The 71,241-nt window shown below is 35.2% G+C and overlaps 6 protein-coding genes and 2 long non-coding RNA genes across 9 annotated transcripts; 4 read left to right on the top strand and 4 right to left on the bottom strand.

The window, feature by feature from the left end:
• The first annotated feature begins 977 nt into the window (after window positions 1–977).
• On the top strand, window positions 978–2,838 carry LOC146949904 (uncharacterized). Its single transcript, XR_015027399.1, has 3 exons — window positions 978–1,484; window positions 1,598–1,661; window positions 2,227–2,838. It is a non-coding gene; the product is annotated as an uncharacterized LOC146949904 (long non-coding RNA).
• Window positions 2,839–4,003: 1,165 nt separating this feature from the next.
• On the top strand, window positions 4,004–6,488 carry LOC146949903 (uncharacterized). The gene is made up of 5 exons (XM_085745906.1): window positions 4,004–4,134; window positions 4,217–4,366; window positions 4,484–4,759; window positions 4,847–4,954; window positions 5,925–6,488. The coding sequence occupies exons 2-5, from the start codon at window positions 4,346–4,348 to the stop codon at window positions 6,300–6,302; spliced, it is 783 nt and encodes a 260-aa protein (XP_085602032.1). The 5' UTR covers window positions 4,004–4,134; window positions 4,217–4,345; the 3' UTR covers window positions 6,303–6,488.
• Window positions 6,489–11,009: 4,521 nt separating this feature from the next.
• Window positions 11,010–11,536, bottom strand: LOC146949902 (calcium-binding protein PBP1-like). The gene has a single exon (XM_085745910.1). The coding sequence runs from the start codon at window positions 11,462–11,464 to the stop codon at window positions 11,108–11,110; it is 357 nt and encodes a 118-aa protein (XP_085602036.1). The 5' UTR covers window positions 11,465–11,536; the 3' UTR covers window positions 11,010–11,107.
• A 6,662-nt stretch (window positions 11,537–18,198) lies between these two features.
• On the bottom strand, window positions 18,199–22,491 carry LOC146949901 (G-type lectin S-receptor-like serine/threonine-protein kinase At4g27290). 2 transcript variants are annotated; one of them, XM_085745909.1, is made up of 7 exons: window positions 21,023–22,491; window positions 20,060–20,179; window positions 19,767–19,924; window positions 19,433–19,643; window positions 19,099–19,336; window positions 18,847–18,994; window positions 18,199–18,601 (listed from the first exon to the last, which is right to left on the bottom strand). In XM_085745909.1, exons 1-7 carry the CDS (start codon window positions 22,296–22,298, stop codon window positions 18,302–18,304), a joined length of 2,451 nt encoding a protein of 816 aa, XP_085602035.1. In that variant the 5' UTR covers window positions 22,299–22,491; the 3' UTR covers window positions 18,199–18,301. The 2 variants fall into 2 exon arrangements, with proteins under 2 accessions (XP_085602035.1, XP_085602034.1); XM_085745908.1 differs by having other exon boundaries at window positions 20,060–20,191; window positions 21,023–22,449.
• Window positions 22,492–24,261: 1,770 nt separating this feature from the next.
• LOC146949900 (G-type lectin S-receptor-like serine/threonine-protein kinase At4g27290) lies at window positions 24,262–28,762 on the bottom strand. Its single transcript, XM_085745907.1, has 7 exons — window positions 27,375–28,762; window positions 26,526–26,651; window positions 26,265–26,422; window positions 25,646–25,856; window positions 25,319–25,556; window positions 25,065–25,212; window positions 24,262–24,822 (listed from the first exon to the last, which is right to left on the bottom strand). Exons 1-7 carry the CDS (start codon window positions 28,645–28,647, stop codon window positions 24,523–24,525), a joined length of 2,454 nt encoding a protein of 817 aa, XP_085602033.1. The 5' UTR covers window positions 28,648–28,762; the 3' UTR covers window positions 24,262–24,522.
• Window positions 28,763–42,899: 14,137 nt separating this feature from the next.
• Window positions 42,900–46,438, top strand: LOC146949899 (G-type lectin S-receptor-like serine/threonine-protein kinase SD1-1). Its single transcript, XM_085745905.1, has 7 exons — window positions 42,900–43,544; window positions 43,913–44,041; window positions 44,358–44,516; window positions 44,860–45,070; window positions 45,168–45,405; window positions 45,513–45,660; window positions 45,883–46,438. Exons 4-7 carry the CDS (start codon window positions 45,037–45,039, stop codon window positions 46,180–46,182), a joined length of 720 nt encoding a protein of 239 aa, XP_085602031.1. The 5' UTR covers window positions 42,900–43,544; window positions 43,913–44,041; window positions 44,358–44,516; window positions 44,860–45,036; the 3' UTR covers window positions 46,183–46,438.
• A 7,955-nt stretch (window positions 46,439–54,393) lies between these two features.
• On the top strand, window positions 54,394–54,992 carry LOC146949898 (uncharacterized). Its single transcript, XM_085741534.1, has 2 exons — window positions 54,394–54,645; window positions 54,747–54,992. Exons 1-2 carry the CDS (start codon window positions 54,394–54,396, stop codon window positions 54,990–54,992), a joined length of 498 nt encoding a protein of 165 aa, XP_085597660.1.
• Window positions 54,993–55,772: 780 nt separating this feature from the next.
• LOC146949897 (uncharacterized) lies at window positions 55,773–59,578 on the bottom strand. The gene is made up of 2 exons (XR_015025449.1): window positions 58,832–59,578; window positions 55,773–58,717 (listed from the first exon to the last, which is right to left on the bottom strand). It is a non-coding gene; the product is annotated as an uncharacterized LOC146949897 (long non-coding RNA).
• Window positions 59,579–71,241: the final 11,663 nt, after the last annotated feature.

The raw sequence follows: 71,241 nt of genomic DNA, 5'->3' as shown, positions 1-71,241 counted from the left end.
AACTGCATTGTCTTTCAAAACTCTATTCAAAATGATATTAAGAAGGCATGTTTAAACTAGCCGGTAAGGGGGATGAAGGAGATAGACATTAATACCTATCATTTCCCACCAAGTAAATGATCATGATATCATTATCTTAATCCATAAGGTTTAGCAAAGAAAATGATAAAGCAGGTTTGGAAGCCCAAATCTATATCAATAGAATCCATACAAGGAGATAGCTAGGCGAATAAAATTTCACTATTTGATATGCTAACCGCCACCAAGATCTCAATCTTCAATGTCTTTAAGGACGGTAAACCTCATAAAATAGAGTGAATCATTCAGGACATGATGCAATATTATATTACCATGAAAAATTCCGAAACGTCAAGGTTCTTATTCATTTCTCCTCTTATGACATCATCAGAAACTCTATCTATTTGCATAAGATCATAACATTCAAGAAAAAATAGATAGACGCGAGTTCAGATCATCTATTTGCAAACCGAAAAACTGACCATCATCTTGTATCATAGACAACAAATCATGGTCTATTTCCACATTATTAGCTTATACTATAGGACGCACACAAGTTGGGAGAAGCATATTATTTCAAAACATGATTTTCAACGATGTTCACAACTTTTGATTATTTTCTTCTTTGTTGATGGATAAATTCTTCTCTGTTGAACAATTTTCCCGAGACTTCGAGTTCTCACTACTAGAAAAAAGCGATTTAGAGACGGATTTTAGGGAGGGAACACAATCCCTCACTAATAGTGACGGATTTAGGGACGGATTTTTGTATTTTTCATAAAAGTTGAGTTGCCAAACATTAGTAACGGAATTGTCTAAATATCCCTCACAAAAATTCCGTCACAAAAATTCCGTCAATAAATCCCTCACTAAATTCATTAGTTGAATGTTTGTTACGAAATTTGTCATGGACTTTATCCCTCTCTAATGTATCCCTCACTAAAACCCTCACTAATATCAATTACATATCTTTATCTCAGGTATCCCTCACTAAAAGTCTCACTAAATTCATTAGCCAAAACTAAATTATTTCCCCCTCATTTCTTTTCACGTTTTGGTTTCCCTCCTCTCATACTGAAATATTCCCCCTCTTTTTTTGGCTCACAAACCCCAAAATAATTATCCCACAAATTTTATACCCACAAACTCAAGATGAACTCAATACTCACAAACCCAAACACTCATCTTCAAAACTTCTCAGTCCCAAAAACTCAAGATGAATCCAAACCCTAAAATAAAATTAACCCAAAATTTTCCCCAAACGTTCATTCACTCTTCTCTCAGATGAACAAATTTTTCCAATCTACTCTCTCAAAACTGAATCACTCTCTTAGAACAAATATCAAGCTCTTTCCAAATATCATATAACTGAATCGACTCAGAGAACAAATTTTCCCAATTGCAAGCTCTTTCCATTCTCAGTTCTGAATCGCAAGCTCTCTCCTTCTCAGTCCAAAATATCATCGGTCAGTTTCAGCGATTTCTTCTCTTTGCTAGGGTTTCAATTTGAAATTTCTCCCCATTCTCATCACTTCTAATTTTGAAGCTAATTTTTCTAATATATATGTTCGATTTGTAGATTCTTCAAAATTTGAAGCTGAATTTGTAGATCTTCACTAAATCTGACTCCCAAAATCATCACGGTAACCTCTCTCTCAATCTTAGAATTTATTTATTTATTTATTATTTTACTATTTTTTTAATATTTTTTTTTTTATAGTTTTTCTCTTCAGTGAAGTTAATGTTTGTGATAATTATTTTTCTGATGTTGTTTTAATTTATATATTCACTGTTATCTTTATCATGGCCATATTTGAAGTAAAGCTTGTTGAAATGAAGGGAAAGGGACCTTACATTTGGATTTTGGGTTCAAATTTTTCTGTTATGTGATATGTTGTTGAAAACATTTAGAGTTATAGGGTTTGTAAATTTTAGATTATGTTATATAAATTCAGAACATTTGAGGTCAATAGGATATTCTTACAACCTTTCTTGGATGATGTTGTATGATTTTTTTACTTGTGATATTTGTTTTTATTGTTTTACATGGCTAACATTTGGAGTTATGTACTTTGCTTTTACTGTCTAAGTCATATGAAGACGATGCTCTTGAAATCTATCCTCACATCACATATTAGCATGACTGTCTTTTAGGTGCTGCTAACCGTTTTGTAGTGTTGATAGAAGTCTTGTGCTTTGTTTTTGCAGGTACTGGCTTTGTGTGCTGCTACTTCGGTTGGGGATTTTGTGCTTTTGTTTCCTCACAGTTTCTGTTAGTGTTTTCTGTCAGTTGCGTGGCCTTTTTTATTCAGGTTCTGTTTTTCTGTGGGTGTTGCGGTGCCGCCTATATACGGCACCTTGTATCGCAGTTTTGGTCTCCTTCGTTTGTCTTGTGCAGGGAGCCTTAATAATATTTCTGTTTAAAAAAAAAAAAAAGATGAATGATAACAAAGTTCTTAAAAAATGGACAATAGAAAAGGAGTATGTATGACTATGTGATATTTTCTGTGATATTTTGTGCAGGGAGCCTTAAAGAGTGATTAATCTTATGTGATATTTTCTATCAATTCAACAGTAAAAATGATATCTGATCTCCTCTGCCCTCTCGTAATTAAAAACCAACGTCGATGGTTTTTCTGTTCATTTCATTTGTTATTGGTATTAATATATCTAATTGTAACATAGGGAGAGTTAGTTTTCTAGGTGTTTTTGTGGGGGTAAGGGTGGGGCTGCTGCCTTCAGCCTGTGCGCATTGGCTAGGCCTGTTTTTTTCGCCTTCTGTTATTGGTATTTTGCTTCTTCTGTTAGCAGCAGTTGACAGTAGTTGTAGGAGTTGCTGTTTGCGTTTTTTTCCCTGCAGTGTTTTCATGTTCAGGGCCTGTGTTATGGTTCAGTTTCGCATGATCTTTCTCTGCTTGAGAGGATTTTTGGCTGTTAATATGATTGCTGTTCAAAATAAAATATCTAATTGTAACATTATCTGTTTTAGAAAGCTATCAAAATGGTTAATTTTGACCCCTTTTCCGTATGTCTTCCACTTTGATGCTATGAGGTACTAGACTAATGCATTAATTTTGTGATGAAGGCTATTGGAGGTGGAGCATACAAGTATACCAACCTTTTCAAAGAAATACTTGGTGTTAGTCTTGACAACGAAGATTAAAGGAATTTTCTTGTGGCAGGAGCAAATTTCTTTCTTAAGGTAAAGAGCATTAGTCATATTATTGTGTTTTTCTCTCTGACTTTGCTTCTTTTTTAGTCATATCATATTATTTTTACTTTTTCCCTTGTTTTAAAGGTAAAGAGCATTAGTTTGGCTAAACTTGACTACCTTATGTTTACAATTTGGTTCAAGCAATATGCTTAAAATTTTAATATGTAGGATATTTTCTATAGCTATAGCTGAATATTGCTGATTACTTTATTTTCCTTCTTCACCTTTCATGTTTGGTGCTACTAGCCAAGATCTAATTGAAAACTACCTTGGTCCTTTACTATTATCATAAAACAAGCTGTCATTTCGTTTGAAAGTTGTGATCAAAGTTTGAAATTTAGATTTATTTATTATTTCTATTGTAAATGATGCATCAAGTAAATGTTGATTTCTGGATCAAAATACTCATATCGTCATGATAAGAAGCTTTTCTTACAAATAACAATTGAACTTTCTGACATCCGCGTTGTATGTTTTTTAGATGTGTCCAGATTTTGATGTGTTAATCAAATATGTTTTTTTTATATGTATATATAGATGGCAGGAAATGATACTCTGGCGAGTGGAGGAAGAGGTACTGGTAGAGGTATCAGTAGAGGTAGGGGAGTTAGGGGTACCACACTTTCATCTGGGAGAGGTATGGCTGCCACTACTCCATCACACTCTATTGTTGGGCAAGCAACAAATCCTTCCACATCTCATACAACAACAAATACACAAGTTCCCCACTCTACTCCTAGCCCTCCCATTTCTCAATCAACAAGCTTGCCACAAATCCCATCATCTAATGCATCTGCTGCTGATCCACATGTATCATCAAATGATGTGGATTTATCTCCAAACAGTGGGAGTGAGGACCCTCTTGATGATCGTATTTGGATTCGTCCAGGACCAGAGAGCACGTATGCTTTTATTACTTTTTGTCCTTTAACTTTAAATATATCATACTCGTATCTTACAATTTCTTCAATATTGTTTTAATAGGTTTGACCCTCCTATTGCGCCTACACGTGCGATAACAAAAATTATGAAGCAAAAGTTTGATGGATGTTGGACAACGTATGGAGAACTAAAGGCTGAAGAAAAAAAAACGGGAAACATAGTGTGATTGCAATGTGGTTTAGAGAGTTTAATGTATGAAAGTATTCATGAATATTTACGTATCTTACTAGTTATATTTATTTTTTTCATGTAGATTATTCTCAATATATTGCTTTATTCTATTATTAACCTATATTTTTTATATTGTAGAGGAAGTTTAAGTGGCTACCTGAACTTAATGGAGAGATTAAGAAGTCATTTGACCATAAAGCCTCTCAGTTATACTCAAGTGCAATGTATAGGGTCAGAACAGGGGAAGATGATGGTGATTGGATTCCAGTTGAAATGCGTAAGAAATTGGATGAAAAATGGAGTGAGGATGAATGGAAAAGCAAGGCACAAACTAACAGCAAAAACAGAAAATCTTCTGATGCTCCACTCCACACTGGAGGGTCGATTCCAACATTTGAGATTTCTAAGAGAATAGTAAGTAATTGAATTTGAGTTTAATTGTATTTGTTAGGTTAAGCATTTTAATTTCAATTAAAATTGATTGATCCGTTTTGTTTTTAGAAAACATCTCCAGAAGTGACTCCAACATCTTGGGAAATATTTGAATACACACACAAATTGAAAGGTGATCCAAGCAAGTGGGTTTCCTCAAAATCAAAGGATATTGCTGTAAGTTATTACTTCATGACCTTATTGAACGATGAATATTTAGTCTATTTTGTTGGGATATTGCTGAAATAATTGTTCACTGATGCTAGTTGTTGGGAACTAGTTATACACTGATGCTATTTTTATGGAGGTTCTGCACTGATGCTAATTGTTAAGCAGATATGTAGCAGTCTGTAAGTGTATGTTTTAGAAGCAGATTGAGAAAAATAATTAATTGTCTTGACAAAAAGATATATCATAATGTTAGTTTGTTTGATGCTTCTGCGAAACTGATATAGGCAAGCAGTGAACACAGTATAAGTTTTTAGGATAGCATACCGGGTAAAAATCAGTAGTTTGGGCCGCTGTTAGCTGCTGTTTTCTTGCTGGTTTAGCGGTCTGTGCTGGCTATTTGTGAGGCCTTCAGCTGAGTCCCTCCCCTTTTTTCCCTGCTGCCTTCGGTTCTGCCTCTTAGGGAGTTTTTGCTGAGCTAGTTTCTGTGCTGAACTGGCAGCTTCTGTTGTTACAGCACTTTGTTGTTTAGCTGGTGTGGTTCTTGGTGGCCGGTTCGGGTGTGAGGCAGGAGTATGCTGGCAGTTTATGGCTTGTATACGTCGGCCTCACAACATGTTTCTGTGGTTTTTCTTGGGGTTTTATTCTTTGTTTTGATGTCCCGTTTAATCGCGGCATCTTATTGTATTTTTCTCTTTTACCGCGAGTCTTTTAGTGCTTCTTGCACGGACTTGTCGAGAATAATATTTGCCATTTCAAAAAAAAGATAAGGTTTTAGGCCAACATTTCATATAGTTATCAGGTGACAAAGTTGACAAAGTACTCTGTTTAAGACCAGGGGAGAATAGTTATCAAAATATTTCATATACTTACTTGGAATTATTCATGTATTCAATATTTTTTTTAAAAAAAAGTTGATTATGTTGACTGAATGAAGTATGAAATTATTACTTGTTAGTAAAATATTATTAATTTGCAGGATGAGTTTGAAAAAAGAATTATTGAGAGGGATTCACATGAGGAGGCACTAGGGGATGATGTTTCTAGACATGAAAGTGACAACATTATCTTCTTAGATGTTGTTGGAGGAGTAAATAAGAAGGGTCGTATATATGGTTTGGGCCCGATAGCAGGGAAATATAAGCCGTCTAGATCTTCCAGATCTGACGGCATCTTACAATCTGAATTTGAACAAATGAGGGCTGAAAACGCATCACTTAAAGAGAAATTGAAGGCTCATGAGGAGTTGATTCGTGCATCGCAGGAAGATTCACGTTTTCTTAGGGAGCAAATGACTAAATTGATGGAAATGGTTTCTCAAGGTCATCCACCTCCACCTCCACCTCCATCTACTTGATATATAGATATATAATATGTATAATATATGGTTATTTTGATAGCTTGGTTGCAAAATTAGCTAATGTGCTACTTCTAGTACCATTAAAAATGTTTTAAGCATTTATTATGAACCTTATTTTGAGAGTTTCCTTATGACTCTTTATGTATTTTGAGAGTTGAACAATGGTTGTAAACTTATTGACATTTTCCTTGTAAACTTATCAAGTGTTTTTTATTGCTTATTTATAATTTCCAACATGTTCTATATGGTTTAATATAGTAAATGCAGTTAAAATATTAATATAATTAATTAATGAAATCTGGTAGGAAATTGAACATAAATTTCTGTTTCAATTAGTGAGGGAATTCAGTTTCATCACAATTAGTGATGAAATATGCCTTCACAATCTGAGAGGGAAAACCAATCCGTCATTAATTAGTGACGGAAATAATGCTAAATAATGATGGAATAGTCCCTCACTATTAGAGAGGGAACAAGAATCCCTCACTAATTACTGACGGATTTGTCCAAATTTCAATTCATTTATGGTTCATATTTAGTGACGGATTTATATAATTAGTGAGGGATTGTATCCGTATCAATTAGGGACGGAAACCAAAATCCCTCACTAATATTTAGCAAGGCCAATATTCTTAAGGGATTACCGGTCGTCACTAAATCCGTCACTAAATTAGTTTGCGAGGGAATTCTGGTAGTTTAGTGAGGGATTTCTACCCTCTCTAAAATTGATTTTTCTAGTAGTGTCTTCTCATCCAAAAGAGGAGAACAATCAAAACTGAAAATAAAAAGAAAAATTTAGTCTAGACATTTTAGAAAAATACCTCAATATTTAACAAATTCCCGACAACGGCGCCAAAAACTAGATAAACTCTCAAATACGTAATTTTATTGTGTAATAAAATGATCGATCTCATAATAACTTGTGATTATTAGAAATACCTTCTTAAGACGTTTAGCAAGAATGTATTTTTTTTTTATCAAAGCAAAGCAGTAGTTATGCAGAATATTTGAGTAAGAAACCTTCCTAATCCTCTAATATTCGAAAAGTATGATTTGATTGTTTGGAAATTATGCAATACTTCCTCCGTCCCATTTTAACTGAGTCAGTTGACCATTTCACACATTAAGAAAAATGTATAAATGAAAGAGATGGAACAATGATTTTGAGTGTCTTTGTCAAGTATTGATACATTTTCTTTGTCATAAATGTAAAATAAAATATATTGAATTGAGAGTGGTGAAAGTAGTATTATTTAGAGTTATAATTGCAAAAAAGTAATTAATGTTGTATTGAAAAGTGAAATGAGTCAATATTCTTGGGACAATATTTTTTTACAAATGACTCAGTTATTATGGAACGGAGAGAGTATTAATAAGAGAGTTGAAATTATTAGATTTCATCACAATGATGAACCAACCAAATTTTAACTCTCCCTATTTATTTAGAGTTATAATTGGAGGGAGTAGAAAATAAAAGTCTAAAGGTGAGATAATTGCTAAGGTAACTAATGTCTTCGTTTAAGGCTTTGTTTGCGAGTTTGGAGGGGAAGGGAGGGGAAGGCTTGGAAAAAAAGGAATGAACAAGTGGAAGAAATAGAGGAAAATGGGAGGGGAGGGCTTTGGGGGGTTAACTTTTCTTCATAATACTAAACCCTCCTCATTTGGGGGAACTAAAAAATTATATTGGAGGAGGGTTTGGGGGGGGTGTTTGGAAGGTTTATATGAAATTTTCATATTTAATCTATGTTGTTACATTATTTTTAAAATTAAAAATATAGTAATCATATATATTAATTTATCATTCTCTAAAAAAACTACTCTTTTAAAATTTTTGAAAGATTTCTCTATTTTCCCTCATATTTTCCACCCCTCAAACCCTTCCCTTCCCCTCCCCTCCCCTCCAAACTCGCAAATAAAGCCTAAGGTGCAAAAGTGTTTCTTACGTATATACTCCCTCCGGTTACTATTATATGCAAAATTCATATTTTTAGATTCATTTATTAAATGATGTATTTGGTCTATATTATTGACCAAATACATCATTTAATGAATGAACCTAAAAAGTTGATTTTTGCTTATAATAGTGACCGGAGGGAGTAGCCACAAGACTTAAGTACACCTAATTACACAAAACCATTGAAATTCACGAAGTAAAAGATTTAATTTTAATGTTGATGTTTCGCTACAGGTGGTTGTAGCCTCCACTGACTTCAATTTTTCTGAGTCAAGATCCTCTCCATTTGATATTCTCTCCATTTCATCCCTTTGGAGAGATATAGACACACAAAAAACCTCGAAAAACTAAGAAGTAATTAATGATGGTGGGACCCACTTAATAGTGGGACCCACTATCTATATATGTGTCTATCTCTCTCCAAATTGCATACTCCATTTATTATACAAAATGGAGAGGATCTTTACCCAATTTTTCTTTGATTCTTCAACTTTCATGAGTTATGGTGACGGTTTCTACACTCAGTGTAGCGAAATGGACATTGATTTTTCATTTGTAATACTTTGAAAAAGTATTCCACTAACATCGTTTGATCCCTTGGCCATCAAAACATCATCAATTGCTTGTCTCGCACTATTTCTTCATAGTCTCTTGATCTTATCTATTTCTTCGAAAATAAACTTATAATTATGAAAACATAAACTTATAATTATGAAAATAAAATAAAGTTATAAAATACATATAAAAATACGTTATCATAGAATGAAATTTACATATGATATCACTTTGAGTGCTGAAGGATTAGACAAGGTGATGATACAAAAAAGAGATGGCAAGAAGTCCATAATAACATAAGTGTTTGTATGTACCAGGTATAAAGAGTAATCCTCTAAGCCTTGATAAACTGCTTGAAAAGGGGTATAAGATGATAATGGGGATAATGTACTAAAGGTGCATAATGACAAGACGAGTTTGATTCTTAAATCCCCTATGTCATAAAAAAAACAGAACTTCCAAAATAAGTATTCAAGTGTTGGACCAATTTTGGTGGGCTATTTAGCTTCTTCAAAAAAAAAGTATTCAAGTGTTGAAGCACAAATGCCTTGCATCAGCTATAAGTAGAGCAGAATGGGCGTGGCATTAAAGATTTGGTCACTTAAATTTTAGAAATCTACATATTAGTAACAAACAAGACATAGTGAAGGGTCTTCCATGGATTCAAGTGCCAAAGGAAATCTATGAAGAGTGTCTTGTTTCAAAGCAGTCCAAAAATTCCTTTCAGCAGCAAGTTGAAGTGAGATCAAAGGGAAAACTGGAATTGGTATAACTCACATGCGTGTGGATCAATCCAAGTAGATTCACTTTGTGGTAACAAGTACTTTTTGTCCCTAGCTTCATTTATGATTTTGCTAGGAAAATGTGGGTTTAGTTGATCAATAGAAAGAATGAAGTGTTTGATTTGATGTCTTAAAAAAATTCAAGTCCATGGTTGAAAAACAAAGTACATGGGAGAAGCAATAGCCACTACAGCATTCATTCTAAACAAAAGTCCTACAAAGAGATTGAAAGGTGTGACTCCAAAAGAAGCATGGTCAAGTCAAATACTAAACCAAATGTAAGTCATTTTTGGATCCGATCCGTAGACAAGTTTGAAGGGTGTTTCATGCGTTGATGTTTAGGGCGTAGTGTGATACATTCATAAACCTCGAATAAGCTCCTCATTTCATTCTCCTTTTACCTGATCTAATCTATTTCTCAATCTTCTAAGGACGAGTGTAGGAGGCCACGTCCATAGACATGATCAACGATGATTTGAAATGGAATTAAAAATGAAAATAGAGCAACAAAAAGATTTCATCTCAAGTTTATTTTAATATTTCGCAGAACTTTAGGACATAGTTCATTGAAAAATCCACTATAGTACAAAGTTGAATTTATTTTCTCATCTCAAAAGAATAGACCACTAAAGATGATGGCGATGACTTTGAAAGAATAGACCACTATAGTACCGAAAATATACATCTGAATGGGGTGGGGGGTGTGAAAAAGTAGGTAGCTACTTTCTAACGGAACCTTCGTTGACTGTGCTATATTGAGTTTGCATCATTAATTTTAGGCTATTATTTTTCTCGTCCTATAAATTTCTCGCGCGTCCTATTCAGATTCTAAAATCTAAAATATTTCAACGTATTTTTAAAGGTTTAATGAGGTTTTTATGCAATTCGGATTCTAAAATCCGAACTACAAAGGACGTGTGAAAAATTCATAGGGTAAAAAAAAAATAGTCTTATCTGAAAATTTATATTGTTTTCAAATAATTTTATTTTCTCATCTGAAAAGACAGGCCGCATTTGGACTACAGAAAATTTATATTGTTTTCAAATGTATAAATTCAAAGTCATAACCCACCCCTATTTTAGAGGTCAAATTCCACACACGAGCTTCATAAAGTCCTCCAAATCATATTAGTATTTGCATTTTGGTCTTTTGTTTTACTTCTAATTTTTGTTTTAATTACTAGCTTTTCTATATTTTAAAGCCAATTGTTCTAAGACTATTACTAATAGCCGCTAATTTTTTGGATTAAATCACAACTTTTCACATCACATAAAGTTTGTTTAAGGCACCCAATCAACAATGTTTAGATAAGATAAACCGAAAATAAACTGAAATTAACGTTTAATGGTTAACCAACATTTGAGCATAATAATCAAATTGAAAAAAAGAATATACAAAACAAGTAAAAATCATTAGATGAATCACTTCTTCAATTTCATATATCAATAAACTTTTCTCTTTTTTTACATGAATATATGGGAAAATTGCCCAAAATAATGGAAAAAAAAAATTAGAAAGAATCTTGGACTTCTTGTTGAAGCATTTGTTCCAACCACATCTTAGACCCATCCATAAGTTCAGGACTAAGTCTAAACATCAAAACACAAAACTCCATTTGATTAAGAGCACCATCACCATCAAAATCACCTTCAACAATCATGGATTGAAGTTCCACATCGGTCAAATCTTGTAACCCAAGCAAAGCTGAATTCTTTTTAAGGCTTTCAAAGGTAATAACCCCTTTAGTAGAATCCATCAAAAGATTGAAACCATTGCATAATTCATCTATTAATCCATCCCCACCAAGCTTGTTTGCCATGAGGGGTAATGAGTCTTGAAATTGAACTTGAGTATTTTGAGAACCCATAAGGAAAGAAATATTGTAGAAGAGAAGATAAGGGAGATTAAGGGTTATGAATTATAATGAATGATGATGAATGTAATTGAAGATTTGTGTGTATATATAAATATGAAGAGGAAAGAGAGAGGAAAGAGGTGTGGTTTTTTCGAAGAAGGTGAGTGGTGTAAGTGTAACTGTGTAAGTCGACATAGATTCATGGAAGACAGCTAACTTGGTCAGAGAGAGACACGGATTACATTGGAGTTTTTGGAGTTGGAGTGAACTTGCCTAGTTTTTTCGTGGAAGGTTCTCAAAAGGGTAGAATTGTAAAGGAGGAGATATTATTTTGATGTGATTTATTTCATTAAATATTGGGAATTGATACAATTTGATAGTGATGGGTTTCTTTTTTTATTTATTAAAAGGAATGATGGTTTAGTTAAGACTAAAGTCGCGTGAATTTAGTGATAATTTAAAGGGTTATATATGTTTTTGATCTCTATAATATACCAATTTTTTGTTTTAATTTTTTTAAAATTTTCCTTTAATTTTTAATTTCTATAAAATTTTCAACCAACATTTTTTGTCCTTATTTTTAAGTAAATTTTTGCATTTTTTAATGAAATTGCAGAAATATATAAAATACTATAACAAAATATAAATTAAATATGGAATGCTAACAAAACATATTTAATTTATGTATTCGTGGAAGGTTCTCAAATTTAACAAGTATATCAAAGACGGTAATTAGCATAACCTTTTGAAATAAGGAATGCTAACAGATGTTTTTATAGCCTTTCATAAGAAATTTTATTTTAAATTTGCAAATTCAACGCATTGAAAAATAAAAAAGTAAATTTATTTACATAAAAGTTACATATAATTTTCATTTTTTTAATCCTTAATAAGTGTTACCAAAACCCTTCTTACCAAGACCTTTTGAGATAACTTTAGAATTTGACATAAATTAGATGCTTTGATCGGTGGCTTTTGGTGATGAATGTTTAAAACGTTATGAAGACTTTGAATAGAGAATTAGAGTTCTAGAATTTTAGGTAGGAGAAAAATGAGAGGCATTTAATTGTAACATCTTTTTGTCAAAATAAAATGCAACGATTTAAAAATATTGAATTTGCTCAAAAATTTAATTGATTATGCAGGGAACCTTCCTTGACCATGTTATTTTGAATTTAAGTTTGCATCATTAGTTTTATTCCATGTTTCAAAACTTCGATTGGACCGACCGATCGAACCAGTTCGATTGGGAATAGAAGATTTAGACGGTTCGGTATTTTGATATGTCAACTTTGTGTTAATGGATGTGGCAACATTGAATCGGCCAATCATTTGTTTTTGGCTTATAATGTGTCGAGTTCTCTTTGGTATCTTGTGCGCATTTGGCTTGGGTATTCTTCCGTTGATCCTCTTCGAATTTCAGATCACTTTATTCATTTTGGTCCCATAGCATGTGTCTCAAAGCACAACGAGCAGTTATGCATTTAATCTGGCTCTCTTGTTCTTGGGATATTTGGAAGGAGAGGAATACCATAATTTTTAACAATAAAATAAGCTCAACTCATCAACTTATGGAAAAATTTAAGTTGCTTTCCTTTTGGCGGCTGAAGGCAAATAACGCTCATTTGGCGTTTGCCATGTCCTTTTGGCTGCTTGGGCATTGGCTAATGCAATTTTTTGTCTGTTGGTTTTTTTGCCGGCGATCATTATTGTTGAACTTTGACATTCTTTTTTGGAACGTCTTGTGTTAGAGAAAATATTTTTTTTTTGGATATTAATATATATTCTATTTTTGTCTGTCCAAAAAAAAATACTAAATGGTTTCAAAAATTTCTTTGAAATGTGGAGGAATAATGTGAGAAGACCCCCTTTGTTTAGTGAACGGATTGTTGCATCGATATAAATGGGTACATTTTGTTTTAGATTTTTTTTTATTTTTTTTTATAGAGGTTCTGTTTTAGTCTTTTAGATTTCTTAAAAACTTATTTTTTTTAAGTTTTATTATGCTTCCTACTAAGGATAATGAAACAAATTGTCATTAGTATGAAGCATAATTTCGGAAAAAAAATGCCTGGCAAGTTGAGACATCTTTAAAAGGACCACCTTATTTCAAACCAGCTCTGAGAGAGGCAAAGAATATTCTAAAACATCCTGAGTGAGAAAATGGTAGGCATCTTTAACTTAACAAGTAGGGTTCTGCTAATCCGTGTCCAAAGGACAATGGTTAAAGAATCTATTACTAGAAATTTTGTCTTGAAAATGCAAGTTTTACTTTTGTTTTAACAATAATTAGACAACATTTTGTTGCAAAGTTACTTAATTTAATTTAGTACTTTAGCCAATGCTCTAACTCATTAACATTCTCCTAATAAGTATCATTGTTACAAAGTCTTCATGTCCACATATCTGAAGTATTTTCCTGTAATATAGCATTAGACAAAGCATAGCTACAATATACAACCAGACCCTCTCCCAAGTAAACAAAATTTGACATTTTAAGGATCAATTAGAAACTAAGTATGTCATTTTAGAAACTAACTTGATACTCCGTATGTAATTTTAAGAATCAATCCAACATGACAAACTTTATGAGATGAACTAAAGAATTAATTGAAAATTTCTGCTTAATGAAAGACTAACATGACATTTTATCAAGTTGGAAACCAAATTGATAGGACATAAAAAAAATGAGGGACTAAATTGAGCATTTTCTTTGGTAATAACCAAATTGGACATTTACCACACAAATAAATGATAAAAATATATTACTAACATTTAATTGCAAGTGTATTTATTTCCCTCAATTTTTCCAATTTAACCCGTCTGAATTTTAAAACTTGGACGCAATTTTTTCGGAGTTTGGAAACTGAATACATAATACTTTCTTATTTTTAAAATAAAAACGAAATTCACATCCAAATTTTGAACTTAAGACATAATGGGAACACTGACACATACAAAAAGTGAAGGCAAAAAACTAACATTCCTTAAATTAAATATAACAACATAATCTTGTAGGATAATATGAAATTGAAGACTTGCTTGTCAATCGATGGACGACGATACTCAACACTGACCACCTTTTTTAAATTAGTGCAGTTGAGAAAACCATTGAATTGACTTTTCAAATCACAGTGTGTAACACTATCATTGATCATAAACAAATTTGATTTTCTAACGTGTTGAATATGCCTTCAAATTTTTGTGAAGTTGGAACATTCAGGATCGTGACACGATTTCGTAAGCATGTCACGATTTTCCTATGTCGTGAGCATGTTTTTCTGGGTGTCCAATCGTGACACGATTTTGGGCAATCGTGATACGATTTTTGGCATGCTTGGCACGTTTTCATGATAAGGTTGGTCGTACTTTGGGTCGTACGTATCAACCGTGTCACGATTTGGCCAACCGTGACACGATTTTGACAGTTGTAGAGTACTATATAAGTGTATCTGCTCATTTTTTGACGGAGAGCTTGAAGAGAGAGAAACTTGGATTACAAAGGAGGTGACTTTAGAGTTGTAGTGAGGTTCTCTTGGGTTGAGAAACATCGTAAACACCTTGGGTAGTGAGATTTCACCATTGGAAGGATCAAAAAGCTTCCTTTTGTGTTTTCTCTTAGGATTCATTGTGAGTGTGGGTGACATGAAAATGGGTAGAAATTAGGTCTTGTTCTTTTGTAAGCTTATAAGCTAATTTCTTGTAACTCATTTGTATCACTTTCGTCTTAGTGGATTGGAGGGCTGCTCTCTCCTCCAGAGTAGGTCATATTGGACCGAACTGAGTTACCATCTTGGTGTGTTTTGTTTTCTTTCTTGCTTTCTTATCTTTGTTCTACACTTAGATTTAGGTCTGTTTTGTTGTTGTTATTGCTTGAGGCTACTTGTCCATTGATTACCACTACCTTTGATCCACACATCTTTGTTTTTCATTGGTGTGATTTTGTCCGAATTCACAACATAATGTTATAGTAAACAACAGCTAGGTTAGAGTTTATATTGACTTGTGGTAAGGAGGTTTGTGATTGATAATGCGCCAAACACACCAATCTATACAAGTTTAAGTGTATTGTAGACCATGCAAATTGTCGTGCATTCTAGAACACATCAATATCAATAGTTACCGTGTTTTACAAGTTTAGAGATTCTATATAACATAGAAGTGTAGATTCATGTATTTCTTATGTCTGGATTCTAAATTCTAGAAGTGTAAAAACTCAATTTTCATCATGTTTAAATCTGCTAGATTATGAAATTTTAAATTCTTTGGGATTATGAATGAATCCTGACGTGTAAAAATATGTAAAATACACGTCGAAGTTATATAATTTGAATGTGTAAAATAAACACGTTACTTGAAGCAGTGTCATGTAACAACTAACAAGCAAGTTGCTTTGTCCATAATTTGCACGCATCATTCAACTATCTATACAAGTATGCCATGATAGCAGGTCCCATGTAAAGTCATTCAACTATCTATGCAAGTATGTACATATTCCCCTCTAGTCCTTTCAACCTCCTGATTAGCTTACTTTGGATTGGATCAGATCCAAACAGTTCCACCATCATGACAGACCCCACAGGTTTGGACAATTTTGTGTGGTCCAGCAAAAGATCCTGGATGGGCAGATGTAGCAGACATCACACATCATTCAAGTTGTAAGTTGCTAGTCTTTGAGTGCCACATTTGAGAATGCCAACAACAACCCTTGATCAAGGAAGGTGTAGTCGGTATAGTGGTGAGAAAATGTGTACTAACCTCTTTCTTAAAATTTTGAAACTTCAAAATTTGATGGATTAGTGGTGGATTTGATGAAAAATGAAGGATTGCAGGTTGTATGGTGAGATCTTCAATTTTGTATTTTGAATCGTATATATGTCATTCCGATCTATAATAAAATAAAATAAAATAAAACGTGTCCAAATTTTGTTATAATAATCCTAAAATTAAAAATATATTAATTATAAACATTAATTTATATAAAATATTTTTAGATTTGTCTATATTTCCCTCTTCCAAAGCCTCCCCTCCCCTTCACTCCAAACATTATTGGACTACTACTGTTTTAGACCTTGTACCTCCTATATTACCGGGCCTTTCCCGAGTATCTTTTTTTGGGTAGTGTCCTTTACCGAGTATCTGACTACAAGCTATCTTTCCACAATAAAGGGAAAAAAAAAAAAAAAAAAAGACATCAATTGGCAAATATTTGTCTGAAAATATATTTCTGGAATCATGAGGAACCTGATAGAAAATAGCCAAGACAAAATAAACAGGTATGGAAGTCACAACAGAATCTAAACACTTCAAAATTAGGCCACATTCGGATAAATTACATTACCATTCTGAATATAGCGTATAGACATAACCTACATTATTTAATTTCAATATTTATGCTTATGTGGTGGGAAAGAACTCATGGAATCTTTCATAATCTGTGTAAATACACTAATGCTATGATAAGAGTTGAAATAGAGTATTTGTAGCTATGATGTTAACCATTTAGAAGTTTGTTTTGCTTGTATATGTACTATGTTTCACTAATATAAAATACCAAAGTATATTTGTTTAATACTGCTTAATGCCGCATCGTCCTTCTTAATTTAGTGTTGAATTGGGAGGGGGAAGCGGACACAAGATATGTTGGTTAAGTGGAGTAAGGTGTGTCAACCGCGTGCCAAAAGGGGTTTGGGAGTCAAAGATGTGAAGGTGATGAACTTAAGTTTATTGGCAAAGTAGATATGAAGGATGATTCAATCGGGCCAACCACTTTGGAAGGAGGTTCTTCATCGTAAATATGGAAACTGGATTAATTATTTGTTGAATAGTAATGACATCCATTGGCCCTCGTATGCATCGCGATGGTGGATGGATGGATGTTGTAACTTTGGAGGATTCCGTAGGCACACATTGGTTTAATAGAGAGATGGGTAGGAAGGTTAGAAATGGTTTCAAAACTAGTTTTTGGAATGACCATTGGGTTGGTAAATGGTAATGCACCTCTTTGTGAGAATTACCCTCGGCTATTTTCACTTTCAACCCTAAAAGACACTATGTGGGTGATTTATGGGAGGAGATTGATGGTTTGAACAATTGGTTATTTGCTTGGCGAAGAAACCTTTTCGAGTGGGAAAATGGTTTGTTGTTGGCTCTTGTGGGGAAATTGGATGGTTGGAGGAGATCGGGGGAGGAGGACGTGTGACGGTGGAAGCCGGAAGAGGAAGGTGTTATTAAAGGAAGAATTAAAGTCTTGTGTTGGCAATGGAGTTTATCTAGGTTGAAGATCCCTCCCATGTCTTTTCTATGAATGGAGTTAGAACCCAAAAGATTGTCTTTTGCGTTAGGGGAGTTTTGGTTTGTTTTTTGTGCTGCTGTACAGCTTCGAGTTTGGGGTCTGGCGCGGTTACTGCCTGCTGTGTTGGCTTCGGCAGCGCTGCTGTCATGACAGTAGATTTTGGTTTGGTTTTAGGGTTACCACAAATTTGGGGCCCTTGTACAGTTGTCTTTGTCCCCTATATGTATGATACTGGTGGTTTAATATATATGCTGATTCAAAAGAAATACTGCTTAATGCCATGCACCAAAATATTTTAAGTGCTTTGGTATCGTGGGGGGTGAGGCACCAACATAGCTTTTACTCACTATGATTTTGACAAACTCACCGATGCCATGATACCAAACATGCACACTAAACCTCTGATCATTCTATTAACACTCTCAATCGATCGAAGCTTAACACAGGTACAAAGACAACTATAATAAATATATACAAAGTCAGAAAGAAAATCTTTTACCAAAAGTTGTTCCTTCAGTAGTTTAGTGCTTTTATACACAATAACATATCATAGACTATCTTGCTTGTATCATTGTCATGGAAACTTCATTGTTTGAATGCAGCTTACTATTTTCTGATGAAGAGCCAAGTTGGCGTGGATAATAGGCCGGTTCCTTTGGATTAGGCAATGCTTTCTCACCATTCAGCATTAGAACTACTGCTGACATGTCTGGCCTATCATCAGCTCTCTCTTGAACACATAAAAGTCCTATTTGAATACATCTCAATATTTCAGGTTCAGCTACAACAATCGAGTCGCCTAGACATTCATCTATCAATTCCAACGACATTTTTTCGGACCACATTCTCCATGCCTAGAGGACACAAAAATTAAGATTGTGAGTTTTCAATTTACTTTTCAATCAGTATTGTCAAATAATTTGTTCTTCAATATGTGATTTAATATATAGTGTTGTAAAATAGCGGCTGTAAAATCACTATAGCACCGTAGAGTAGCGAAATTTGAACAAACAAGTAGCTTCTACGATCTACAATTGACAATTTTTTTTAATATGTCAATACATATGTTGTTCTAAGTGGGTTAAATCCTTAGACTTACATATCCAAGAAGATCAAGGCCATGATAGTCACAATATTCCCTGTTCTTGTTTCCACTAATTATCTCTAGTATAATAGCACCAAAACTGAAGACATCAGATTTCACCGAGAAAAATCCACGTGCTGCATACTCTGGAGATATGTAACCGCTGAAACAAATAATAAAGAAAGAAAAGATATGGGACTTAGGAAAAGGGTAGTGAATATTTATAATTTAAGAAGCAACAAATTAAAGTCATTGAAGTATGCTTACTAAGTTCCTACTACTCTTCTTGTTACCCCTTTTGCTTCATCTCCCCATAATGTTCTAGCAAGACCGAAGTCTGATATTTTAGGATTCATATTTTCGTCTAGAAGAATGTTGCTGGTCTTGAGATCTCTGTGGATAATCCTTAATCTAGAATCTTCATGAAGATAAAGAAGTCCTCGAGCAATTCCACAGATAATTTGGAATCGTTGAGTCCAATGCAGTAAACTTCTCCTAGTTTGATCTGATTATAAAGTTTTCGGTTTAGTTAGAAGAAAGAAACTTTTTGATCATGGTAAAGAAAATCAAAACAAATGATATAGAATATAAAATCACAAACCAAAAATGAAGTAGTCCAAGCTTCTGTTGATCATGAATTCATATATCAGGAGTCTCTCATCATCGTGAATGCAACAGCCAAGTAGTTTCACGAGATTTCTGTGCTGAAGATTTGCAATTAGCTTAACTTCATTTATGAATTCCTTTGGTCCTTGTCCTGAAGTATTGCAAAGCCTCTTCACAGCTATATCTTGTCCATTTTCCAGTTTACCCTGACAATCATTTTATGGAAGATCAGATAATCTAATGAGAACCAATTTAGATTATCCCGAAGTTTTTCGTTTTTTACAAGTACTTTGTTAGAGAAATGCATATAAACTAGCTTCATTATATACCTTGTAAACTGGTCCAAATCCTCCTTCCCCCAATTTGTTATCAATGGAGAAGTTATTGGTTGAATTAGCTATGGTTGATAAATCAAATATTGGTATGTCAATGTCTTCATTCTCTTTGTTGTCGATGTGATTCTTCAAGCTAAATTCGTAATTCTGCCCTGGAAGAATATACATAAGAATATTTAATAATGCATTGTAAAACTATAAAATTCTATCATTGTGCATAGTTACAATTGTTGAAGAATATTTGTACATAGACAAAATAAATCAGTTTCAAATAACTAAAAGGTAACCTGGCTTGTCTAGTTTCTTCCTCCGAACACGATGTATGAACATTACCAATATTATCAGTATGATCGCAATAAACACAATACAGCCCACTAGAATTCCTGCAAGCTTCTTCTTGTTCAAGCCTGTATTATGGTCTGAGAGGTTAAAAGCACTGTTAATCAACACATCAAAATTTGCAGCAGTTCAGAAATACCAAAAGTTAAGGCATCAAAAGGACTACACAATGAAAGTCAACAAACAAGGATTAATTTATCACATGCATCCCGAAAATGTCTGCAATGTAAAACTATGTGCAGCTTAGGAAGGCATATAAAGAGTGACATCTCTTACCTTACAAGCTGAATTATCAGGGTAAGTTAGACCCAATTTAAAAATTTAACATGATATTAGAGTGTATTGATCAATGTTGTCGATGGCATATGGATGAATGCCAAAACTTCGACATATAAACACACTACTGCAGCCTATGGCACTGCAATGGCGAGCATCCCTTCGTAAGTTTCATATAGTGATTATATAAATCCACCACGCCATGATCGCCATTTAACAATCCTGCCATCAATTCAAGCTATTCACTGTATCATCTACGTACCAAGTTCAATAGTGTGGGGCATTATTAGGAAACACTTGTTGGGGAGTCCGGGGGAGCGCCGGGAGCAGCCATGGGCTAAACGTCAACGACTTCTAAGAGACATTGACACCATATCTCTATACAAAACCTTAAGGAATTAGGTATATGGGTCACCTATCTTATATATCCAACATTTCCTCCATTCCTAGCCGATGTGGGATTAACCATTCACACTTGAATTCCAACAACACTAACACCCCACACAGGAAAAGATATATAGTATGGAAGAAAAAAAAACTATAAAAAGTGGTACCTTTCAACATACATACTAGTTTTGTAAGGTTGAGTTTGATCCAATATAAAAATCTAACAGATGAAAATAAAGTATTACTACCTAGTTCTGAAGCTGAAGCTGAATCTGCAACTCTTATGTAAAGATCTTGTCCTCCAGAGGGTAATTTTCTGACATCCAAAATGTTATTAAACCAAAGCAAGCAGCCACTTCCACCATCTCTGATATCTAAATATGTATATGCTGTGCAAGAACAGTTTCTAATACAGAATCTCTCACATTCTTCAAGGTTCATGCTCTTGTTAAACCAAGATTTTGATGTATCGGGCAACTTCATTCTCGTGTGCTTTAAAAAGCCATCACTGTTGTCACAATCTAACTTCACTTTCCTAACACAACCATCCGACCAATTTTGTGAACTCCAGTTTGCTTGAGATTTTGGAACGAAACCTTCAAGACATTCACATACTGGTGAGTTATCAATATCACAGTTAGAATTTGCACCACAGATAGCATAATTATCACAACTGTCTGCAGGTCCGACAAAGAAAAGTTGCCAACTATTTGTCTGATCCGACAACATGTATCGCGCTATTTGACCAGTTGAAGACACCAAGTATCTTGAAACAATTGACTTGTTCAAAAGTTCATATCCATAAGATATTTCCTTCTCAGTAATCACAAATGAAAAGTTAAAGGCTTTGTAAAGCGTCTCAGAAGGAATTCCTGATAAAATTCTTCCATTCCATGAACCTATTCTAAAGAATAATGTATCTCCTTTTGTAATCACTACTTGAGGATAACCATTAGTATCTATATGATATGAATACAAACCAGTAGCAGGATCTTGTGTATCCTTCCAAGATACCAAACCTTTATAATCACCATTTACTAAGTTGGTTCTAATTCTCATACCTGGGAGCAAAGTGTCACCAGGAAGATCAAAACTTTGCCACAAAATTTTATCCGGGTCGATTTCATCTTTTAATACAAGATTTCCACTCTCCAAGAGCTGCAAACTTGGTTTTGATGCTGTTGTTGATGTATTAGAGGACCATATCGTAACCTCTTTGGAATCGACAATAACAAGAGTTCCTTTATCTGTAAGATTCAAAACTCCTGATGAGTTTCCTAGCGGAACATCTCGGTTTGCTATCCATACAAGAGTTTTTGGTGCAATATTCTTATACCATACACCGAAATACTGATAATTTGAATTTTCAAAGTTGAAGAAACCAGCTTCAAAAGTTCCATCTTCTGAGATTAGTGTCTCATTGTCTTTGATTGATTGTCCTGGAACAATGGTTTCCAAGGCATTGAAAGTTGGTATGAAATGGAAGAGAAGAAAGCAATAAACTAGTACTTTGATACTGTCCATTTATTGTCTCTTTGTTAAGGAATTGGTCTAAAAATTCCTCAAAAAGTTGATGTTTTTTGTTTCAAATATAAAATGTAAGCCAAATTCTTCAAAAGTTTGTATTATAGTTGAACTGTGATAGTTCATAGAGTATGTGCTTTGGTTAGAGGATCAAAGCAAATTAATGTATAATATCTAAATTAGATTAGAAGTCAAATAAAGTTTCAAACTGTTAGTCAATATAATACAACATTAACTTCTAGCCACCAAGCTAATAATAGAGCAACAATTTTCAGACACATTAGGAAAAGTTGATATTGTAACTAATTTGTATTATTTATGAATAGATATGTTTAATTTAATTAAATTTTCATATCACAAGATAAATTTTCATGTATTTGACCTGCCGACTCAGTTAGGAAATACCAAGATATATTTTCTTCAACATTGGATCGACTTTGAAACATGAAAATAATCAAAACGTTGAATTTTTATTTTTTAAAAATAAAAAACGTTTAAAATATTATTAAGTTGACTTAATAAAACATTATTGCATCAAAGTTTGGCTCCCCATCCAATCCATAAGATCCCCACCGAAGTACAACTTGGCTTGATGGCGGTGGCTAGGTTGTTACTGGAAAAATATGACCTTTTTTTAAAGGTATATATATATATATATATATATATATATATATATATATATATATATATATATATATATATATATATAAGATTTTGATGCAATAAGTTTCATTCATGTATAGAGATAGAGAAACCTCCTGATGGTAATTCATCATAAGAATGGATTCAGTAGGCATATCTTTCATTGGTTTCACCAAATTCCAAGTTAAGTTCCTCGTAATGTGTTTTTTTTCCCTTGTAACGTTTTCATGTCTTCAAAGATTATGTTTATAGTACAAGGAAGGTATATTTTTTATTGCAAAAAGGAGGGTGTTTAAGAAAATTGAGGGGTAGGAAAAGAAATTCCAAACTGATATGCGTTAGTTTAAGAAATAACACAGAACTGAACATATTTGTGTTTCTTTTTTATTTTTTTTTCTCTCTCTCTGAGGGTACAATATATATTGATCCTATTCTTACAATTAGTTTTAGGGAACTTCTACGGTACACCAGCAAAATTAAGGTGTACCGGTACTCTTACTTCAAAAATTTATAAATTAACTATCATTTTTATGAAATAAAGAGCTATGTATTGATATTTATATTTTAGAAAATATCATTTTATAAGAAAAAACATCATTTCATTGTTTATAGAAATCATACTAATTTTTTTTACTTTTATTGTAAAAAATAATCAAAATTATCTATTACGAGTATTAAAAATTCATAAAAATTAAATTTTATTTCGTGGACGTTTTTGGTAAATAAGATTTAATTATTACAATTATAGGTGATAGAAAACAATTTTTCTCTTCAAAAACTAACCCAATTAACTATTAATTCAATAATTTGGTGTATCAATACACTCAAATCTTTGGGTGTACCATAGAATTTGCCTTAGTTTTATAACTAGAAGTATAAAGTTCCTATTCTTTAGGATAGTTGTAAAATGAACATTAATATCTCTTTAATTGATAAAAATGAAATTTTATCTTCTTCAATATAGAAATGAAGATAGTTGATGCACGATTGAAATATGAAATATGATAAGGAGCCCCAATGTCTTTTATTTAACTGGTTTCTTGTTTTTTTATTTTTTTGTTACAACTGGTTTCTTGTTTGTTTTGCTTGTATAAGTGCTATGTCCCAATTTTTATGAGTAATTTTGGTGGCTTCTGTTTTTTCTCTTTGGAATTTTGATAGCTCCTTCAATTTACCCTAAATTTACCTTGAGTTATTCATTGACGTGTCACCAAACTCTCATAGCAAAAAAAAAAAAAAAGTTTGTCCTTGGAGGTGAATTGGAGGGACGACTAAATTAGAAATGCGCAAAACATAAACGTCCAAAATAACTACAAAAAAGTGGGAGTCAAAATCTCACAAATCATATTACTTCGGAGCCAAAAGTGAATTTAAGTCTAAACACTAAATAATTAAGCCTCTAATCATTCTATTAGCACTCTCAATGGATTAAACCTAAACACAGGTACAAAGGCAACAATAATAATAATGTACAAATACAGAAAGCAAATCTTTTACCAGAAGTTTCTTTTTGTGGTCAAATACTTCTACAAAAAAGCCAACATTATATTGACAAGAGAATTGGCCTTTGGTTTCATTTAGACTATCTTGCTTCTAACATTGTTATGGAAACTTCATTGTTTGAATACAACTTAGCAGTTCCTGATGATGAGCCAAATTGGTGTGGAAAGAAGGCCGGTTCCTTCGGCTTAGGCAATGCTTTTTCGCCATTCAGCATTAAAACTGCAGCTGACATGTCTGGCCTGTCATCTGGTCTCTCTTGCACACATAAAAGCCCTGTCTGAATACATCTCAATATTTCAGGTTCGGCTTCAGCAATCGAATTGCTTAGAGATTCATCGATCAGCTTCAACGGTGTTGATTCACACCACATTCTCCATGCCTAGAGGACATGAAAATTAAGATTGTGAGTTTTGAGTTTACTTTTCAATCTTTGTTGACAAATAGCAGATATAGTAAAGCTATTTTTTTAGCAAAATGTTGACAAACTAATATTGTTTCACGATATGCGATTTAGTACAAAGTTTTGTTAAACAGATGCTATAGCAGCGCTATTGCTTTGCAACGTAGCAAAATTTAAACAAACGTCTATTTTGTTTCAATGGACTAAATCATTATACTTACATATCCAAGAAGGTCAAGATCATGATGGTCACTATATTCCCTGTTCTTTATTCCAGTTATTGTCTCTAGTATGATAACACCGAAACTAAAGACATCTGATTTTACCGAGAAAAATCCACGTGCTGCATACTCTGGAGATATGTAACCACTGAAACAAATAATAAATAAAGAAAAGATACCGGGATTAGGAAAAGGGGCAGGTGAATATTTATGTTTCATAAAGCAAAAAATTCGAGTCGTTTAAGCATGCTTACTGAGTTCCTACTACTCTAATTGTTTCCACTTCAGCTTCATCTCCCCATAATGTTCTAGCGAGACCAAAGTCCGATATTTTAGGATTCATGTTTTCATCTAGAAGAATATTGCTGGTCTTGAGATCTCTGTGGATAATCCTTAATCTAGAATCTTCATGAAGATAAAGAAGTCCTCGAGCGATCCCACGAATAATTTGAAATCGTCTAGTCCAATGCAATGAACTTCTTCTAGTTTGATCTGATAAAAAAATTTCAGCTTAGTCATAAAAAGACAACTTGTTGGTACAGAAAATCAAAACAAGTGATATATATGTTAAAATTTCATACCGAAAATGAAGTAGTCCAGGCTTCTGTTGATCATGAATTCATATATCAAGAGTCTCTCGTCCAGATGAATGCAACAGCCAAGTAGTTTCACAAGATTTCTGTGCTGAAGATTTGCAATTAGCTTAACTTCATTTATGAACTCTTTTGGTCCTTGTGATGAAGTATTGCAGAGCCTCTTCACTGCTATATCTTGTCCATTTTCCAATTTACCCTAACAATCATTATTTGGAAAGTTAGAGAAGCTAATATCACACCATATCAGCTCAGTGAGGATTACTTGCATAGCAAGTAGTCATTAGACAGTTATGCAATTAGTCACAGTTAGTTAGAGAGCTATTACTTGTGTAATAAGTAATCATTAGGCAGTTATGAGTTAGTTAACTGTTAGTGATCTCATGTTAGTTACACACATTAAGTTGGTTCAAGTGGATCTGGGCTCAGATCCATTAAACAAGGTCTTGAAGAGCCTTCTGGATGGTAAAAAACTTGGTTGGGAGGGGAGACCTCAAATAAGGTGGTCCGCAAAAATGATCTGACAGAGATTCGTCATTGGCAAAGCCAATGTCTACTTCACATCAATAACATGGTTAAAAAAAAGAAAAAAATAGAGCCATTATACCTTATAAACTGGTCCAAATCCTCCTTGCCCCAATTTGTTATCAATGGAAAAGTTGTTGGTTGCATTAGCAATGGTGGATAAATCAAATATTGGTATGTCAATATCTTCATTCTCATTGCTGTCAGTGTGATTCTTGAAGCTAAATACTTGATTCATCACTGAAAAAGGATAGAAGAATGATTGTGAATGCATATTTACAAATTTGAACAGTCATTTGTACATAAAACAAAGTGATTCAGTTTCAAATAACTAAAAGGTTACCTGGCGTCTCTAGTTTCTTCCTCCGATTGCGATATATGGAGGCCCCCAGAATTATCATGATCAAAACAAACATAATACAGCCTACTAGAATTCCAGCAAGCTTCTTGTTGATGCCTTTGTTATTGTCTGATATAAGGTTAAGAGCATTGTTAGTCAACACACCAAGATTTTGAACTGTTCAGAAATCCCAAAGTTAAGGCATTTAAAGATTCAAAATCAAAGTTCTTAATATTAATAGTATTATTTGCTTCCATGGATTTAGTTTTAAACGGACTATCATATCTTGGCGATATTCTACCTATCCTTTCATGTTCTGTTTTCTACCTTCAGTTAAAGAGCTTAGTAAGGCTTAGAAATTCTATATTTTACTTCTGTATTTTAATGGAAGAGAAAAATTAAGGAAGCAAGATGTGTTGGGAAAAGTCCTACGTTGACAATAAGTTAAGCTCTAAAAAGAGTTTATAAGGAGTGACACGCATCACCTTACAAGCTGGTTTTGTAAGGGTAAGTTAAGTCCAATATAAGCCTAATATAATCTTAGAGTCTACTAATGACTATTGTCATCGGCAGATGGCATAATGCCAAACATCCGTCATATAAACACACTATCGTAGCCAATGGCGGGCATCCCTTCACAAATTAACTATGGCGGTTGTGAAAAATCCGCCATTTAACAACACTGCTATCAATTTGGGGTATTCATCATATTATCTATACACCAAATTCAATAGGGCTAGGGTTATTGGGAAAAACCTAACATCATATTGAAAAGAGATATAAAAACTAGTTTTGTTAGGATGAGATAGATCAAATATAAAAAATTAATAGATAAAAATAAAGAATTAGAACCTAGTTCTGAAGCTGCAACTCTTATGTAAAGGTCTTGTCCTCCATAACTTAGTTTTTTGGCATCAAGAATGTTATTAAACCAAAGTATGCAACCACTTCCACCATCTCTCACATCTAAATTTGCATATGCTGTGCAAGAACAGTTTCCGAGACACAATTTCTCACATTCCTCAAGGCTTGTACTCTTATTAAACCAAGATTTCGATGTATCTGGCAACTTCATTCCCATACGTTTCAAAAAGTGATCCCTGTTGTCACAATCTAACTGAACTTTCCTAACACAACCATCCGACCAAATTTGCGAATTCCACTTTTCTTGAGACTTTGGAATGAAACCTTTAAGACAATCACATACTGGTGAGTTATTAGCATCACAAATAGAATTGGTACCACAGATAAGATAGTTATCACAACTGTCTGCAGGGCCAAGAAAGAAAAGCTGCCAACTCTTTGTCTGCTCCGACAATATGTAACGCGTCATTTGCCCTGTCGAAGTAAGCAAGTACCTTGAAACTATTGATGACTTCAAAAGTTCATATCCATAAGAAACTTCCTTCTCAGTAATAAAAAAAGTGAAATTAAAGTTCGAGTAAAGCGTCGTAGAAGGAATTCCAGTTAACATATTTCCATTCCATGAACCTATTCTGACATAAAATGAGTTTCCTTTTGTAATCACTACTTGAGGTAAACCATTAGTATCAATAATATATGAATATAAACCAGTAGAAGGATCTTGTTTATCCCTCCAAGAAACCAAACCTTTGGAATCACCATTTACTAAGTTGCTTCTGATTCTCATACCTGGGAGTAAAGTGTCACCAGGTATATCAAAACTTTGCCACAAAAATTTATCTTGGTTGGTTCCATTTTTCACAACTAGGTTACCACTATCCAAGATCTCCACAGTTGGATTTGTAGCTGTTGTTGATGTATTAGAGGACCATATCATAGCCCCTTTGGAATCAACAATAACAAGGTTTCCTTTATCAGTTACATTAAAAACTCCTAATGAGTTTCCTAAAGGAGAATCTCTATTTGCTATCCACACAACAGTTATTGGTGAAATATCCTTGTACCATACACCAAAATATTGGTTATTTGAATCTCCTAGGTTGAAGAAACCAGCTTCAAAAGTTCCATATTTTGAGATTAGTGTCTCGTTATATTTGATTGATTGTCCTGGAACAATGGTCTCCAAGGTATTGAAGGTTGGTATGAAGTTGAATGCAAGAAAACACAAAGCTAGCACCTTCAAGCTTTCTTTCAAAAGCATTTTAATCTAAAAACTCATCAAATATTTTGCTTTTCTCTAATTATATAACATGACAAAATCTTCTAAACTTAATGTTATAATTGTAGTATTTGATAGTTGATTCTGTTCTTTGGTTAGAGGATTAAAGCAAATGCATCTGAAATATAATTAGAATGAATCAAAGACTTATAAAGTCAAAAAGATTTTCATATTTATCAATTTAATTCAAGAGCATTAACTTTTACCCACCAAGCTAGTAAGTCATACCTAATATTTTTTAGTGGACTGGGATATTGACGGGGTAACCAAACATTGATGAAATAATGTTTTGTTGAGACAACTCAAGGATGTTTTCAATGTTTTGATTATTTTTATATTCCAAAGACAATCCACCTTTGATTTAAAAATATATATAGTTTGAGTATTTTTTTTTTTTTTGTAACTTGCTTGTTTTTGAATAAAATAGCTATGTACACACTTAGGTCCAATGCACGAGATTGATGGTGGACACCCATGTTTGAATGTGTTCACAAATAGTACAAAAATTTGAGGAAAATTCAAAATTCAATGCTTTTTCTTTTCCCTTTCAAATCATTTTTTGAAGCTTGCTGGATTTAATAACAATAATATATAAGGATATTAATTTGTCCCTTGAGTGGAAGTTCCTGCGTTGATTGCTCCAATTGAGACAGCGGGTGGCTGGGGCAATGTAGACTTTTATCATGTTCTAGAACTTTTCAACTTTGGATTTGTGACATGAGAGAAGGAAGAAAATAAAGTGACATAAAATCTTGACTCGTCAATATTTTACCACATGTATGTAATATAGTGAATCATCACGTGTGTTTATGTTTTAAAACAGAACTTCTAAAAAGGGAAATGGTACAAGGTCATGCAACTTTGTTGTGAATTCAATCTCAAATCAAACTGTAAAAGAAACAATAATAGATATAACCAGGGCCGTTCTTAGAAAAATGGAGGCTCGGTTCTCATAAAAAAAAGAGGCCCCTAATAAAAATATGTATTTTTTTAAAAGAGAAAAAATTTATATTGTTTATTTTATTTTTTGAGAGGATAATTATAATGTTTGTTGTTAAACTTTGCTATTTTATACGACAATTATTTATCCAAAATTACAAGTGCTCTAAAATAATAATAAAAAAAATAGTGTTTTTATTTGTAAAAATATGTAGTTTATTAGGTTCAGGAGTGAATTAAATTAGGGAGATAACAGAGGATATGGAGGACATATGAGTATTTTGGTATGCTGGGAAAAAAATTAATGAAAAATTAATGAAAGAGGTAAATAAAAAGTAAACAAGGAGAGTTGAACCCATAATTAAATTAAGGAGATAACAGAGGATATGGAGGACATATGAGTATTTTGGTATGCTGGGAAAATAATTAATGAAAAATTAATGAAAGAGGTAAAGAAAAAGTAAACAAGGAGAGTTGTTAGTTGAACCATCAAGGCTTCATACACAATGCAATACCACTAGGGCACCTCTTTACAATTGTAATTTATACAGCGTTACTAATATATATCCCTATTTTACATTCATGTTACGAATAAAAAAATATTTTGGACCCCCAAATTTTGGAAGCCCGGTTCAGTAGCGCTGTTTGCACCCCCAGGGTCCAGCCTTGGATATAACAATAAGTGTAAAGTAAATCCACACATATAATCAACTAACAAAGATAAGGGAGTAGAAGAACAACACACTCTTGACCAAAAAAAAGAGAAGAACAACACACTAATGTTTGTTTACCCATGTTATAAATAGGATTTTTTTTTTGATATATTGAAGTTGTTTCTACAATACTAAAAAAAATGCTTAAATAGAGCGAAAGGTGGACCTCATAAGCTTTGTTTAACGGGCCTCATTCAAATAATGTGAAATAAATACAAATGGCTAATTTATAGTCTAATATTTACATCACTCTCCCTCAAACTAGTGAATAAAAATCAATCATTTTAAGATGGCAAGTAAGTTGGTTGAATCATTATGTTGGTTAACTCTTCGTTAGCACATCTTCCAGATGATACTTAGAAGAGATCTAGGTTGCAGTTATCAAAAGACTATCAAACTTTTCTTTAATGACATGTCGATTAATTTCAATGTGTTTTGTCCTGTCATGCTGAACAAGATTACGTGCAATATTGATGTCTTATTTATTCTGACAAAAAAGTTTCATAGGGTTTTCACGTTGCATCTTCAAATATTCTAGAACTTATTTTATCAATAATAGTCCACAAATCCTTGTGTCATAACTCTAAATTATGCTTCATCACTTGATTGAGTTACATACGCTTTCTTTCTTACTTCACCAAGCAACAAGGTTCCCGACATAGGAAAGTTTGATAGTCTGAAGTGGATCTTCTATCACTCACTAAACTTGCAGAATCAACATAAGTATAAGCCTCCATAGTTAGGCCTCCACCTCTTTTAAACAAGAGTAATTTCTTTGGTCCTCGTGAGCTTAGCTCAGTTGGTAGGGACAATGCATAATATATGCAAGGTCTGGGGTTCGAACCCCGGACACCACAAAAAAAAAAGTAATTTCTTTGGAGTGTATATAAGATATTGTATAACACTTTCTAGTTGAAGACCTCATAGATCTTATACCACTCACCGAACCTGCATAATCAACATAAGTATAAGCCTTTATAATTGGACTTCCACCTCTTTTAAGAAGCGTCTACAACGTACAAGTATCTTACTATTGAATCATGCATGAATAGGCTGAGCACACTAATGACATTTGTCAAATCTTCAATCCTAAAAAATTAAAGTATGGGGGAATTTGATTTTGACCACATAAATGGAATGAGGAGAGAATCACGAGAAAACTAATGTTTGAATCGTCGCAAACAGAGGCCGGAAAGGCAAAACTGAGAGTGTTCGTCAAGCAACAAGATGAAGGAGGCACATGTCGGGTCGTGTGGCGGTGGATCAGTATGCAATTTTGGGGTCTAACTGATCTAAGGGCAACAATCACAATGGTATGGTCATTGGTGAGAAAAACACTGCTAAAGTGGGACAAACATGAATGTACAATGATAAAGGTTAATCGGTGGCTCTGAAACGGATGAATCGTCAATTAGTGACGATTCGAGCACAAAACAGTAAAGGTTACTGAAAAATAACAAGAATCCGCAATGAAAGAGGACGAAAAAAAAAGGCAAAATTACACTTTTAGTCCCTTAACTTAATTTCAGGTAACAATTTGGTCCTTTATCTTTTTTTCATTTCAATTTGGTCCTTTTTGTCCATTTTCATATACATTTTCAAGCTTCAAATTTAATATTCTTATGCAAACATAGACGAGGATCATAGATTTGAAGACTGAAAGACCAAAAGAAAATAAAATCATGAATTTTAAGCTCAAAAATTCATATGAAAATGGACAAAAAGGACCAAATTGAAATGAAAAAAAGATAAAGGACCAAACTGTTACCTGAAATTAAGTTAAGGGACTAAAAGTGTAATTTTGCCAAAAAAAAATACCAGCAGAGATAACTAGGGTTTTTGCGAAGGCAAGTCCCAAATATCGGAAGCTTTGTTATATCATTGTAAAATGACTTTTTTGAAATATTGAATTTGTTTCTACAATGATGTAATAAACATGCTTAAATAGAGAGAAATGTAAACATAATGATCTTTGTTTAATGTGCCTCATTCTATTAATCCGAAGTAAATACAAATTACTATTTACAGTCTAATACTTACAACAACCAAGTTCGGCCCAATATAACCGAGTCCAGGCATGCTCCATTTACATCTTGCTCCATTTAGTTCATTTAGGGTTCGGATGAATGACATGTGGCAAAAAAGATTGAATGGTTGAGATTTGAAAATAAATAAAACATTTATTTTTAATAAAAAAAAAACCAATTAAACTTAATATGCGTTCTCTCTTCTCAACTTCCATTGTCACAAACTCTACCTCTCCCCATTCATCACCGCCGAATCCACCGATTGCACCGCCGTCCATCTCAATCGCACCACCGTCCACTCACAATAACAGGTTTCGAATCAGTCATTCGAGGATGTTGTTTCAACTGGAAAAAGAAACTTAAAACAATTGATTCAACTGCTACAACATGATTCAACTTAAAGATGCAAACAACTAATATTACAGAAACAATTCCTTTATTCTTTTCTTTTTTTATTGTTTGATAAAAGAAAATAACATCCAAAGAGATGAAATCAATTGAAAAAACCAACGAGATGAACTTCAATGGTGGCATGTGACGGCGGCAGTGAGATCGATGATGAGAGAAGATGGAGGCGAAGCAAGGAAGAGAGTGATTGATTGGAAGGGTAGCAATGGGCGGACGGGAGCCATGGAGGTGTTGACGGCGGTGAGAGATACAGAGAACAGGAAGTGGATACGGGAGAGAGGAAGTGGTATAACTCCTATGAGACCTCACTATCCAAGGTGTGTTTTTCACACTCTTACCACCTTATCTTTTTCTATGAATTGGGTTTGGAAGATTCAAACACCTTAAAATGTTACTATGTTCTTGTTTTGGCTAGCTTGTCACAATTATGATGTCCCCCTCCTGTATGCTCCACAATTAAGGATTACTGAAACAAACTAGAAATTAAAAGATGAAATTGGGAAGAACCCTTTTGATTTAACTGAAATATCAATCTCTGATAACAGAGAGATTTGATTACAAGATGTGAAATAGAAAAGTTCAGAGGGGAGAGAGAGAGAGTTTGGACTTATCAATTCACATGAGAATTAAAATAAATCTATCCTCCTATTTATAAGTCACGAAATCCTTCAGGTTTTGGTTAACCTTGTGTACTCTAGTGCTCCTACGCATTTCCTGAACTTGAGGACCACTCTTCTCTAATTCCTTCTCTTTCCTCACCTGTGGGCCCCTTGTTGCTGACTCAGCACTTACTGTATTTTGTCTTATTACAATACCATCCCCATTTAAGACAACCTTGTCCTCAAGGTTAAGGTCTGGGTAAGTGACCTTCATATCTTCCAAATCCTCCCAAGTGGCCTCAGTTTCTGACAGGTTTGTCCACTGGACAAGAACTTGGGGACTTTTGAATTCCCCCTGCTGCACCACACGTGCTGCTAGTATCTTAGCAGGTGTTATCACAGGTCCCATTTCAGCCATAGTTAAAGGTAAGGGCATGTATTGTTCAGTGGTCTCTCCTTTGAAAGGTTTCAATTGTGATACATGGAAAACTGAGTGAATTTTGGCTTCCTCTGGTAGTTGCAATTTGTAGGCCACAGCACCTACTTTGGCTATAATCAGGAAAGGTCCAAAGAATCTCATGCCTAGTTTCTGATTCTTGCGCAGAGCAACAGAGTGTTGCCTATATGGTTGTAACCTTACCAGCACCCAGTCACCTACCTGCAGTTCTACATCCCTCCTCTTCTTGTCAGCCTGATTTTTCATATACAGTTGAGCTTTTTCCAAGTTACTTTTGAGTTGTTGCAGTGTCTTGTCCCTTTCACCCAGTTGTTCCTGAACTGTAGCAGGGTCATTAGGATGGGGTCTGTATCTCATTACTGAAGGAGGGTCCCTTCCATATAAAGCTTTGAAGGGAGTCATACCAATGCTTGTGTGGTGGGCTGTATTATACCAGTACTCTGCCCAAGTAAGAGCTTTATACCAAGCCTTAGGATTCTCAAAAGTAAAACATCTCAAGAACATCTCTAAACACTTATTGAGAACCTCAGATTGTCCATCTGACTGTGGGTGATATGCAGAACTCATAGCTAGTGTGGTACCCTGTAGTTCAAACAGTTTCTTCCAAAAATTGCTGGTGAACACCTTGTCCCTGTCAGATACTATGGATTTTGGAACTCCATGCAACTTCACTATATTATTCATGAAGGCATCAGCTACTGTCTTGCTATTATAGTCACTTTTAAGTGGAATAAAGTGAGCAAATTTTGTCAACCTATCAATTACCACCATTATTGTAGTGTATCCATAAGAAGGAGGTAAACCAGTGATGAAGTCCATAGCAACATCTTCCCATACCTGAGATGGAATAGGCAGTGGTTGTAACAGTCCAGCTGGTAAGCATTGAGAAGCCTTTGCTTGTTGACAGATAGCACAGTTTTGCACAAACTCTTCAATATCCTTCTTCATGTTGTGCCAAAAATATTGGTAACAAATTCTAGCCATGGTTCTAGTGTTCCCTGAATGCCCTCCTATAGGAGATGTGTGGTTTTCCTTCAAAATTATTTGAATCAGCTCAGAGCTTTCGGGTATGACTACTCTACCTTTCCAATACAGCAACCCCCCTTTTGTTGTGTACTGAGGCTTCAGGTGTGGTTGTTCTTTGCACTGAGTTATAAGCTCCTGCAGTTTTTCATTATGGTGCACTTCTTCTAGCAATTTTTGCATAAGTTGTGTTTTTGGTTCAGACCAAGACATCATAAACATTCTGGACAAGGAGTCTGCAGCTATATTCTCCTTTCCTGGCTTGTATTCTATGACAAAATCATACCCCAGAAATTTATGTAGCCACTCCTGCTGTTCTGGAGTTTGCAGGCTTTGGTCCATTAAGCTCTTCAAACTTTTCTGATCTGTTCTAATAATGAACTTGCTCCCCAACAAGTAGTGTCTGAATTTTGAAATAGCTTCAGCTATTGCCAGCATTTCTCTAAAGTAGGCAGACTTCTTCTGGTTTCTGGGTGCCAGCTTCTTAGAAAAAAATGCTATAGGATGGCCATTTTGGTGAAGGACTGCTCCAACTCCTATGCCTGAAGCATCAGTTTCTAAAATGAATGTTTGTTGAAAGTTGGGTAGAGCCAATACTGGTGCTGATGTAACCGCCTTTTGTAACTCTTCAAAAGCCTGCTGAGTTGTTTCATTCCAGCAAAAAGCATCTTTTCTTAACAGGTCTGTTAAGGGTGCTGCTATCTTAGCATAGGATTTAATGAATCTCCTATAGTAGCCTGTTAGTCCCAAGAATCCCCTTAGTTGTTTCAAGTTTGTAGGTTTTGGCCACTTTATTACTGCTTCTACTTTTGTAGCTTCCATTGCTACACCGTTCCCTGACACCACATGCCCCAAATACTCTATCTCTTCCACCCCAAAAGCACATTTGGATAACTTCACATATAAAGTATTTTGACTTAGCACCTGCAAAACTGCTTCTAAGTGTGTGAGATGATCCTTCCAAGTAGTGCTATACACCAAGATGTCATCAAAAAAAACTAGTACATATTTCCTCAAAGCATGCTGAAAGATTTGGTTCATGAGGCTTTGAAATGTAGCTGGTGCACTGGTCAATCCAAATGGCATCACTAGCCATTCATAATGACCATGGTGAGTTCTGAAAGCAGTTTTGTGTCTGTCTTCTGGTTGAATTAATATCTGGTGGTAACCAGATCGTAAATCCAGTTTGGAAAAATACTTGGCACCACAAAGTTCATCCAGCAACTCATCTACAGTAGGCATAGGAAAACTATCCTTGACTGTGATAGCATTTAGAGCTCTATAATCTGTGCAAAATCTCCAACTTCCATCTTTCTTTTTCACTAAGACAATAGGAGATGAGAAAGGACTGTTGCTTGGTTGGATGATTCCTTGTTCTAACATTTCCTTCACCATCTTTTCTATCTGCTCCATTTGGCTGTGGGGATACCGATAAGGCTTGACCTTGACTGGTTGAGATCCTTCTTTTAATGTAATAACGTGATTCTGAGCTCTTTGAGGAGGTAGACCTTCTGGTGTGTTGAACAGTTCCCTATAAGTGTGCAGTAACATGGCAATTTCAGGTGCCATTTGCTCTGGCATGTCCTCCCATGTGTCATTTTTTGTGGCAGCTTGTACCCTCTCAACAGTGAACACCTCTTCAATACTTTTAGTGTTTTGCATCCTTCTCAGCTGATGCAACTGTGCGTGCCCCGGGCCCCCATTTAGTTCACCCTGCAAGGTGATGAATTTTCCTCTTTGGAAAAACTTCAAGGTCAAAGCTGAATAATCTGCTACGTGTGGACCCAGTGTAGCCAACCATTCTGAACCCAGAATCAGATCTGCACCTGCTACAGGCAGTAGGTAAGCAGGAATTACTATCTCATGCTCCTGTATCATCACTGGTAATTTTGTCACCACCCCTTCTGCAGTCATAGTTTGACCATTGCCCACTAGTACTTTGAAACATGGTGCAGGCTCTACAGGTAATTTTAGAAAATTGGCAATTCTAGGTTGAACAAAATTTTCAGAACTTCCTCCATCAATCAGAATGTGTACTTGGAGTTTGCCAATTTTTCCCATAAAACGCATTGTCCCACGGCTGTTTGTCCCTTTCAACGCATTTAAGGACAAGTAATGCTCTGTTTCTGTTGGTTGTATGATGTTTTCTGTAGTATCAGGTGGTTCAGGACTCACATCTATTTCTTCCTCTGTTTCAATTTCAGTTTGCAACAACATCAGGTGTTTGTTTGGGCATTTGTGGGTAAATGAGAATTTGTCATCGCACCAGTAACATAAACCCTTATCTTTCCTTAGTTGCATTTCTGCTGGGGTGATTCTTTTGATATTTGGGTTTTTTTGGTTAGGGTTCATTGGTCTTGTGGGTGGTGTATGAAGTATGGGTGGATTGTTTGGTTTTTGGTTGTAGTTTGAATTGAAGGGGACTCTATTTTGGAATTGTGTAGTTTGTGGTGGGTTTTTCTGTGGTTTGGTTGATGAGTTGTATTTTTCTTCGTAAACTTTGGCTAGTGATACTGCTTTCACAATGGAAGGAGGAGTGTGAATCATCACATCTCTTCTGATTTCAGGGTTTAAACCACTAACAAAACAATCAACAAGGGCATCAGTGCTTAACCCATAAACTCTGTTTGCTAGAGCATTAAATTGCAGGTAATAATCACTAACAGTTCCAGATTGATTCAACTTAAATAATGAAGCTCGGGGACAATCATAGATTGAAGGACCAAAATCCAATTCTAAGGCTCTGGTGAATTCAACCCAGGAATTAAAAGGCTGAGTTCTTTGAATCATCTGAAACCAAGGAACCACATCTTGATCTAAATGAACAGATGTGATTGTTAATCGATCCTTATCAGGGGTTTCATAGTAATCGAAGAACTGTTCAGCTCGAAAAATCCATTCCAGAACATTTTTTCCATCAAAACGAGGAAAATCCAGCTTAACATTTCTTACCTGAAACGGAGCTTTGCTCGAGTTCGCAGCACCATGGGAAGAGTTCTGAGCATTGTTGCGTAGGAGAATTGCAAGAGCATCGTTGATACGATCTAACTTCGCATCCGCTGTTGCCTGTCGATCCTCCATTTGCTGAAATCGCGTTTCACTTGCTGAACCCAATCGGTCGAATTGGATCTGAAAATCATCATGAATCTGCTTGATATCTTCTGCGTTTTTCTTCACTTCGACCGTGAGCTCCTTCATCCTAGTGTTTTCTGCCATGGTGAGATGAAAGCACCAATGAAACAAACTAGAAATTAAAAGATGAAATTGGGAAGAACCCTTTTGATTTAACTGAAATATCAATCTCTGATAACAGAGAGATTTGATTACAAGATGTGAAATAGAAAAGTTCAGAGGGGAGAGAGAGAGAGTTTGGACTTATCAATTCACATGAGAATTAAAATAAATCTATCCTCCTATTTATAAGTCACGAAATCCTTCAGGTTTTGGTTAACCTTGTGTACTCTAGTGCTCCTACGCATTTCCTGAACTTGAGGACCACTCTTCTCTAATTCCTTCTCTTTCCTCACCTGTGGGCCCCTTGTTGCTGACTCAGCACTTACTGTATTTTGTCTTATTACAATTACCTCAATGTAACATTTGCGAAAGATTTAGCCTGTCATGAGAGAAAAAAGAAAAACATCGGTTAGACTTGCTTATGACTTTAAATTTGATTTGTCAACAATTGAAGTACTACTTAACATAGAAATTTTATTGCTTCAATTATTATTTTTTTAACGGCAAAATTTTATTCCTTCAATTATTTTTGATGAAATGAAGCAAAACTGATTTGATAGGCTGCCATTGATTGCATTTCACACTCTTACCAGTAGCTAAGGAAAGTTTTTCCATGCAAAAAACACTAATAGTTAAGGTGATAGAGTGTCTACATGTCTCAAACATCTCAAAAGCTAAAAAGAAGAAGATTGATAACATCTAATCCTGATATTATAAACAAAGTCATGCATGGCCGGTCCAAAGGTCAATCACCTCAAACTATGGTTTTAGGCTTTAAAATTTGGGGAAAAAATGACTAAAGAAATTTAATTTAATTATAAACATAATATGATAAATTAGTTATAGATGGTTGCTCAACTTAGTTAGTCAAGATCGAACTTTGAACTGAGCGTAATTTGATTTTTATTTGATTTTCGTAAGTCTTGTGTTACTTTTTTATTGTATAAGGCCCGATAATAAAATTTGTTTTAAACCTCTAAACATGTTGGTATTAGAATATAAAATATTCATTTAGTTCATTATGCTATGATATGTATTTATACAATGATGTTGTCTAAGGGTGGCCCACCATTATCTCATATTCTTTTTGCTGATGATGTTATGTTATTTTGTGAAGCTAGTATTGAACAGGTCAAAGTGGTTATGGATACCTTAGAGGAGTTTTGTTCAGCTTCAGGGTTAAGGATTAATACCTTAAAATCCAAAGCTATGTGTTCTAGGATGGTTCAAAGGGGTAGAAAACGTGAGCTGCAAGATATTTCAACTATTAAATTTGTGGCGGATTTGGGTCATTATCTTGGTTTTCCTCTTGTCAAGGGTCAAGTTTCTCGAGATGTATATAATGACGTTGTTGACAAAGTTTCAAAAAGGCTAGCTACTTGGAAAGGAAATATCTTGAATAAAGCAGGACGAGCCTGCCTAGTGAAGTCTGTCACAACAACAATTCCCGTTTATACCATGCAACTTCACTATCTTCCTACTTATGTTTGCAATAGGTTGGATAAGATGTCAAGGAGTTTCCTTTGGGGAGGTGATGGGATCTCTCGAACTTGGAATCATGTTAATTGGAATATGGTTACAACCCCTAAACGCTTTGGTGACCTAGGTATTCGTGAAGCTAGACTTACCAATTTAGCTCTGCTTGGTAAGTTAGTGTGGAGCATGCTTCATAATAAAGATAAATTGTGGGTGAAAGTTCTTTCCCATAAATACATGGGCAACACGTCTTTATGGATGAATAAGAAACCTAATAAACCATCAATCACTTGGCGTGGTATTCAACATGCCATTACAAATTTTGCTGCAGGGTATAGTTTTCGTGTAGGCTCCGGAAACTCATCGATTTGGAATATTGACTGGACACAACTCGGTCCCCTCTGCCCATTGGTCCCATTTGTTAACATCGGTGATTCAGTTATGTGTTTGAAGGATGTGTGGGAGGATGGTAGGTGGAACTTGCAGGATCTTGCCACTATGATACCTACCGATATTGTTCACCATATTCATCAGCTTCCAGCTCCTAATAACTTGGATGTACGACTTCAAGATGCGTGGACTTGGAGGCATGCAAAGAAAGGTGAATATACTTGCTCGAGTGGATATTATTGGCTTCTTCAACAAAATAGAGATTGGAATGTGAATTGTAACATGAATTGGCTTTGGCGCCTTAAGGTACCAGCAAAACTTCAACACTTTCTATGGCTTTGTTTTCACAATGCTCTCCCTATTAATGCCCGTCGGCATAATTGCAACATGGTAGCTTCTCCTAGCTGCACCCGTTGCTCTTCACCCATAGAGGATATTCTTCACTGTTTACGTGATTGCCCGCACTCTAAAGAGCTTTGGCTCCGCTTGAATATGGGGCGTTATAATAATTTTTTCTCTGAATTTGATGTCAAGGTTTGGCTTCATGAGATGACAAAAGGTACTTCCTCAATTTTGTTTGTTACAGGAGTATGGTATGCTTGGTGTTGGAGAAACAATGCTATTTTTGAGGATCAACATTGGCGTATTCAAGATGTGGTGCGAAAGATTTTTTTGTTGCATGACGAATGCATTTCTTACTATCGCAATCCTGGTTTAGACCCACACTCGTCGCGCCTCTTAGCTCATTGGATCCCCCCTCCAGAAGGTACACTCAAACTCAATATAGATGGCAGCTTTCTAGACAATTTTGGTTGTTTAGGTGCTGGTGGTGTTGTTCGCAACCACGATGGAGATTGGATAACTGGTTTTTCCCATTATGAAGTTGGAGGTGATGCGTTATTAGCTGAGTTACGTGCTATCCAGATAGGTCTTGATTTTTGTAGTAAAAATGGTTATGTCAACATTATTTGTGAGAGTGATTGTTTGGAAGCAGTTGACCTGATTATTGATGGTCACGATCATACCTTGCACACTTATGCTACTGACATCCTTCATATTAGAGATGTTTTACATGCAAATGAAAATACAACATTGGTGCATGTTCTTAGGGAACAAAACATGTGTGCAGATTTTTTGGCTAAGGAAGGATGACATGGAAGGTGCTCTGCTCACTGGAACTGCCCTCCGCCTGACATGGAATCTCTCATCCTGAGAGATAAGCTTGGAACTTAATTTCGTCTCTCTTTTTTTTTCTTTTTCTTTTTCCTCGTTACCTTGTAACACTACCAAAAAAAATATAATGATGTTGTCTTGGGCCTCAAGTATCTCTAACTTAAGCATCAAGTATCTTGGGCATCAAATATATGTAACTTGTGCCTCAATTATCTCTAACTAATATACAATATATTAATAATTTATATAATGAATATTTTATATTCTAATAGTTGGTATATCCATGTATGTAGTCATTAATTATATTATAAACAGATGAAGATTATCTCAAAAAAAATTCTCATGTTTTCTCATATGTTTAGATCTAAACATGTTGGTATATCCATGTAGTCATTAATTATATTATAAACAGATGAAGATTCTCTCAAAAAAAATTTCTCATGTTTTCTCATATGTTTAGATCTCAACCATTAAAATTAATTTTTGCTAAAAAAAAAAAATTGTCTCTCATTTGTAATGGATGGTGGAGATTTCAATGAACCTCATATCACATGATAAGATACATTCCCATTATAAAACATAAGCAAACATACATGACCGCACACAAAAAATATTAAAAGTGTAATTGAGATAACATTAAAAACGGAATTCGAGTTAAAGGTTAGGCTTCTTATCGCTATAAACACAGAGAGTGCTTATACATAGACACATATAGATGGCATACATCCCTTAAACCCCCACACATAAATGCAACATGTGGCAATGTGAGTCCAAAATAATTACATATCCTTTATTGCACATTACCAAAATACCCTTTCACATAGGGTTTGTACAAGAGTGGTATAGAAAAAGGGTGTCTATCTATATTTTTTCAAACACAAAGATCTATAAAGGACACAAAATTATCATCTTCAACAGTCAAAATAATGTGGACCGACCAAAATCACAAGCAGACACCAAAATATCATGGAGAAATCAATAAGTATGTGAAACAATCTATATTAAGGATTTACCTTTCTAAAATAGTTTTTCCTAATTTTATCAACAATCACATCACTATCAAACATTAACATTTTCCATGCAAATATATGTTTTACTATACTCAATGACGAGAGAATCAAACCTCGGACCAAATGTTAAGGGGTTAGTTTTTCTCCTAACATATATTTTTTCATACAAATAATTTATCTTAAAAAATGAAAAATCACATTAGACATATTTATAAACAAGAGTATATACATTAATTACATTACTGGCTTTTCTTAATATATGTGAAAAGTATTATAACCCTTGTAAATACTCCTCCCGTCCTTGTTATAAGAAAATTTTCAAAAAGAAATTTATCATATTTATAGAAAAAATGTCAACTTGTAAGGTGTAACTATTACTTAAAAGATTTTTCTACTCCTCATTTAATGTATGCCTTTTTAATATTAGTAGATGTGTTTAATATTGCATAATTTTCTATATAGATACACCCTCCGGTCACTATTATAAGCAAAAAACAACATTTTGGATTCATTCATTTAATGATGTATGTGGTCTATAATAAAGACCAAATATGATAAATGTTTTTGGTGATATATGTGTAAAAGTGTTTAAAAGGTTGCAATAGTTAATGGTTCCATTGATTGTGATTTTTTTCTCTCTTCTTATAATAAAGACGTGAGGAAGTAAGCAAAAGTGTGATTTTTCTGTGGCTAAAAGTTAATGTTGTTGTATTATATTGACAAATATGAAAATTTGTTTGACCTCTAATGTAGATACATATGCTTTGACCCTCTCTATCCAAAGCACAAAATAACCTGTCAATTAATTCAATTACAAAGCCAACTCTTGAAAAACCAACATATATAGGAGTTTTAGTCCAACTTTTGAACCAAGAACTAATGAATGGAAAGCTTCAAGGTGCTAGTTTATTGCTTTCTAGTCTTCCACTTCATACCAACCTTCAATACCTTAGAAACCATTGTTCCAGGACAATCTCTCCAACATAATGAGACTTTAATCTCAACAAATGAGACTTTTGAAGCAGGTTTCTTCAACTTTGGTCGGATGGTTGTGTTAGGAGAGTTAAGTTAGATTATTGCCAAACGTCTATCAGGTTTCATTCCAAAATCTCAAGAAAAGTGGAATTCGCAAATTTGGTCGGATGGTTGTGTTAGGAGAGTTAAGTTAGATTGTGACAATAATGATAGATTTTCGAAACTTATGGGAATGAAGTTGCCAGATACATCAAAATCTTGGTTTAATAAGAGCATGAACCTTGAAGAATGTCAGAGATTCTGTATTGGAAACTGTAATTGCACAGCATATGCAAATTTAGATATCAGAGATGGTGGAAGTGGCTGCTTGCTTTGGTTTAATAACATTTTGGATGTCAGAAAATTACCCTCTGGAGGACAAGACCTTTACATAAGAGTTGCAGCTTCAGAATTAGGTATTAAACTGCTAATACTTTATTCCATTTATTATTCCATTGATGTTTATTTACCGTGTCACCGAAGTTAATGAATTGACCATTTTAACTGACACTTTATATTTTAAGGATCTATTTGTTAATTTGTGAAATTCAGAGATTATTTGTACTGATACTCACAATTTTGAGGACCAATTTCTGTATTCATTAAACTCAGTCTAAGCCTTGATTTGTTCAATATTAGTTGTTATACATAGAAATCCATGGCTGCATATAATTATTATTATATTTTGATTGTGAACTGCTTTTTTATGTCAACTATTGGAATTCTTAGCTGCTCAAAAAAAAAAACTTTGGTGTGTTAACTAACAGTTCTTTTAACCTATCAGACCATAGCACAGGCTTGAACAAGAAGAAACTTGCAGGAATTCTAGTAGGCTGTATTGTGTTTATTGCGATCATAGTCATACTTGGAGTCGCCATACACCGCAATTGGAGGAAGAATCTAGAGAATCCTGGTAATTTTTCAGTTATTTTAAACTGATTTATTTTGTTTTATGTATAAATGATTGTTCAAAAATCGAAACTATAGTCTCTGGTATGATGAACTAAGTGGTTGGTCTTAAATGGTTAATGATTTTCAGTTAAAACCGTTCATGAGAATTCGAATTTGAATCCTAACTGAAATAATTATTGGCCAGACTTAAGATACAACCTAGTTGAACTCCAAATTATCAAAGCTCCTTTCCCCAAGAATCGGAGGGTCAAGAGCAAAAAAAGTTCTGATATATTATTGTTTGGTAACCATTGTCAATCATTCTTCTATCCTTTCAGAGGAGAATCAATTTATTTAGCTCGAACAATCACACAGACAACAAAAAGAATGAAGACATTGACATACCAATATTTCAATTATCAACTATAGCTATTGCAACAAATAACTTCTCGATTGATAATAAATTGGGGCAAGGAGGATTTGGACCGGTTTACAAGGTATAATGCGTCTATTTATTTATTTATTTTTGGAAACCATGTCGTTGGTGCGAAGTAGTGTAATGTTGGTATAGTTTGATAGAAGTACTTGTAGAAAAGAAAATGATAGGATAATTTTATAGTAACCATGAGTATTCTAATTCTAACTAGTATACTTATATAAGTTCAAAATCAACTTCTGCACCACTTTTTTTTTTTTTATAAGCTATTTCCCTTAATTTATCCATAACACCTATAAACTTGTAAAAGCTTTTTAACAAGTTAAGAACTGAATATGAAAAACTTGTATCAGGGTAAATTTGTTTTCATTAGCTTCTCTAAGTTTCCAAATAATAATTGTCAGGGTAAATTGGAAAATGGACAAGATATAGCTGTGAAGAGGCTTTGCAATACTTCAGGACAAGGACCAAATGAATTCATAAATGAAGTTAAGCTAATTGCCAATCTTCAGCATCGAAATCTAGTAAAGCTACTTGGTTGTTGCATTCAAAACGATGAGAAACTCTTGATATATGAATTCATGATCAACAGAAGCCTGGACTACTTCATTTTTGGTTTGAGATTTTATCCTATATATCACTTGTTTTGATTTTATGTATCTTGATCAATTTGTTTCTTCTTCTAACTAAGCCGGGAACTTTTTATTATCAGATCAAACGAGAAAAAGTTTACTGAATTGGACTCAACGATTCCAAGTTATTTGTGGGATTGCTCGAGGACTTCTTTATCTTCATGAAGACTCTAGATTAAGGATTATCCACAGAGATCTCAAGACCAGCAATATTCTTCTAGACGAAAATATGAATCCGAAAATATCAGACTTTGGTCTTGCTAGAACATTATGGGGAGATGAAGCTGAAGGAGAAACAAGAAGAATAGTAGGAACTTAGTAAGTATGCTTAAATTGATGACTTTAATTTGTTTCTTTATAAAATATAAATATTCACTATCCTGTTTTCTAAGCCCCTTATCTTTTTTTTCTTTACTGTGTTTCAGTGGTTACATGTCTCCAGAGTTTGCAACACGTGGATTTTTCTCGGTGAAATCTGATGTCTTTAGTTTTGGCGTTATTATACTAGAGACAATTAGTGGAAACAAGAACCGCGAATATTGTGACTATGATGATCTTGATCTTCTTGGATATGTAAGTCTAAGGATTTAGTCCACTTGAAACAACATATGTATTGGCATATTTAAAGCAGTGTTGTCAATCACGTATCGCAAAAAGCCATTTGACAACATTTGCATTAAATTGTTTACCGCGGAACAATAACATTTCGTAGCACTATTTTGTTACTATATCTTTTTGATAACACTGATTTAAAAGTAAACTCAAAACTCAAAATCTTAATTTTTGTATCCTTAGGCATGGAGACTGTGGAGCGAAACAACGCCGTTGAAGCTGATAGAAGAATCTCTACGCGATTCTTTTGTTGGAGCAGAAGCTGAAATATTGAGATGTATTCAGATAGGGCTTTTATGTGTTCAAGAGAAAGCTGATGATAGGCCAGACATGTCCGCTGCAGTTCTAATGCTGAATGGTGAAAAAGCATTGCCTAAGCCAAAGGAACCAGCCTTTTATCCGCGTCAATGCGACTCTTCATCAGGAACTAGTAAGCTGCATTCAAATAATGATGTTTCAATGACATTGTTACAAGGAAGATAGTCTATATGAAACTAAGGGCCAATTCTCCTGTCAATACAAATTTGGCATTTTTGTAGAAGTACTAACTTAAGGGAACAATTTCTGGTAAAAGATTCATTTATGTGTATCTTCATTAAAGATGACCAAATAGCATTGATTTTTATGTTGTTTGGATCTCATCAGACTTTCAGAGTAAGAGTGTATAGGCCAGAGTAGCATTATCATTACTTAGTGAAAGATTAGTTGGTACATATGTATTATGAAACATTGCACTAAATACACCTACAATATCATATCATATCATGTATGACATATTATTGAAAAAGGTACTAGACATTCTAAGATAATTGTCCTATACTTGCAGTCCATTCCTCTATTTTATGGAAAGACATTCTAAGATAATTGTCATATACCTGCAGTCCATTCCTCTAATTCTAATAAAGTCATCCTATACTTCACCATCGAAATCAAAATACAAAGCATATGTGACTTGTTAAGAATTTTATTTGGACTTTCATGGTTATATAAGCACAAATCTATATTTTACAAATCTAATATACTACCTTTTGAAGTTGGGTTGGGGAGGAGCCCATTAATAAAAAAAACTCGTAACTATTGTTTCTTCTGAAATTATATTGGTTTTGATTACTCAACCTATGATACCTCTACGTATAAATTTAAGACTGCTTTTTTTTTTTTTTTATTTCTCATGCGCCCTATGCAATTCGGATCTTAAAATCCGATCGGCATAAACACTTTATAAAACCTCCCAGAACACGTTAAAACATTTCGGATTTTAGAATCTGAACAGGATGCACGAGACACTCATAGGGTGAAAAAGTAATGCCCTAAATTTACTGGAATGTAATCTTTTGGAAGCATCCCTTATGTATGATTACTTGAGAAAAAAATAATGTGATTTTTGAGTTTAACATGTGTTGACCTCCCTTATAGTTTGTTAAAATGTCACTCACATTCTCTCTGGCTTTTAGATGAACATTGACGCTACTTATTTGTGTGATAAATGGTTATATTCTGTTAGCAAATTTTCATTTAAGAACTTGATATCATGATTTTCCCTATACCATAAATTTCTATAAGAGATAGGAAAACATATTCTTGATACTTTTATGCCATTATTTTTGCCTCTCTACCTTTTCTTTTATTGCATCCTTTGATGGTGAAGATGCTTATCTTTTATGAGAAAATAGAATTGTTTTCTCTTTTATGAGTTGAGCCTGTTTGAAACACTTCTCAAAACCTCTTTTTTATTTTTTAAAAACTTGAAAATTAAAAACTTGTTTGCTAAACTATTTATAAAATTACAGTTTTCGAAATTGTTTTGAATCTTTTAGTTTTGGGGACTAAAAAACTAAAACTTATAAAAAGATAACTATTATGAGAAGAGGATGTGTATATTTTAAAAACTGGAAACAAAAACTATTTCAAACAGACCTAATGTCTCTTCTTTTCCTTTCAACTTTTCATAATTTTATAGTTGTAATCACCATTCAAAAGGGAGAGGATAGGGATGTCCTTTATTTTGAATTTCAAAATAAGACCAGATTGGCTTAAATTACAATTAGACCAAACCATCACATTAGATCGTCCTTTATTTAAGAGGACTGCTATTTGGTGCGAAAGGATTAACGTACGGCTAGCATACGAAACATGGGTGAGAGTGGTATTATAATTTTAAAATAAATAAAAGTTAAACTAAATTACAATTAGAAGCACATCTAATGGTTATTATTGATTTGTTGTTTTTCGTAGTTAACCTATCGTACTAAGAAGCTTTATCCTTTATTTAAAGGGTCATGTTAATGGTACCCTGGGATACTAATTAAGAAAGTTAAAAATATAAAATTTTTATTAAAAAACAATAACTTGTTGACTTTTATAAAATGAAATATTCCACTTTTCATCATTTTCCAATGCAAAATTTCTATATTAGTCTCTTTAACTAGTGCTCCGGGGACACTATTTAACCATTTCCTTATTTAAAGTCAATCTATTATTGTATGGTCGACACTTATTATTAAAAGGGTTTTTCTATCATGTGCAAGCAAATTTGCACATGATAAACCCAATTAACCCAATTAATTATAGGTCTAAAGTAATATCAAAAACATAGTTGAGGGAAAAAAAAAAGGTAATTTAACCAACTTTTATTTAGTCTGTTTAATGTTAGTGCTACCATGTAAAGAGATGCGAAAATTTTGCTGCTCATGGCTTTGTATTGTTGGAGTAGCTAGAACCTAGAAGTGTAGGATGCAAGTCTTGCTGGGGAAATAGCCATGATTCAATTTCAAATGTCTTTTGTAAGGAATCCTTTTATATCTAATGAATGAGTTGTTTACCGTAAAAAATGAATTATGTAATTCTTTGTTTTATTTTTTTTCTTCATATAATTAGTTTATTGAAATGTTAATTCCAGGGTTAGAATTTCAAGCATATAAATTACAAATATGAGATTTCTAAATAATCAAATTTTGATAAGTACCATCATTAGTTAATGAAATGAAAGAAAATAAAATAATGTGCAATTTAGGTTTAAATAATATATTTCTAAACCAAACCATTCATGACTGCTCAATCTGTATCATTTAATAATAAAAATTAGGGTCATGTTAACCGGTGCCTCCGGGGCACTGGTTAAGGAAACTAAAAAAGGAAATTTTAAAATAAAAATAATACTTTTTATGCTTTTGATGAGTTGACAACACAAGTTCCAATGTAATACTTTCTACATTTGATTTCTTAACCAGTACCCCAGGGGCACCGGTTAACATTTCCCTAAAAATTAATATATGGTCAGTTGGCAGAGACATGCATTGTTATATGTAGGGGTCGGGGTTCGAACCACGAACATCCCACTTATTCACCTTGAGTGAATTCTAGCCACTAGACCACCTGACAAAGAAAAAAAATTAATATATGCTAACTCCATTTTATATGTAAATGTTATTTTCAAGGTCGTTCATACGAATCTGGGGGTTCGGCTCTGTAAGTGAAAAGAGGTCTGTAATAAAATAAAAATATATTTTTTGTTAAAAGAACAATGTTCTATTTAAATTTTTTAAAAGATAAATACATGATGCCGTATATATGTTGTACACCCAAAGGTAAAAATCACTACCGTATACATGAGGAATCTCAAACCACCATCCCAAAAAAACACCCACCTAACATCAAAAGCAAGATGACTCAATTCTAATAGGCCTAAAATAAAACAACAGAAAAGGAAAGTGGGGTAGTACTTAGTAGTACACTATTGGGCTATAATTTTTTTTTGAAACTCAGTTCCATTGAGCAGTTTGTACACCCCAAGGTCCGGCCCTGGTTATGTTAAACAGGCCTACAGACAGTGGCGGATCTTGGCTTAAATATTTGGGGGCGCCAAACTTCTATGAAATATATATTAAATGGTTTGAAAGTAGCAGGAGAATGTGGGTTCGAATCCCATCAAAATCGTTTTTTTTAATACAGTTTGTAAAAGTAAAAGATAAATAAAGATAAATAAGATAAATATGTGAAAAAGAAGCCATGCAGGTGTCGAACCTGCGACCTTTACAACATTGTGGCACCCCTCAACCACTGCAGCGGATAGAATTTGTTGCACAAATTACATCTAATATACTATATAAGCAAAATCTGGGGGTTGCCGTGGCCCCCGCCCGCCACTGAAGAGATCCGCCACTGCCTACAGATTCCCAATAAAGAGATGGAGAACCTATGTTTAATTGAAATTGACAAGTTTCTTATTAGTTATCATTTCTAACACATAGGATGTCACTAGAAAACTTCAAATCTATGTTATTACCTAATTATTTAGGAATTGGTTATTTTAGTAATATTCATTGTTGATCAACTAAATATTACGACATGGATGAGATGGCCAGAACACATGTTGAACTAATGAATATGCTAACATTAAAAAACGGGCGTGTGTTCAAATTGTTGTTGTGTCTTGGTCCGGTGAATTTTATTTCTTAACCACTAGAACTTTTACCCGTGCTACCGCCCGGGTCATAGACAATGGAGAAACTAATATATTGCAATATGATCCATTACATAGATAAGAAAACACTTAGAAGCTAATATTTTTTAACGATTAATCTTTCTCGTTTTATTTGTTTGGTTCTATTTATGAATCTTGTTATTAATACATTTAATTTAATACAAAATAAATCTTTTCCCAAATTTCACAAAGGGCCAAGTCTAATTGTTACAATAAATTCTTAAGCTTTATTCCTTATGTTGTTTTTGATATTCTTGGTCATTCCTTTTTGCGGCAATAGTAGAGAGGCTGAACTATGGCTACAATGCCTCCATTAAACAAATATCACCTAAGTTTCTTCCTTATGATGTAATACAATGTGATGCAATTACCTTTACAACTTATCCAAAAAATACCATTTAGCTTCTCGATTTTTTGGCATCACTCTTTGGAAAATTTGGCAGGGTAGAAATCATGTGGTTTTTCAAAAAAAGCAATTTGATCCGATGCTGATAGCCTTGGCAGCTGCTGAATTCACAGGTGAATTTATCAGTGCAAACAAAATTGAAAGGGCAGCAGCCCCTGCTGCATAACCTGTCGAAAATTGGTGTCCTCCACCTGTTGGCATGCTGAAACTGAATGTTGATGCAGGGGTGTTCAAGGATGGCAGTTTGGGATGTGGAATGGTGGCCAGAGATAATGAAGGGAATGTGAAGTTTGCTGCTACAAAGCTTGAGAAGTGTCAGATGTCTCCTACCATGGCTGAAGCGATTGCGTTGTGATGGTGCTTGCAGTGGATTCTGGACTCAAATCAGAACGGAAACTTCTTGGTGGAAACAGATGCGGAGGTCATTGTGAAATGCATGCAAGGTGTTGTCATCCTATCTGCTATTGAAAATATTATTGTTGACTGCAATGTTATTTTGTCAAACCTTTGTAACTGTAGTGTTAGTTTCATTCAAAGATGTAAGAATAGTGTTGCTCATAGCCTTGTAGGAGTAGCAAAACAATTTGGATCTTGTTCTTGGGTGGGATATGTCCCTGAACCTGCAGCTGCGGCTGTTTGTATCGGCCTTCTTTCTTTGAATTGAATGAATGTTTGACTGTCAAAAAACAAAAGGTATCTAATAAGTTGGAATATTTGATAATACAATATGATATATAATGGTATTTTATATAGGATGTTTACACATTCTGGAAAATCTCTTTGTATACTACATTTTTCACATGTATGCTAACATTAAAAAACGGGCGTGTGTTCAAATTGTTGTTGTGTCTTGGTCCGGTGAATTTTATTTCTTAACCATATGGAAGATTTTGAAGATTTTTTTTTGTTTTTAGAAAACTTTTCATAATATCGAGTATAATTTAATTATATGTATTTATATCAGTTTTAATTTAATATATATAATATACATTTTGTCTCAATTGTTGGAATTTTTTATTACAAAGGAAAAGGATCCAACAAGAAAACAAATAGGAATGAAAAAAAAAGCCTAACAGAAGCTAACTATTCCTTGAGGAAGAAAGTTCCATTAGCGACGCTTCTAAGAAGATTTAGCAGCCCAGCTGGGGGAGAAGCGTGAATAAGGAGGTCAACATCCGAAGAAGCTTTAAGCTTTGTCAAAAAATCAGCTCACTGATTCTTTGCTCTAAGAGTGTGACTAATCGTTATATTACTTTGACGAAGAAGCTCTTTTTATGTCTCGTATAAGAACAACATAGACATGATACTTCTTTAGGCAGCCGTGGATGAGATATATGCAAACAAGATAATCAAAGTAACAAACTAACTCCACAAAACCCCAATCTTGGGCTATGATCAACCCATAGTAAATAGCCGAATGTTCAGCAAGAATAATATCATCCGATCCCGGGATGAAACCATAAAAGCAGATAAGAAGAAACCATCACTGTTTCTCAAAATTCTTCCCAAACCCAAATTTGATGGGAGAATTGTGACAACTACCATCCACGTTAAGAATAGCACAAGTGTGGTTATTATTATTCCATTTAACCAAACGATCAACCGATGTAGCAATTATAGGAGTCGAAAAGCTATATTTAATTACCTCGACCGAATTATATATGTTTGCAGCAAGGTGATGCCAAGGTCAAATGTTGTTGCTGAAACACATAAAATTTATATGATGCCAAGATCACCAAACTCCAGCTGAGAAAGTGAAGGATCTAGGACCCATAGACCCCTTTTTGAGCCAATCGTGCGTGTCGGAAATAGAGAAAAACTCAGAACTAACAAAACCAAGGTGATGCCAGATAGTCTTAGAAAAGTTGTAGACCCTAATACAATGAAGAAATGTTTCTTTTTGGAGGCCACGACGGCTACAAACAGCAAGGGCGCCATGTTTATGTGATTAAGCAAGGATCGATATGTTGGAATATTTTATTATTTATTATATTCCAATATCATTATGTGGGCAAATATCGTAACAATAATTATATTAGCTATTTATTAATTGTGAGCCTTAGTTGATTAGTGATCAAATTAAGTAATATGGCTATTAGATTTCTAATTGGATAATTAATTAAATATTTAATTAATTGATATGGACTAAATGAGTGGATGTCTGGATGACCCATTAACGGAATAATGGGAAACCCTAATGGCCATCCAATATAAAAGAGGTCATGGTCCCCAATACACCGTACACGGCGAACTCTCTCTTCTCCCCATCTGAAGAGAACTTGAGGCATAAAGGTACCAGTTGAGGAAGAACCAAATCAGCCGCCGGTAACGTTCTTGTTTCTTTCAGATCACCTCTCTCTGTTTACCGTTGCCGTTGAGAGGGCTGCCATGAAAGCTTTATCCAAGTATTCCTAATACCCTATTTCTTAATATCTTGATAAATCAAACATGTCGTAGATCCGTTCATATTCATGTTCATTGTTTTTGTCTTGCTTCCGCTGTTGATTCATAATTGTTGAACGTGTTTTATGAAATCTATCTTTATTAAGACCTAAATTTCCAACACGATAAAGTAGGCACCGCACTGTTTCTCATAATTGATGGTTACAAATGTATAATTAGTTTGATATTCCTAAAATATTTAGACGCGCGTGTAGGCATGTATTTTTATGCTAGTTTTAATTAAATATAGAGACCAAGTACTCCCTCCGTCCCAAATTATATGTCGTTTTAGAAAGAAAATATTGTCCCAATTTATGTCGTTTTACAATACAACTGAAGTACTAATGTAACTTTTCCTATTATATGCTTAACTATACTCTCTCTTCTTTAAATTCTTTCATTTATCTTTCTCATAAAATTTATTAAGGACAATTTTGTAAAACAATTGATAATACATTTTTCCACACAAAATTAATTACTACATTTCTTAACACGTGTGAAATATCTAAAATGTCATATAGTTTAGGACGGAGGGAGCATCCTTTATTATAAAAGCTAGAGTTGTTTGGCAATCATGTTTGCCCTAATCCTCCCTACTTTGCCCTAATTCCCTAGCTTTTTTCCCTCCTACACATCCTTTATTGCTCGAGTAATCTCATCCGTTCAAGCACTTGATCACATCCGTTTATTCAAACTTGAAAAAAGTTCTCTCACTTCGTTAATGCAATTGAATACGTATTAAAGTCTAATCAAGTCGGTCAACAATCCCCTACAATAATTGCTAATTCCCCTACACTAATTGCTAATCAGAAATAACATAAACATCCCTTAGAAAGTGGCAATTGAAAATGTTTCACGCATGCATTTTTACACTATACTGTTTCACGCATACACTAATTCCTATCACATTATTCTACTGACATTTCAATGTTTCACGCATGCATTTTTTACACTATACTGTGCTATCCGATATAGAGCGATAGGAAGATATGTGTTTCAAGGTGAAATTTCCCTCGAATTTTACCACTAAAGTTAAATGTTCGTTCTTCACGGTGCATTGCAAAATCAGGTTTGTTGTCGAATTTACCCTCAAATTTTACCACTAGATTTAACCTTTTTCTATTTACATAAGATGAACAGAGTCCGTAAACTTTTAATCTGCATGAAAATTAAATTCTTTTTTGGTTGGATTTAATATTTTTTGTTGTTGTTGAATCCAGCTTGCAGTTGTTTTCCCTTTTTTTGATACACTGTTTCACTTCTAGGATGTTGGAGAACTACAACCATTCTTCGTTGCTCAATATTTCTACGAGCTACCGGAGCAATGGCGCTTGCTACATGGTGATGGAATACTCACAACGTCATGTTAAACAAATCAGTTAGTCGGCCGTTGTTGACAGATGGTTGGAGTGCATTGCGATTATTCAACGAATTTAGTGGAAGTAAGATTATTGCTTTCCAGTACCTTGGTGGAAGTAGATTTCAAATCTTTGTTTTTGCTCATAACATTACTCCAGCTGATTATCCACCTTACCATTCCATGAGTGCGGTAGCATCGTGTTATTGTACTTTTGAAATTCCTATCGCTGGATATGGATCGACGAAATCACCGAAGGTTGTTTGTTGTTTTTTTCATGCTATTCAATTAGAGGTTTATATATGCTATTTTAATACGGTATATTTTTGTATGTTATTCTGAATTTTTTGTTTTTTTAGGAACTACCTGATACTTTTGGCAAATTCCTTAGAGTAAAACATCACGACTACGTCATGTTGTGCGCTCCATATGACTACGTCATTCCTGTGAGACTCAAATATACAGACGACCCCATACCAATTGTGATGTTTGGAAAAGGCTGGACAAGTTTTTGTGCTGCCAATGGTATTGAGGCCGGAGACATGTTAATTTTCAAGTGCAAGTGTGTCATGGACAAAAAATATGTTATCGTATCCAAGCGTTGATAAAAGCATGACTGAAGTTTTTTTATTAATAATAGGTTAAGTTCTTTTATGAAAGAAAGAGTAATTTAGTATTTATTTTCAACTGTTAAGAGCTTTGTATCAATAAAATCGATTTGAAATTTGACCGTCATCCATGTAACATTTCAACTGTTAAGAGCTTTGTATCAATAAAATCAATTAAATATTTATTGAATTTGTTAGTGATTTTTGATTCTGAATAATAGAAACATATTGGTCATTAACGGTGTATAATGAAAAGTAATTTTCCATAATGCTACTTAACACTTATTAAAAACAAATTACAAGCTTTTAATGCAATTGAAAGCGAAATGACGCACTTTTAATGTCAATTGAGAACGTATTTAATGGCATGAAAACATAGTTAATTGCAATTGAAAACTTTTAAGGTGCATATTTCGAAATTGAAATTGCTTTTATTTTCTAAATTGAAAACTTTTAAGTCGCATAATTTCGTATAGGAAAAACTTTTAATTGTTGTTTTATCTTGGTTTTCGGGTGTCAAACATTGATTACGTTTGAACCTTTTAACCGGTGATATCTCATTTTTTCTTGGGAAGGGAAAAAGTAAGCAAAACCCTTGAGAATCGAGGTCCGGGAGTTGATTTCGCTATGGGAAGGTGTTAGGCACCCATAACAACTATAGTATCCTATAGGAACCGTCTTTATTTTCTACGCGCGCGCTTTATTTTTAAATGCTATTTTGAAAGTGTTTATTTAAGCCTAAAGGTTTTCTAAGTGAAGAATTGGAGGGAGAAGAAGATGTTTGAATTTTTATTTTAGTTGAATTGAAGGAATTTTGATTCCTTGCCTACGTACCCGTTTAAGGGATCAAATCCACCGTAGTTCTCTTCCAAAAAATATTTTTGTTTTTGTTGGTTGATTTTAAGTTTGAAAATTGGAATTTTGAAGAATGGAGATTGAGAGGCCTTAAAGGCATAAGATTGTGAAATTGTGAGGTTTGATTAGTGATTTTGCAAAATGAAAGTCAAAGTATGGTTAAAATTCATTAAAGTTTGATTAAGAAAATAAAAGGAAAATCAATGGGATTTTGATCCCAAGGTTTATTGTGAAAATGATTTTGAGTGATGTTGTTTAAGTTTTTCTGGAAAATTGATTTTTCTAAGTGTAAATCCTAAGCATTCATCTAAACATGCAATCCTAAACATACATCTAAACATGCATATCCTAGCCATACATCTAAAGTGAGGTGTGTGCATGTGTCGGTGCTTGTGTCGGTGTACATCATTAGAGTCCATTGTCCTTATTACATCATTGGCCTAGATACATTCTATGGTCTTGCAAGAATTTAAAAGCATAAAGAGAATTTACAAAATTCCTAAGTCTTACATACTAAGTCTTGGCATGAGAATTGAAACTATTGAAATGAGGTGAGATGAGGGATGCTTATGGATGAATGAAGCATGTAATGAAAGGGTTAGTAGCACAATATGTAATATGGTAAGAAAATTCAAGCAAGTAAACATCACAAAATTTCAAGATACACCAAAAACAAAGGCAAAACATGCCTAAAACTTGACCACAAAACAAATCCAATACATAACTCATAACCCTCACATCTCAATCAATTTTTAAAGGTTTCATTTCAACTTTAACAATGAGGATTAGAGCAAAGTATCAAGCTGTTTTATCTTGGTTTTCGGGTGTCAAACATTGATTACGTTTGAACCTTTTAAACCGGTGATATCTTATTTTTTCTTGGGAAGGGAAAAAAGTAAGCAAAACCCTTGAGAATCGAGGTTCGGGAGTTGTTTTCGCTACGGGAAGGTGTTAGGCACCCATAACGACTATAGTATCCTATAGGAACCGTCTTTAATTTCTACGCGCGCGCTTTATTTTTAAATGCTATTTTGAAAGATGATATTAAACCTAAAGGTATTCTAAGTGAAGAATTGGAGGGAGAAGAATGTTTTTGGATTTTTATTTTATTTGAATTGAAGGAATTTTGTTCCTTGCCTACGTACCCGTTTAAGGGATCAAATCCACCGTAGTTCTCTTCCAAAAAATGTTTTTGTTTTTGTTGGTTGATTTTAAGTTTGAAAATTGGAATTTTGAAGAATGAGAGAAAGAGGCCTCAAGGGCATGAGATTATGAAATTGTGAGGTTGAATTAGTCATTTTGCAAAAGAAGTCAAATATGATTATTTTCATTGGAATTTGATTAAGAAAATGAAAAAGGAAAATTCAATGGGATTTCGATCCCAAGGTTTATTTTGAAAATGATTTGAGTGAAGTTTGTTCAAGTTTTTTTGGAAAATGATTTTTCTAAGTATAAAACCTAAACATTCATCTAAACATACAATCCTAAACATACATCTAAACATGCATATTCTTGCTATATACCTAAAGTGAAGTGTGTGCATGCGTCGGTGCTTGTGTCGGTGTACATTATTAGAGTCCATTGTCCTTTACATCATTGGCCTAGATACATTCTATGGTCTTGCAAGAAAGTAAAAACATAAGAAAAAAATATTACAAAACTCCTAAGTTTTACATTCTAATTTTTGCATGAAATTTAAAATATAAGAAAATAAAGGCTAAGAATATAAGAGGGAGATGGGATGCTCATGGATGAATGAAACATGAAATGAAAGGGTTAGTAGCACAAATGACATAATAGCAAAAGATGAAAGAAGTAAAGTAAGCAAAAGAAGATACATTGAAACTTGACACTTTTTAGATATTTTTTAAAAGGGTAAAATCATAGGGCAAATAAAGCGATGACATGGAAGTAACCAAAGGATTATGAGCATATATTTTGGCACACTTTGAAACCAAGAATTTACGGCAAAAGAAAGATTAAAATGCAAGAAATCAATATAACCAATATGCTTAAAATAGATCATTATGAATTTTGTATAATATGAATCCGATGATTCAATACCATAGCCAAATTTTTCAGTCATGATACAAGAATCAAGAGGACTAATATTTCACAAAATTCACAATAATTCCTATAAGCATAGTTATCACATTTATTCCCACATTTTTATCAAGACTCAAGTGCAAATTTAACAAGCAAGCAAGAATGAAACTCACATACATTTGTCATGCTTTGGAGGTGAAATTTAATATGCACAAATTCAAGAAGCACACACAAGAAAGGACTATGCAAGAAATACATGATTAGTTTGGAATTTTTCTCAACACTTTAACAAAAAAAGAATCAATGAATTAACAAAGAAATCAATATATTTTCACATGTTTTTAGATCCAAATTAATCATGTATTAATACTAAAAACAAATAGAATTAAGAAGAAACAAGCATTGCAAATTTTAGAAAGATTCTAGTGCAAGATTCAATCAAATAGGAGGTGCAGTGAGCAAGAAATTGTCAAGAACACACAGGGAAGGGGTGTGTGTACAGCAAGCAGGAAACCCAAGAGAACACAAGCAGTTGGGCTAAGGGCTCACTGGAGCGGGTCATGGGTAATGGGTCAAGATAATGGGCCATGGGTTAGGATTGAACCAAGTGAAAGGAGTATACATTTGTTTCCTGAAGGAAACAGACGCAATATTCCTTCTTCCCCTTTCCTAAGGCAACTTGCAGCGCCCCCACACTTCTTTCTTCTCCGGCGGAAATTTGTTTTCCGGTGCGGTGGCCGGTGGTGGCACCACCGCACCGGAGTTTCAAAACTCCTCCAAACTTGAAAAAAATTACATGCTTCAAATCCTCTTTTCTTCCTCTATTCATTCATGCACTCAAAAATTCCAAAAATCAAACTCACGCTCCTAGATCTCAAATTAAAGTCACGAAAATTTTGAAGAAGAAGGATGAATAAAGAGGATGGAATCATTACCTCTGGTTTTAAATCGGTGAGCTCAAAGAATACGATGGAAAACTTCTTTCTCCTCCTTCCCGTTTTGCGAGTTCGTGGTGTTATTTGTGAGTTTGAACCAAAAACGGATTGAAGAATGATATTGATGATGATAAACAGATTTGGAACCACTAGTTTCCTTGTTCCGATCTGCAATTTCTTTCCCCCCTGGACTTGTTCGAATTTCACTTCCGTTGCATGCCAATTCGCCGAGAACGTAACAGCTTCAATACATGTTCAGATTCGGTCTTGTAATTGTGGCGATGGATCAAAGTTCAGATCGGTTGAGATGAAGTGACTTGGCGATTCGATTCGAACTCGGCGAGATTGAGGTTGTGAGCGTGCGAATAGGTGATGAAAATAGCTTGCGGTTAATTTTGGTGGTTATGGAGGTAGAAGGTGGTGGTTGAAGGTGGTTATGGAGGTTAGTTATGGTGGTGGAAGTTTGTTAGGGATGAGAGAAAATTAGTTAGAGGAGAGGGAAAATTGGGAGAAAATAAATTATGAATTTTTTGTGATTTTTGTGGAGTTTTTTGTGAAATGAAAAATTGTGAAATTTTGACTATGGGTTTGACTTATATAGGTGATGTGGTAAGCCTTGGGCCAATTGGAGTGGGACATGTGGCACTAGACTTGTAACAAACTCTTAAGGACCAATAGCATTTGGACACATGGCACTTGGACCCTAACAAACTAAAAAGGGATTAAAATGTAAATAATAAAAGTGCGAGGACCAAAATGAAAATTAAAACTAAAATTGAATTGAAAAAGTAAATTGAAAATTAACGTAAAGCGAGACGATTAAAAACAACAAAGCAGATTAAAATGAAACAGAAATATTATGTGAAATGACCAAAATGCCCCTGGAGGCTTAAAACGACTAAAAATGACTCGAAACGACTCAAATGCAATTTTAAAATGATTTTTTAACAAGGGATTAAAGCAAGAGTTCATACAAGCGAATTAAAAGACTCAGAGACAATTTTTAGAATTTAAACAGGGTTTTAACACATGAAAAGACTAAAATGCCCCTAGGGGCAAAACTGACTCAAAATGACTTCAAATGTAATTTTTGAAATGGATTTTGACATAGAATTGAAATGAGGACTTATTCAGACTACTTGAAAGGACTCAAACAAATTTTTAAAAGATTGAAAGAAATTTTATCATGGGAAATGACTAAAATGCCCCTAGGGGCTAAACTGACTAAAAAATGACTCAACTGATATTTTTTTGAAACGAATTTTGACGTGAGATTAAAACAAGGACTTATACAAACCAATTTAAAAGACTCAAACAATTTTCAAGGATTAAAATGAATTGAATGCAGGAAATGACTGAAATACCCTTTTCCATGAATTTTGCAAATAATATTGAAATAAAATGCAGAGAAAGATGTAATTGATCAGAGACAGCTCAAATGACTTGAAATGCAAGAAAAGAAGAATTGAACTAGTATTTTTAGGTCCAAAATTAGGGTATAACAGCTGCCCCTATTTAAGTTTCTTTGTCTGGAGAGTCAAGAGACGAAGTCTCTGATTTGACGGGACGAAGATACTTAAATATTAACATTTGCACTGTTTTTGGACATAAAAATATGTTTTTCAGATTTTCAAAGATATGAATGCCATGCAACATTTTGATTATGAATGCAAGACAAACAACTGGAGTCCATGGAACATGTCATGTCACTGGGGATTTAGATGGACATTGACAGGGTGGACAAACCAGGGGATAGAAAATAAGGTACAAGTTGTTCTTTGGATCGAACTAGTCACTTGACCAAGGAATACAAAACAAGAGATAGGCATAAGCTGTTCTTGGGATCGAACTTGGCACTTGACCCAGGAATACAAAACGAGAGATAGGTGCAAGCTGTTCTTGGGATCGAACTTGGCACTTGACCGGAAACATAGACATATAGGCAGATACAAACTGTTCTTTGGATCGAACTTGACACTTGATTGAAAATACAAACAGATAGGCAGACACAAACTGTTCTTCGGATCGAACTGGCTGTTTGGCTGGAGATATAGACAAAAGGGTAGATACAAACTGTTCTTTGGATCGAACTTGCTGCTGGATCCTCACCTCATCATGTCGGTAGGTGCAAACTGTTCTTTTAGATCGAACTTGCCGTTTGACCGATAGCAAAGCATAAGTTGGGTACAAACTGTTCTTTGGATTGAACTTGTCGTTTGTCCGGAAGTATAGGTATATAAACAGGTACAAGTGGTTCTTTTTTGGGATCGAACCTGGCACTTGACCAGTAACAAGATACAAATTGAAAGTCTGATTTAACAAGATACCTATTGAGGGTAACTTGTTATTGACTTGATTTGAAGATAAACATGACCATTTTGTTGGCCCAAAAGCAAATTGAGAGTGAATTGACATTGAATTGAAAGTTTGAGATTGAAAGAGAGATTGAGAATTGAGATTGAATAGAGACATAGACATAGACATTGGATTGGAGAGTTGCAATTGACATTGAGATTGGATTGGAATTGAATTGAAAGTTGAAATTGACATTGACATTGAGATTGGATATTGACATTGACATTGGATTGAAATTGAATTGAAAATTGAAATTGACATTGACATTGACATTGAGATTGGATTGAAATTGAGATTGGAAATTGCTTCGAATTGACATTGAATTGACATTGAGATTGCTTCGAATTTGAATTGAATTGAAATTGAGATTGCTTCGAATTTGACATTGAATTGAAATTGAGATTGGAAATTGCTTCGAATTGACATTGAATTGACATTGAGATTGCTACGAATTTGAATTGTATTGAAATTGAGATTGCTTCGAATTTGACATTGAATTGAAATTGAGATTGGAAATTGCTTCGAATTTGACAGTTGCAATGATTTGAAATTGAGATTGGAGATTGCATCAAATTTGGCAGTTGCAATGATTTGAAATTGAGATTGGAGATTGCATCGAATTTGACAGTTGAATTTGAATTTGACAGTTGGAATTGAAATTGAAATTGAGATTGAATTTGACAGTTGCAATTTGGATTGGAATTGAGATTGGAATTGATTTGAAGTTGGAATTGGAAGTGGAAACTGATTTAGATTGGAAATTGAAATTGGAAATGCAGCATGTATGTATGGTATAACAAGATCATTGGATGTACGAGCACATAAAATGCATGATTATGCATGTATGAATGCTTGAAATGCATGATTGGTTTGTAACTTGACAGAGAAGTTTCACAAAGGCAGACAAAACATTGGAAGGTTGGGCACGTAGTGGCTCGTGCTGCAACATAATCACAGGGGAAAACCTCTTTGGAGAGACCGTCGTTGAGAGACGTATCGAAACCATGGCTGAGGGCAATAAAACTTGTAAAGGAGGGAACCTTGGAAGATTCTTGGATACAGGTCGCCGTTGCTAGGCGTGTCAGTGCTGGGTAATCATTGGATGTTTGCATCTGTGGTCAATGCTTTTCAATATTTCATCCTTTCATTTTTCATTTTCAAAACCCCATTTTTGCCTGAACCGCCCTTTCGGGTTTTCGATTCACCGGGGAATAAGATTCTTTCCATTGCCCCATTTTTGCCTGAATTGCCTTCGTAGGTTGTCAATCAGCGGGGTGCTCATTTTTGCCTAAGCCGCCCTTTCGGGTTTTCAACTTAGCGAGCTTTCCATTTTCATTTTTTCAATTTTTCATTTTCATTCTGTTTTTTCATTCTTGCCATTGACCACAGATCATCTTGGGGAGTAACCTGCTTGTAACATGTATTGAAATAGACATTGACACTCATTCATTCATGCATGTTTCATTGAAATGTACCCTGTTGCTCAGGTTTGTTTTCAAAATAGACAGGAAAAGATGTTTTAATTTTCAAAAATGTTTGTTTCAGACATTGACATTATCAAATAGAAAGAAAATATTTTGTATATAGCATTGAAAGTAGAAAGGAAAGTAGAGTTTCAAACAATAGCACAGGCTCAAATTGATGTAGAAGAGTGAGAGTCAGCCAAAGGCGTGACTCCACGGATTTACAAAGCTTGGAAAATGGTAATTTTATTGGTTGGTGATACATTGAACACGATGACCGCTACATTTCATAGAAATTTTGAATTCACAAGTACAGAAGCTTCTGATGAAGACGATCGTTGACAGTTGTAGATGCCCCAAGGGGTGATGGTGATTTGCCAGATATAGTTACTTGTCTTTTATCGTCAACCTCATTTTTGCATGAACCGCCCTTTCGGGTTTTCGGCTCATCGAGACGCTCATTCTTGCCTGAGTTGCGTACAATCTCAGCGAGCTCTTTCATATTCATTTTTTTGTCCCTAACTTTTGTCTGGATCGCCCTTTCGGGTTTTCGATCCACCGGGAAGCGCATTTTTGCCTAGGCCGCCCTTTCGGGTTTTCGACCTACCACGCTGTTCTTTTCTTTCTAGACAAAGTATTTCTTGACTATATCGGCATTAACAGGATTTGGGAGCTCAACACCATCCATGTGTGTAAGAATCAAAGCACCACCAGAGAAAGCCTTCTTGACAACATAAGGACCTTCGTAGTTAGGTGTCCACTTGCCCCTTGGGTCGGGTTGCTGACTTATTCTTCTTTTCAATACAAGTTCGCCTTCCTTGAATTCACGAGGTCGGACTTTCTTGTCAAAAGCATTCTTCATTCGCACTTGATACAACTGTCCATGAGCCATAGCATCCATACGTTTCTCTTCAATCAGATTCAATTGATCGTACCGACTTTGACACCATTCAGCCTCAGTTAATTTTGCCTCCATGATTACTCTAAGAGATGGAATCTCCACTTCCAGAGGGAGAACTGCTTACATACCATATACCAAAGAGAAAGGAGTTGCCCCGGTTGAACTGCGCACTGTAGTACGGTAACCATGCAAGGCAAAAGGTAGCATTTCATGCCAGTCTTTGTAAGTAGTGACCATCTTCAGAACAATCTTCTTGATGTTCTTGTTAGCGGCCTCAACTGCACCATTCATCTGAGGTCTATAAGGAGAAGAGTTGTGATGTTCAATTTTGAATTCTTCACATAAAGCTTGCATCATGCTATTGTTCAGATTGGAACCATTGTCAGTGATGATCCTGTTGGGAACACCGTATCGACAGATGATGTTATTCTTGATAAACTTGACAACCACTTGCTTGGTCACATTTGCATAGGAAGCAGCTTCGACCCACTTGGTGAAGTAGTCAATTGCCACCAGAATGAAAAGATGTCCATTGGAAGCTTTTGGTTCGATTCTTCCGATCATGTCAATGCCCCACATAGAGAAAGGCCATGGGGAAGAGATAACATTGAGAGCATGTGGAGGCACATGAATCTTGTCAGCATAAATTTGACATTTGTGGCATCTCTTGGCATGTTTGTGGCAATCACGCTCCATAGTTATCCAGTAATAGCCGGCTCTTAACAGTTTCCTTGACATGGCATGGCCCGAAGCATGGGTCCCAAAAGTACCATCGTGTACATCATGCATCAATTTCTCAGCTTCTTGTTTATCAACACATCTCAACAAGACCATGTCATAGTTCCTCTTGTATAGGATTTCTCCGTCCAGAAGGAATCTGCTAGCCCATCGTCTCAAGGTCTTTTTATCCCTGTTGGAAGTGCCAGGTGGATATTCATGATTCTGCAAGAATTGTTTGATGTTGTAATACCAAGGCTTTTTATCATTCACATCTTCATCAGCCTGATCTGGCATATTTTCAATAGTAAACACATGAGCGGGTCTATCAAGACGCTGCACTTTGATTACGGGCACATCATTCCAGTGATTCACACGAAACATGGAAGACAGAGTAGCAAGAGCGTCAGCCATCTGATTTTCATCCCGAGGGATGTGGTGCAGCTCAACCTTGGTAAAGTATGTCAACAGACGTCTTGCATAGTCACGGTATGGGATCAGCTTCTCATGATGAGTCTCCCATTCACCCTTTATCTGGTTAATAACAAGTGCAGAATCTCCGTAGATGTCAAGGTGCTTAATTCTCAAGTCAAGGGCTTCTTCAATGCCCAAGATGCATGCTTCATATTCAGCTATGTTGTTTGTGCATTCAAAAGTTATTCGAGCGGTGAAAGGAATGTGGTGCCCCTGTGGAGTTACAATGATGGCCCCAATTCCTTTACCGTAAGCATTAACAGCACCATCAAACACCAATCCCCACTTGCTATTGGGGTCCGGCCCTTCATTGATCAGTGGTTCTTCACAGTCTTTCGCTTTCAAATACATAATCTCTTCATCAGGAAAATCAAACTTAATCGGCTGGTAATCATCAAGAGGTTGATAAGCAAGATGCTCAGCAAGGATACTTCCTTTGATTGCTTTCTGAGCTTTATACACAATATCGTATTCAGACAACAACATTTGCCAACGTGCAATCTTTCCACTAACAGCAGGCTTCTCAAAGATGTACTTGATTGGATCCATTCGGGATATCAACCAAGTTGTATGATTCACCATATAATGACGCAGGCGTTTGGCAGCCCAAGCCAAGGCACAACATGTCTTTTCAAGCATTGTATACCGAGTCTCACAGTCGGTGAACTTCTTGCTCAGATAGTAGATAGCATGCTCTTTCTTACCAGTCTCATCTTGTTGACCGAGAACACATCCCACTGAATCATCTAATACTGACAGATACATAATCAAAGGCCTTCCTTCCACTGGTGGGACAAGGATAGGTGGTTCTAACAGGTACTCTTTAATGCTATCAAAGGCTTCCTGGCATTCATCATTCCATACAACAGGCTGATTCTTTCTGAGCAATTTGAAGATTGGTCCACAGGTAGTAGTCATGTGAGATATGAATCTTGAAATATAATTCAGACGTCCGAGGAAACCTTTGACTTGCTTCTCAGTTTGAGGGGCCGGCATTTCTCTAATGGCTCGGACTTTGTCAGGATCAACTTCAATACCTCTTTGACTGACAATGAAGCCAAGCAACTTCCCGGATCGTACACCGAATGTACACTTGTTAGGATTCAACCGCAGCTTGTACTTTCTCAATCTTTCAAACATCTTTTTCAAATACACAACATGCTGCTCTTCGTCACTTGACTTCACAATCATATCATCAACGTATACTTCAATCTCTTTGTGAATCATATCATGAAACAGAGTTGTCATACCTCTTTGATAGGTAGCACCAGCATTTATCAAGCCAAACGGCATTACTTTATAACAGAACGTTCCCCACGGGGTGATGAAGGACGTCTTTTCTCTATCTTCAGGAGACATCCGTATCTGATTATAACCAGAGAAACCATCCATGAAGGAGAACACTTTGGATTGAGCAGTACTGTCAACGAGCACATCAATATGAGGTAATGGGAAGTTATCTTTTGGACTGGCTTTGTTCAGATCTCTGTAATCAACACACATTCGAACTTTCCCATCCTTCTTTGGTACTGGTACAATGTTGGCAATCCACTCAGGGTATTCAGCTGTCATGAGGAAACCCGCATCAATTTGCTTTTGCACCTCAGCCTTGATCTTAAGAGCCATGTCTGGTCGAGACCTTCTCAATTTCTGTTTGACAGGAGGACATTCAGGCCTTGTCGGTATCCGATGTTCCACAATCTTGGGATCTAGACCCGGCATATCTTCATAGGACCATGCAAAGACATCTGGATAATCATGGAGGAGCTGAATAATCTTCCTTTTCACTTCTGGCTCGAGTGCAGCACCAATCTTGATCTCTCGCTTGTTTTCTTCAGTACCCAGGTTGATGAGTTCAATCTCTTCCTGGTGAGGCTGAATGGCTCTTCTTTCTTGCTCAAGCAGTCGAGTGATCTCATACGGTATCTCTTCATCATCATCCTCATCTTCAGCTTCATATACAGGGAATTCAAAATTTGGAGGAACCATAGGGTCACTGTGTTCAACGGGTTTATTGTGGTTCAATCTGCATAATATGATTGGGATGATTTTAGAAAAATGTTTTTCATGCAGATTTTTGAAATTAATAAGAAAATAACAAATGTTTTGGTTTTTTCTGGCATTACCATTATTTCCAAGAAAAAGGCACAAAAAAAGTAAAAGAAACAAAGAGTCGTGAGAAAAACGACAACTTTTATTGATAACGGCAATGCCGAAACAAACACGCCCTTACAATGATATCACTTTCGCCTTGGGCAGAGCGAAAGGATTGTTATTTTGAAAACGAAGAAAACATGAGCAACAAGACACATTACATGGAAGCATGCATGACTAAAGGAACATCAATGGCCTCCCAATTTCTCACGATGCCTCCTGGTACAACAAATGTAGGCACGTGACTACTTCCAGCAGCATCTTCGGCAATAGCATTGATGAACCCAGCACTGTAGAAAGTTCCTGTCGAAACACCCGAGGTTGGGGAGAATCCAAGGCCTTCTTTGCGCTTGTTTTCCAAAATCTGAATTACTTTGCCCTAGCCAGCAGCTTGTCCTGCTTGAACAGCCTTCTGGGCGTCTTTCAGTGAAGCCATAGCAGTACTAGCTCTTCGAGGCTCCGCGCCTTCAACAGTCAAGCCTGGCACAATCACACATACATCACTGGCAATCAAGTGTTTGTCATCCATCAGACTCTGGATATCATCTTGCACCATACGACAGCCCATAGGATTTTGGAGACATTCTGAACAGGAAGCATGATCGTGATTGAACAGTGAAGCTTGACAAAGCTTGGCATGTAATGGCACCAAAGGAGTGACAACATTCAGGACATCCAATATAGGCTCTTCCTGAGGAACGGGGATTCCTCCGAAGGCCTCGATCATGTTAACAGCAGCATGGTTTGGAAGTGGATTATCAAGAACATGAGGAACACTATTTTCAAAAGTCAACCGTCCCTTTTCTATCAGGTCTTTCACAATATACTTCAGAGCAAAGCAACCTTCCACATCATGACCTTGAGCACCCTGATGGAATTCACATGTTAGATCCTGTCGGAACCTGGGAGGCAATGGATTAGGCGGGGGCTTGCCTGGTCTGGTGACACAGTGTCCCTTAGCCAGTAGAGTTGGGAGCAGTTCACCATACCGCATTGGTATTGGTGGAAAAGAAGGTTTGGGTCGGGGACCCTGTTGTTGCTGTTGTTGCTGTTGAGCAGGAGGCTGTTGTTGTACTTGCTGAGCAATGGCATTGACGGGCACTGGTGGTTGACCCGGTGGCAGAGGATATTGCTGGTAGAATGGTGGGAAGAAAGGATGTTGAGAGTACCGCATGTAGTGATAGGGCAGAGGTAATTGTGTAGCAGCTGCAGATGGGTTACCAGATACCATCCCTACTTCGGATTCTTTCCTCTTATGGTGACCATTAACGTACTTCTTTGGTGCACTGGCTTAAGATTCACCCTTCTCAAGGACAATAATACCCTCTCGGACAGCCTCCTCTAGACGAGTTCCCATTGTAACCATATCAGGGAAGTTGTTCGGGGAAGAGACTATCATTCTCTCCTTATATTCCTTCTTCAGAGTCTTCAGGAATGTCTGTGTTAATTCTTCCTCATCAAGTCGGGGAGAAACACGGGCAGCTGCCCCTCTCCATCTCTGAGCATATTCACGGAAGGTTTCATCGGATTTCTGAGATAGGGCTTTAAGAGAGTCCCTATTTGGCTTCAGACGGGTATTGAATTCATATTGACCTTCAAAAGCAGCAGCAAGTTCCTCAAAAGTATGGATGTTATCTTTGCTCAAACTAGTGTACCAATCTGCCGCATCATCTGTCAAGCTACTCTGGAAGCAGTGAATCATCAGTGCGTCATTATCTGCGTAATTTGCCATCTTTCGGACGTACCGGATGACATGGTTGTGTGGACAAGAAGTTCTGTTGTATTTGTCAAATTCTGGCTCTTTGAATTTCTTAGGAACCTCGAATCGGGATACCAAGCATAGATCACGAGCTTTAGCAGGAGCACCATTGTTTCCCCGACTAGCCTTGACTTCACGGAGTTCTCCAGCCAACTCCCTTAACTATCTTTTCATAGCTTCCATTGCGGGATCTTGTCCACGCGGAGTATCGACATCAATCACCTGTTGCACAGTGTGTACAATAGGATCGGTAGCAACAGTGGTTACTTGAGGCATAGCAGTGGACACAGGAATCTGTCCTTGACCAGCAAAACTAGAGACACCAGCGGTAGTATTAGGAGAGTAGTAAGCTGAGAGACCATAAGGACGGCCATTAGGCATAACAAACCGAGCATCGGTAGCCACAGTAGACAGTGGGATAGATGGGATTGTTTCAGTAGCAGCTGGGATAGATGTGGCTGGCTGTTCTTGTGCAGCCATCATAGCGGACATAGCGTCATGAGCCTTAGCCAGGTCTTCTCTCATAGCAGCCAATTCGGCACGGAGCTGAGCATTTTCTTCTTCAAAGTTAGCCATAATCCTTCCCTTGTGAAATCTTGTTTGATGAACTCTATCTGGTTGATAAACTTTGCGAACACGAGCCACTTTTCAGACTGCGGCGGACAAAACCAGGAGGCAATGAGCACGAGAGAAGTTTTTTGTGACCGATGAATGATGCATATGATGCATGATATGCAAATGCGAAAAGACTCTTTTTTGTCAGAGGACTTTGTCAAAGTGGTTGTGAACATCACGGAGAAACATGGTTTTATTTGAAGAATCTTGAGCAAAACTAGAAGTTTAGTTGAGATTGTATCACTTGGTGTTCACATCCGTGATGTTCAAAAGATGACTTGTCTAAGTCCTCCGATAAATGCATGGAAAAAAGTTTATACATGTATGCATGAATGCATGAATGCATGATTATGTTCAAGTTCGGAGAAAACATGGTGGGTTTGAAGTTCAAAGTCGAGGAGTCATGGGTGGACACGGTGTCCGGTGAAACTAGGGCTTTAGGAAATAGTAACCGGGTTCTAAAAAGGTTCCCAAGTTGCAACCTCTCCGACGTATATCACGGTGTCACGAGACAACACTCGCTCCATGATTATCCGTAAGAAGGTCTAACTTGAGTGTAGTATCGCGTGACGACTAAAACTCGAGACAACACTCGGTTTAGCCTCCGCACTACGTCCTAGACAATGGCCATGGATGGGTTTGGTTATCTATGGTTCATAGCGTCATAGAACAATTAGAAGTAAAGTGCCTAAACGCGACAACACGCGCCGACAACATCACCTCCAAAATGCCTTAGCTATGTGGGATTGATCGCATAATCCAAAACACGAGGCAACCCCCGGAATGAATTGTCGATTATATCCCTCCTAAATCCTAAGTTCACTCAGCCCGGGTGCAAGACTTTTGATATTCTCACCCCACACGTTTGCAAGAAATTAAACATTTATTCACATAAGAAAACAAGTAAAAGAAGCAAGTAAAAATACAAGCGCAAGCGTGGAAATAAAGACTAGGCGTAACTCTCTTACTCCCCAGTGAAGTCGCCAGCTGTTTTATCTTGGTTTTCGGGTGTCAAACATTGATTACGTTTGAACCTTTTAAACCGGTGATATCTTATTTTTTCTTGGGAAGGGAAAAAAGTAAGCAAAACCCTTGAGAATCGAGGTCCGGGAGTTGTTTTCGCTACGGGAAGGTGTTAGGCACCCATAACGACTATAGTATCCTATAGGAACCGTCTTTAATTTCTACGCGCGCGCTTTATTTTTAAATGCTATTTTGAAAGATGATATTAAACCTAAAGGTATTCTAAGTTAAGAATTGGAGGGAGAAGAATGTTTTCGGATTTTTATTTTATTTGAATTGAAGGAATTTTGTTCCTTGCCTACGTACCCGTTTAAGGGATCAAATCCACCGTAGTTCTCTTCCAAAAAATGTTTTTGTTTTTGTTGGTTGATTTTAAGTTTGAAAATTGGAATTTTGAAGAATGAGAGAAAGAGGCCTCAAGGGCATGAGATTATGAAATTGTGAGGTTGAATTAGTCATTTTGCAAAAGAAGTCAAATATGATTATTTTCATTGGAATTTGATTAAGAAAATGAAAAAGGAAAATTCAATGGGATTTCGATCCCAAGGTTTATTTTGAAAATGATTTGAGTGAAGTTTGTTCAAGTTTTTTTGGAAAATGATTTTTCTAAGTATAAAACCTAAACATTCATCTAAACATACAATCCTAAACATACATCTAAACATGCATATTCTAGCTATATACCTAAAGTGAAGTGTGTGCATGCGTCGGTGCTTGTGTCGGTGTACATTATTAGAGTCCATTGTCCTTTACATCATTGGCCTAGATACATTCTATGGTCTTGCAAGAAAGTAAAAACATAAGAAAAAAATATTACAAAACTCCTAAGTTTTACATTCTAATTTTTGCATGAAATTTAAAATATAAGAAAATAAAGGCTAAGAATATAAGAGGGAGATGGGATGCTCATGGATGAATGAAACATGAAATGAAAGGGTTAGTAGCACAA

Source organism: Medicago sativa, chromosome 2 (genome assembly GCF_051527215.1).
Source record: "Medicago sativa cultivar Bolivia chromosome 2, Bolivia_mono, whole genome shotgun sequence".
NCBI classification, from domain to species: domain Eukaryota; kingdom Viridiplantae; phylum Streptophyta; class Magnoliopsida; order Fabales; family Fabaceae; genus Medicago; species Medicago sativa.
This window is presented reverse-complemented; position numbering and strand designations above follow the sequence as displayed.

Excerpts from the sequence above, each read along its gene's own strand:
- LOC146949903 (XM_085745906.1), top strand. The coding sequence starts at position 4,346 with ATGTGGTTTAGAGAGTTTAAT. Across the intron at positions 4,367-4,483 it reads TGTGGTTTAGAGAGTTTAAT|AGGAAGTTTAAGTGGCTACC; the intron begins GTATGAAAGTAT and ends TTTATATTGTAG. Across the intron at positions 4,760-4,846 it reads TTGAGATTTCTAAGAGAATA|AAAACATCTCCAGAAGTGAC; the intron begins GTAAGTAATTGA and ends TTTTGTTTTTAG.
- LOC146949902 (XM_085745910.1), bottom strand. The coding sequence starts at position 11,464 with ATGGGTTCTCAAAATACTCAAGTTCAATTTCAAGACTCATTACCCCTC.
- LOC146949901 (XM_085745908.1), bottom strand. The coding sequence starts at position 22,298 with ATGGACAGTATCAAAGTACTAGTTTATTGCTTTCTTCTCTTCCATTTC. Across the intron at positions 19,644-19,766 it reads GATTTGGACCAGTTTACAAG|GGTAAACTGGAAAATGGACA; the intron begins GTATATAATGAA and ends AATGATTGTCAG. Across the intron at positions 18,995-19,098 it reads AGAAGAGTAGTAGGAACTTA|CGGTTACATATCTCCAGAGT; the intron begins GTAAGCATACTT and ends TATTTGTTTCAG.
- LOC146949900 (XM_085745907.1), bottom strand. The coding sequence starts at position 28,647 with ATGCTTTTGAAAGAAAGCTTGAAGGTGCTAGCTTTGTGTTTTCTTGCA. Across the intron at positions 25,557-25,645 it reads CCTGGACTACTTCATTTTCG|ATCAAACTAGAAGAAGTTCA; the intron begins GTATGAAATTTT and ends TTTTTTTATCAG. Across the intron at positions 25,213-25,318 it reads ATTAGAGTAGTAGGAACTCA|TGGTTACATATCTCCAGAGT; the intron begins GTAAGCATGCTT and ends TATTTGTTTCAG.
- LOC146949899 (XM_085745905.1), top strand. The coding sequence starts at position 45,037 with ATGATCAACAGAAGCCTGGACTACTTCATTTTTG. Across the intron at positions 45,071-45,167 it reads CCTGGACTACTTCATTTTTG|ATCAAACGAGAAAAAGTTTA; the intron begins GTTTGAGATTTT and ends TTTTATTATCAG. Across the intron at positions 45,661-45,882 it reads ATCTTGATCTTCTTGGATAT|GCATGGAGACTGTGGAGCGA; the intron begins GTAAGTCTAAGG and ends TTGTATCCTTAG.
- LOC146949898 (XM_085741534.1), top strand. The coding sequence starts at position 54,394 with ATGTTAAACAAATCAGTTAGTCGGCCGTTGTTGACAGATGGTTGGAGT. Across the intron at positions 54,646-54,746 it reads GATCGACGAAATCACCGAAG|GAACTACCTGATACTTTTGG; the intron begins GTTGTTTGTTGT and ends TTGTTTTTTTAG.